Source organism: Hippoglossus hippoglossus, chromosome 1 (assembly GCF_009819705.1).
Source record: "Hippoglossus hippoglossus isolate fHipHip1 chromosome 1, fHipHip1.pri, whole genome shotgun sequence".
NCBI lineage: Eukaryota > Metazoa > Chordata > Actinopteri > Pleuronectiformes > Pleuronectidae > Hippoglossus > Hippoglossus hippoglossus.
In genome coordinates, this window is record NC_047151.1 from 10,798,320 (window position 1) to 10,859,267 (window position 60,948).

The 60,948-nt window shown below is 40.7% G+C and overlaps 2 protein-coding genes across 2 annotated transcripts; both read left to right on the forward strand.

The window, feature by feature from the left end:
* The first annotated feature begins 24,355 nt into the window (after positions 1-24,355).
* Positions 24,356-30,061, forward strand: dusp5 (dual specificity phosphatase 5). Its single transcript, XM_034598855.1, has 4 exons — positions 24,356-24,818; positions 25,826-25,965; positions 26,585-26,804; positions 29,189-30,061. The coding sequence occupies exons 1-4, from the start codon at positions 24,455-24,457 to the stop codon at positions 29,593-29,595; spliced, it is 1,131 nt and encodes a 376-aa protein (XP_034454746.1). The 5' UTR covers positions 24,356-24,454; the 3' UTR covers positions 29,596-30,061.
* An 800-nt stretch (positions 30,062-30,861) lies between these two features.
* smc3 (structural maintenance of chromosomes 3) lies at positions 30,862-60,584 on the forward strand. The gene is made up of 29 exons (XM_034598496.1): positions 30,862-31,058; positions 31,756-31,831; positions 32,034-32,072; positions 32,166-32,233; positions 32,522-32,593; positions 33,145-33,224; positions 33,331-33,409; positions 33,622-33,739; positions 34,104-34,279; positions 34,563-34,643; positions 35,002-35,166; positions 36,848-36,969; positions 37,442-37,655; positions 37,961-38,064; positions 39,837-39,936; positions 42,110-42,270; positions 42,820-42,961; positions 43,143-43,293; positions 43,859-44,011; positions 46,364-46,515; positions 46,681-46,839; positions 48,224-48,331; positions 48,644-48,752; positions 49,865-50,112; positions 55,798-56,010; positions 56,498-56,689; positions 57,360-57,537; positions 57,849-57,955; positions 59,455-60,584. The coding sequence occupies exons 1-29, from the start codon at positions 31,044-31,046 to the stop codon at positions 59,524-59,526; spliced, it is 3,654 nt and encodes a 1,217-aa protein (XP_034454387.1). The 5' UTR covers positions 30,862-31,043; the 3' UTR covers positions 59,527-60,584.
* Positions 60,585-60,948: the final 364 nt, after the last annotated feature.

The window sequence follows — 60,948 nt, forward strand, 5'->3', positions numbered from 1 at the left end:
CCACAGTTTTGGTTGTGTTATGAGCAAAGCATTCACCTATAAAAACACCATTCGTGCTGACAGGCCCTGAGCTTGACGTGATGACTCAAACACACCCTGTGGTGATCAACATCTGCTGGTTGCTGTTCGGCTGCCACTGACCACATCCACTGAATTGCAGGCGATGCATCTTCTGTATCTCAGGACTATGTAGCGTCCGTGCGGCTTCTTTAACAGCAACATTTAGCCAAACATGTTGGCTAAACATTAACCCTTCAATGGCCAAAGTGAAGCAGATCAGGCTAAAAGATGCCTGTTTGCACTGGATGTCACCAACATAACACTCTTTGCAAAGTCAAATCCCAACCCTGGATAAGTAAGGTTACTATCATTTCATTTATCCATGCAACTGGCTGCATAACTAAACGTTTACAATCCAGCCTCAAACCTCCGGACCTAATTGGCCCCATTTCCTGACCCTGTGTCACTTCCCAGAATAGGGACAGGAAGAATACGCTGGAAAGGAAACCGTTCCCTTGAACATGCCCAAACACTGTCCACGGCAGTGTTTGGATGACCTTTCCAATCAGGACTGTTAGTGCTGAATCCGCAGTTTAGTTTTACACATGTTAAGTCCTGCACTCGTTCAGCCTATATGAACCCAGTAAAGTGTGTGGGAGCACACTGTAATGTCAAGTGAAACCTTTATTGTGGTTAGTATTGTTTGCATTACTATCACACAAACATGCTTTATGTTACTGTGTAAAAAGATATAAAGGCAATTCAAAGGTTTCAATTCAGTACAACTGTTCTGCCATAAATTCTACATCCACAACATTACATAAATATTTAAATTCAATTGTGTTGTTTATTAAGGACATGGTCAAAGGTGTTGTTGTGCTGCACTACATTATATGGTAAAGGGTATGTCTTTATATGGCACTTTTCTAGTCTTAATAACCACTCAAAGCGCTTTACAGCACTGCTGTCAGGGGCAATTTGCAGTTCAGTATTTTGTCCAAACCACTAATTTTGGCCTCAAACGTAATTGGCTCCTCTAAGGCAGTGAACACTACAGGCCTCATAAATGCAGATTTTATGGAACAATTGTACTGGATTGCATGAAACTGTACCGGTGTACCTAATAAAATGGACAAAATGTACATGTACTGTATGTCAGTGAACAGTTTAAGTCATTAATAGTCAAGTTTTTGTTCATTTAATTTGTTTTAACTATTTTAGTTAAAACAAATTGTATATTATATATTTTAATTATAATGCAGCAACCTAAGTGTGTTGATTATGTGTGTGTGTGTGTGTGTGTGTGTGTGTGTGTGTGTGTGTGTGTGTGTGTGTGTGTGTGTGTGTGTGTTTAAGTATATTGTAGTTTCAACAATAAATTATAAGTCTATTTAATTATAAGTCTATTTAAAACATTGTCAACTTAATGGTGGCCACACATTTCTAACACAAATAGGATCTAAAAATCTCTTTATTTTGATCTCAGCTGCGTTTATTTTGAACAATCATTTATTGAAAACTCACCTTATCATATGGAACAGCGACACACACAAAACCTCACAAAAAACTCCGTTGACGTCCATGTTTGAGTGTCAGTCTAAACCAAAGTTCTCACGTCAGGTTTAAGTTGAGTTCATGATAGAAACAGTGGTCTTGCTTACAGAGGCTAAAAACAGATTGAACCAAAGGAGCGACACATTGAAACAGGAACCACTTAAAGCATCGTCATCTCCATATATTTTCACGCTGTCACAGTGTCACCACATTTTCACACAGCCGCTCCCGCTGACACCGAGATCACACTAAAAACACAGAAATCAGCTCAGCGGATTCTCATCGTGACGTTCTCATCAGCATCATTACCACATTCACTACGGCAGCTGCTAATAAGAGAGCGCCAGCGGGTGGCGGCGTGGCGATGACTCATCGAGTGATGCCTGACCCCCACACTCGGAGAGAGTGGATGCTAGCTAAAGCAAAACTTTGTGTGTGTGTGTGACAGAGCAGAGACAGATAGCCAATTAACTTCTGCATTTTGACGTCAGTCGGAGAATGGCACAGTCTAATGAGGAGGAGCACTCAGCAGGTGAACCCCAAGACTCTGTGGGGTGGGGCAGTGGTTGGATAAGTGTCCCAGGTTAATAAGTGTCCCAGGTTAAGAGTGCTATTTAAGAGTGCTAAGTCAGCTATTTGAGTTGACATTTATCAAGTGTTATGACAGCGAAACAAAGTGCAAGTTGGACGGATCAGTCAAAAGGTAATTGCCATCAAATGGGATAAAGTAGGCTTTTAAGGCATCAGCTGTCTTTGGTCATTGGTCTCTACTCTGACTCATTCATTTTGTTCACACAGGTCTTTCAAACCTGACACTGTCACTTGTGTATGTGGAGGCTCTTTCCTCCAATCACCTCCCTCACATTTTAATCAACATGGAACATCAGTGTCTTTTGGTATGAATGTGGTTATTTGTTCATGGGTATGTGTTTCAACTCCCACGAAATACATTAATATGCAGCGGTTTATCTTCAGTGGCCACATTGAGTACCAAAACAGGAAGTAGTATGACGGATGTTTAGATATTGCATTGAACAGACATGGTGGTTGGGGACATTTAGTCATATTAGGTTGCTTACACCAGGTCTGTTTTTGTACAGTACATTATATCTGTGTCTGTGCAGTCTTCCTGCTTTTTTCTGCTCAAGTTTGACTAATCTTCAAATACTATTTTTTGACAGATTATAAGATAGGAATAAGGCTTTATAATACCCTCGACACAGATGGTATGAACACAAATACAATTTTGTTATATTTTGTCTGTTTCCTTTTAAATTTTGTCCATCTAAAGTATGTTGTGTCAAAAATGATCAGTCATTGCAATTGAATGTGTGAGACCACAGAGGCCGCAGTGCAAAGAGCACTTTATAGTCAAACTATGTTACATAGAAGTAGTGGGGATGTGATTAGCACCGTTGCCTCATGAGCGAGAAGGTTCTGGGTTCAACTTGAAAGCTGCCTGGAGCCTTCTTCTGTGGAGTCTGCATGTTTTTTTTTCTGAGTGCTTCATCTTCCTCCCTGTCCAAAGACATGCAGTTTAGGTTAATTGACAAATCCGAAGTGCCCATAAGTTTGAGCGTTAATGGTTGTTTGTCTCTTTATGTTGGTCCTGTGACATGCTGGCAACCTGTCAAGGGTGTATCTCTCACCCAGTGTCACCTCCGATTGGCTCCAGTGCCCCACGACCTTCAGAGGATAAGCTGTATTGATAATGAAGGTATGGGTTATGTTAATATTATCATTTTTGTAAATAATTTCATCCTTGTTTTAATCACACAGTATTATCTTTATTATTAACTAAGCATCCACATGTCATCCTGTGGCACTACAACAACCAAACCATTGACTCTGGGTGAGATTCTTAATCAGATCTTTGATCATGACACTGGAAGGAGGGAGATCGGACAGAAATAAAAAACTGACAATGAAGATACATTCAAGGATGAAGTCTTCCTGGTGGAAGTTTGGACAGAATATGATCTAGGCAATGAATCGAGTGACGAGGATCAATAACCTTCCATTTAAAGAGCAAGGATTGTCCACCTAAGAGTCAACCGAGAATGTTGTAGGAAGACCCCAAGGCCAACTAAGCATGCCATGTATCGGCCTTAAAATCCTGTTTCAAACTGTAGTCAAAGTGGATCAACGTCTTGTCCTTTTCTGTGGTTGCTGCCCATTCAAACACAATATGGCAAGTGAACCTGGGAATTACAGGATCAAGATCTGGACAGCATGGTGTCAGGAACAGCTTCCAGAGAAGAAACTGGCCAAACCTGGTCCTGGACATATCAGCAGGTCTCCAGGTACACATTACATGTGATGAAACAGTCAAGGTGCCTTTGGCCAAGAGCTGCTACAGAGAAAAACACAACATGGTGGAGACAATCCCACGAAACAAGCCCAAAATTCTACCTGCACTACTCATCACAACCAACAGGGCCTGGTTTTTCATCTACGTTTGCCCTCACAGAGGAACACACAGATTTGTTGTTCTGTTCCAAGAGAAACCACAATGTCTTGCTGATGAGCACCCTTCACAGAGAGGAGGACAAGAAGCCCAATGATGCTCTGATCATCGTAGAAACAGAAGCTAAGGAGGAGTCTTTGATAAGGTGGAGTACTTCAATGATAACGGTGTCGTGACTATCTTTTACCACTTGGTTTGATCACACTAAGGCTGATAATGTTCTGGGTTTTCCACACTGAATTAGAAATGATGTGTAGTTGATTCAAAGATGAACACATATTTTAGGTGTGATGAAGTGAAGAAATTACTGAAATGTGATAATTGTCCTCTGTAGGTGGTACAGGAGATTTCATCACCATAGGGATGGTTGGATAAAGTGTGTAATGTCACATCTGCTTGAGCTTGCTGGTTCTACTTATAGACTATAGAAAATAGAGATAATGACATATACTAAATAATGTATTCTGATTTAAAGATAACCACTTGTGTGACAAACTGTGAAACTTGACAGCTGATCAAATAGTAACAGGTTGTGCGTTATCTTTGAACACTTGCCGTTAAATAAAGTGTCTATTTGTTCCGATGAGCTGTCCCACTTAAAAAGCACTGCATTTTCTGACTGAGCTACGTTATAGAAATACAGTAGATAATAGATGCAACTAGAATGTCACTCAGAGAGCAAATACCTCGGCCAAGGCCAAACAGTTCCCTTAAGAAACCCCTTTGAAATTTACCAGACATGGTAGACACAAAAAACATTTAAAGTGGATCTTCATTAAATTATACACACTCATAGATAAGTTTTTTTTTTCATCATGATTGTCAAGGAAAATGTTGAAAAACGCTCTATCTCACAATGTTTGAAGAAGGTGAAAAACTCCTGGATCCGCCCCCTGATCCGAATCTGCACCAAAATTTATTGGGTTCGTCCTTTGGCCAATATCCAACCCCTCCACAAAATATAATGGAAATCTATTCAGTAATTTCTGCATAATCCTGCTAAATAACAAACAAAAAATAGACAAAAACATTACTTCCTTGGCGGAAATAAATATAAATTCTATTATTCTGGTGTACAATTTGTCTTCAGGAGGTTTTTATTGCAGCACTGTTCACAAAGCCCTGTGAGATACCAGTGACCGTTTCATTGCTTCCTGCTCCCAGATCCTCTCCAGGAATTCCTCTCAGAGGGGAAATGCCTCGCCAGCGTCCAGCCCTGCCCGGCTCCTCTTGGCGGAGGGACGTCTGCTCGTCTCGTCCCCTTTCATCAGAGCCAGAGATGCTTCATGATAACAGGCTTTAGCTCCATCGCTGATTGAATTCAGGTAGAGGGACTCATTTCCAGGGCATTGATCTCCTCCTTAATGAACAGACACCGTGGAGCCTTTCCTATCCAGACTCCTATGCTTTGCATTAAAAGCGGTGAATCTCAAACAAACAAAGAACAGAGATAACCTGGCTTTGTGCATATCTACTTCTACTTCCATCAAGGGAGGAATTGCAGCAAAAACTCTCCATCAGTGGCAGCGGTAGATTAAATGGCCATTAGTGTGCGTCAGAGGCTTGACTTTCAGGAGACAGGAAATTACCCTATGATCTTTTCTTTTACCTTTTTACCAAGCAAATTGCTTTCTGTAATAAGATGAAAACAAAGACTGCCGGAGCGGCTGGTAGAGCAGAACAACACATTGTCCCAGGCAGCAATTTTCCAACAATTTTCCAGCAATTCTATTGAGTCCCGACTGTTGATGCCATGTTTGCCATTTGGATACTATTCTCCGGTCTGACTAGCAAAATATCATATGAGTCAGCTTAAGTGCATTTCTCATTTAGACCCTCATGTGATGTCTTTGTCATGTGCGTCAGAGGCTGAAAGGATGAAGAAAATATTACTGAGAAAAGAAAGTGATGTTCCCCCTTGATAAGTGAAGGATTTCTGGATGCTCTTACACCTTTAGTCATCGTCACACTCGCCATGTTTCATGTTTAGTAATAACAAATTTATTTTCTTGTCTTTCTTCTCTGCATCAACTTATCTCGTCTTCTCCCGCCAGTGAGGGAACATGACCAGACTTGTTCAGGCTGAACAGGCGGGGGGGAGAAACAAGCAGTGGTCATATGTGATGAGTCAGATTTTGGAAAAAGAAGAAAACAATGGACTTTATGCAAAATGACGGCTCCCTTAAAGTGAAGCCAAATATCTTGATCGCCCCCTGGTGCCTGGCCTCAGAATAAGTCTTAAACCCTGCCTCCTCCACGTGAATGGATGGGACATGGACCGAACTAGAAAGTCAAAGAACAAGTCAAGCAAGTTTTTCTCAAAGATGGTTTCTGTCATTTTTGGTAGTTTGCATCAGACCGTTTGTTCAAGTGCTCATTTCTCTGGTGTGTTTGGTTTTAATGAGTCATTTGATACTATAAAAACAGGGTGAAATGTCAGGATTGTCAGCTAAACTGACTCAAGATTGGTCAAACGTGTGCATTAGCATTTGGATCCCCTGATCGCTGCTGTGCAGACTCTGGCTGTGTCCGAAAGCAACCACTCACCCACCAACCCCTACTTCACTATATAGGAGGGTCTTCTATGTAGAGGACTCATTGTCGCAGGATTACGACTTACAGCAACGTCGTCGTCGGTTCGTTAAAAAGCACGTTGAATGACTGCATTCTATACAAGTTGTACAGAATGTAGTATAGTATATATTGCTCGTTTAGTGACCGTTGGTTGTATACCGCTTTTCACAATGCATTGTGGGAAACAATGAGTCCACTATATAGGTTATAAAAAATAACCGGTAATTGGTACAGCACTGCGAAAATGGCAAACTCACTATATAGTGGACTATATTGTGATAAGTGAGTGATTTCGGACACAGCCTCTGGCTCCTAATCATGTCTTTGGCGCATGATGGCAGTGTTCGTATGCATTGTCCATCTTAATATACAGTCTATTTGACAAATTCAGAAAAAAAAATATATATATATCATATCACTGATATGGCACTTACATATAGCACTTTGTAGTTTGGCTTTCTTGAAGAAAATTGTACTTTCTTGATTCCTGTTGTTCTGGGTTTGTACCCTCATGGTTGAATGCACTTATTGTAAGTCGCTTTGGATAAAAGCATCAGCTAAATGAAATGTAATGTAATGTAATGTAATTTTAATTCTACAAGAAACTGGGCGAAATATTGCACAGTTGAGCAGGTTTTGATTGAGCCATTGTGTGGTTTCCTTCCATGCCTGAAGTCTTTGTGCTGCTGGTCCCTCAGGTCTGCCTCAGTGTCAGCGGGAACTGTTTGTCCTTCTGAAGGAACGGAAATGACAGTGTGGGGGTATTCCCTGGAGATGTCTGCCAAATTCTCTGCTGCTTTGTATATGTTTCTGTGATGGACTTGTGTTGCTCATCATTTCTTTCTCTGAGTAACTCTGGCTGACGCATCTCAAAAACTGTCTTAAACTTTCGTTTGAAAGAAAAGGTCACACGTTGCCACTTTTAGACTCTATGTTTGTGCTCTCACTTGACATTTTAACAGCCTCCTATCACAGTTTGGCTGCAATCTTCTCATTAACACAGGGATGTGTGGGTTTGGAAGCCACATTATTTAATGACAGAGTTAAAGGTTTCGGCATTCACCCTGTATTTCTGGAACATTCAATATCTTTATGCAACAGACACTCACACATCACAGGCTGTAGTCATTTGTCAAATGACATCCATTTATCATTGAAATGGTTCATCCAAGCAGGTGACCTTTTGGTGGCCGGAAGTTAAATGACCTATTGATTAGTGTGAACATATCGATTGTGGATCAGTGGTTTGACTAATCAATTGCTCCCCCCGTCAAGGAGATTATGTCTTCACTGGTGTTTGTTACTTTGTTGTTACTTTGTTTGTTTAACTGTAAGTAAGCAAGATATACAAAAACCTCTGGATTACCATGACAAATTTTAGAAGGATGTCGTAAGGGGGCGACATCCAGGATTTTTTTTCTTCATTTTCTCGAGCATTGTGAGAATGTCTGGCAACATTTTATCTGATTTCTCAGATAATAATGTTTAATAGATCTTAATGAAAAAAAGGCATGTATAGGGGACTGATATTTATGAGCTTGTCCAATGTGGTGCAGATCCAATAGAAATCCAGATTTGGGGAATTTAAATATGGGGACTGAGGGGAACTGAGAATGTGGATGGTGAAAATCTGTATCTGGCACACTAATACTAATCTGATACTTTCAGGTGTCTTCCCGCCTTTTTTGTTCTCCACATGGAGCTGTGGGCAACTGAAGCCTGCTCTACCATGATTGGTCAAACTAGAAACAGAAACCGGAAAAGCCAATTTCAAACATAGTAGACTTATTATCAATACTATTATTTTGAGCTGCCTAAACATTTTAAAAGAAGAGAATTACCAACTTTAAATGTTGATAGAGGTTTCCAAACACACACACACTGGGCCCCACTCTCATTCAGCTACAGCATCTCTGACCCACATGTCTGCTGGATGCTGGAGGATTAATGTTGTTTTCTCTTTGATGACGGCACAGCAGCTTAATGTCAATCTGCCTTGGCCTTCACACACACATCCTCACACAACCCTGCGAACACACACACACACACACACACACACACACACACACACACACACACACACACACACACACACACACACACACACACACACACATACTCATTGACCTCCATACCTCATTTCTCACCCGGTTGAACAAATCAATGAGTCATTATTAGGAACTGCTTGATTACAGATCACAGTACAGTCAGTCCTTTAGAAGTTAGTTTATATCATGAAGCTTTGAAAAACAAACATTTAGATCCTGATGGCAACAACCTTCATATTTAAATAATAATATATAATTCAGATTTTATCTTTTTGCTGGTAGTATTTGCACGACAGTTAAAGCAAATGACTCAGCATCACACAAGCCAGGATCTCTCACTTTCGGAAACACTGGAACAAGAGAACTTTTCCTCCCTCTGACATTTAAAGACACTCCCAACACCAATGTTTTGACTCAACATATTGTGTCATTAAGATGAGCAGGATAAGCCTGTCATCACAGGGGCAGTGTCTGTTGGGACACTCACCACTGGCTCAGCGTCAAAGGTTGTGAAAGTTCTGCTCAGATGAGGTTTGGATGTTGTCCACTGCCCACACAGCCCACTCCTCACCTGTGACTCAGTCATTCATTACTGAAGTGACGTGTGCATCATTTCAGACCGGTCCATGCATGACTCTCTGGGTTATAAGTAGCAAAGGTCAGAATTTTCCTTTGTCATTTTTTAACTAAAATGTTGAGCTGCATCAAGTGTTGTTTTTACTCCTTTGGAATGGAAGACTGTTGCACAGGTGGGATGGGGTTTCCTGCTTAAGTCGTTTTAGCCTGTTGCACCTCCACCGGTGCCATTAGGACAGCTGCAGGGTCGTCAGCTGGAGACCGCGTTCACTGATGTTTCGCCCCCTATTTCAGTACACCTCCTGGCAGGGGGGGGGTGGGGGGGGGCAGTAGCATACTGGGGTGTTGGACCCTAAGCTCCTGAGCCACAGCCAGTAGCTAGCTTTCTCTGCCTCCTCTCCTAGCTCCTTTGTAGCTTTCCGCAGATTTGCCCCTGTCATACCAGCCCTGTGGAGCAGTTGGACTGCTGCTCTGCTGACAAAGCCCCGACATCCCACCTCCACTGTGAAGACCTTTGCTTTCCAGCCAGCCTCTCAGCACCGCTGCACGCTCAGAGTACTCGAGGTCTTTCATGGGCTGTTGTCATGCCCTCTACCCAGGGGATGGTCAGCTCGATGATAAGGACGCTTTTCTCCTCTGCAGATTACATGACAATGTCTGGTCAGAGAGTAGTTGTTACAATCTCTGCCTTCTGAAGTCTACCAACATTTCCCATTCCTTGCCAGGTCAGAGAATGGTGCTCCTCTCGTGCAGGTATTATGACAAAGGCTTTTTTGGTGGGCCTTGCTGATCATGGCGCCACCTGAAGGAGTTATAACCACAGCAATGTCACCTTATAGAGACATCAGAGGGACATAGTGGAGTTGCCTGGCCACATGACTAATGTCACTATAACCTTCTCTCTGTTTTGTATTCCACGCCAACATCTGAGACATAGATGTCGATTTTTAACAGCTACATGCTCCACTGTGTTCACCAGCTATAGTCTCTAACTTTATGTGTCGTGATGGACAGTTTATTATTACCTCCACCAGGGAGGTTATATATTCGTCCCTGGCTGTTGGTTACGCAAAAACTACTCAATGGCTTTCCACAAAACTTGGTGGATCATCATGGGCCAAGAAAGAATCAAGCTTATTGAGAGGACTGCTATCTAGGAGTGTGTGAAATTTGGTGCAGCTTGATTGAAAACAAGGGGAATGTTGGACCTTTGAAAATGTATGCACTGTACTATATAATAGGAAATAATATGATATGATGTGATATGATAGAAATAAGTGCCACCTAGAGATACATACACATGTGAATGCCCTCAAAATAAACTTAGTAAACAATGAATGAAAGCAGCCAAACTGTCATATACCATGAATAAATAAATTAAACATCAAAATATTTATTACATGTAAAACAATTTGAGGGTGAACCAAGATGTATCACTTCTCTACATCTCTACAAATTCATAGATCTAACTAACAGCCAGTGGATCTGTTTTATTGTTTAGAAATGCTAACTCTCATTAGCCACCTTTGCAGCAGGGCCTGCCCTGGAGTGGTGATAATATTAGTTTTCCATAAGATGTTTACAGGATTTTTTGCAGCCTATGTATTTGACTTTACTAAAGAGAACATGACCATTTTCAGGGGATTTATTTCCAAGTGCAGCATCTGTAATACAGTATTTCAGCTACAGTGAATGAACAGAAAAATAAAGACAAAGAGCCCATCAGAGGTTAGAGAACATGGACTGTTTAATTCTGAGGACTTGTTGAAATAAATATACAAACATACGGTCTCTCGTCCAGCCAGATCAGGATTTACAATCTTGTCTGGTTTAGGATACGACCACTTGATCACAGTTGGAATTCCTGTACCGTTTATTGCCCCGTAGGTGTGCTTCCTCTTCTGCCCTCTCTGCACCGCTCCCCACCCACAGACCAGCCTTATCAAGAAGCAGCGGTTCCTCCTCATCAAAGCAGTGCGTTATCCAGAGAGAATGAGTCCCTCATTTGATCTGATAGCTCTGTGGGAAGGAAGGAAGGGTTGAGTGAGAGAGGAGGGGGCAGGGGAGGAATGCATCAAACCAAAAAACAGCAACGTCCGTGTTCCCTCCAGCAACCTAACTCTCCTCCCTGAGTCAAATGGTTGAGGTGGCAGCCTGCATGGGGAATTAAAGTTAATATAAGAAGAGGGCAAAACGCGAGAGTCAAACCTCCCACATCATCCCCTCCCTCTGTCACCGATTCGGGGGAAGTTGGTTGGAGACAGACAGCTTATGAGTCACCGGCCTGGCCCCTATCTCAGCTCCTCTGAGAGATCACCACAGAATGATATAGAAAGAGGAAATGTCATTTCCCCGCTGACTGTCGGCATGAACCCTGTGACCGTCGTCAGTCAACTGAATCAAACCAGTTTGAACACAGCCATCGTGATTACAAGCCAACGATCTGCTTCATAAATATTCAGTGTATGTGTGTGCAGGGGCTGGCTCCACCTCGATGACTGAATTATAATCATATGAAAATCTGTCAGTGTGTTTTATGCAATATGGAGTCTAATCATATGCTGTCATTTCAATGTGGTTTCTCAGTTTAAATGTGATTTGTCCTTTCCATTCACAAAAACACTGTGTGACCGATTTATGAAGTGATTTCTTATGTTGCAGGTTATGAGATCAAGGGGATTTTAAAATGTTTTATACTCTTCATTAGTATATGATCCCTTTCAGTAAAGTGACTTATACAGAACAAAGGAAAAGGAGGTTTAACTCATGTTTACAGCTACCACTGTATGTCCCCACATCCACAGCCCACCTCATCTACAGTCCCAACATCCCAAATTGGAGATCATGGGATTTTTAAGGAGGGATTTTTATTTATTACATGCAAACTCAATGTACAGATACAATAGTTGCAAATTCTCACTATGATGGGAATACTGTAGATGAGTAAATGCACACTCGCAATTTTCCAACGTTTCAAATTGAGCAAATAGTTTACTTGATGCTGTTTCACAAGAGCTGCGAGTTACTCAAAATGGAAGGCACACTTGACTCACCATCTGGAGATTTTTTTTTTTATCAATGCAGGATGTTTAGCAATATCTGGCAAAGGGACTGCTGGTGAAAATGACCCTTTAAGCAAACTTGGGTGCATTTGTTTTTGCACGAATGTTGATTAATGTACATTGTCCCTTCTCAAATAAGGAATAAAGTCTTTATATTTACAATACAGAGTAACAGAGTAACAGAGTAATAGGGTAACGGTGTAATTTCCCTTTAAAGAGTGTAGGTGTAGAGCAGCAGCTGTCACCATCAGGCTGATGAGGATGTGTGTGTTATCAAGCGTTATCTCTGCTTATCCAGAATCAGCATCGACCCTCGCTGCAAATGTTTTCCTCCACTTCTCTGACACACTTGCACCTGCTCCCAACAGTTTTGTGTGTATACTATTGCTATACAGTACTGTGTGTGTGTGGGTGTGTGTGTGTACATATAGCCTATATATACAGACAGTATGTGTGTGAGTGACAGTGATGCCTGTACCTACTTCCTATGACGTGGGCGCTCCACAGTCGCCACCCGCTCCCAGTGCTCCTATCTATTTCATCTTTCCATCCCAGCCTTGGTCTTTCCATCCACTGAGTGGGAGAGTGTCTGTGTGTGTGTGTGTGTGTGTGTGTGTGTGTGTGTGTGTGTGTGTGTGTGTGTGTGTGTGTGTGTGTGTGTGTGTGTGTGTGTGTCTGTGTGTGTGTGTGTGAGATTAAAGCATAGCAGTGCAATCTGTAAGGTCCCAGTGAGTTTAATTCCAGCTGAGTGGATTTGGCTTTGTGCCTCCCACACAGGTGATGAGAGGGGAGGAGGTGGGGGGAGACAGGCTGGACGACAGGGGATGAGAGAAGAGGTTAGAAGTAAAACACAGAGGGGAGGAGGGAGGGAAGCGGGGGGAGGCCCAGACAGACAGACAGAGTGAGGAAGGGAGGGAGTGACTCTCCAGTTCCGGTCTTTAATATAATTTTTTTTTAAATGAAATATATCTTGACGCATCTGTGCAGGGGAGGATTTCTGAAATGGTTTCCCATGATGAGCCGCAGTCCTGTTGCCAACTGTGTTTAGATTGTGATGTATATCCCCATGGTTCGGTACAGCCCCAGCTGGTTTGCAGCCATAAACGTGCATTTTCTCCACATTTGCATGTCTGGACTTTGGACCCTTATTCACACTTACTTTTAAGACGCAGTTTATTTTTCTAATTGCTGTGTTTTATTTGGTATATATAATTTGTTTTCTTGTGTAATGCCTCCTTATACCAACTGAGATATTTTTTCAATGCTTCATTGAAAAATACCTGGGCTGTTCAGATGCTGCATCACATTCATACAAAAACAAGAGTCGTGTTTACAGTAAACCATCAGGTACGGATGTGACATTTATTCTACTTATTTGTATTTGCTGAGCCAAGTCAATCTGTTTCACTGAACACCAGGACATGCTTTGTGATTTCAGGCGAACTCTTCTCCAGAATGCATGATGATATTTCATTGTATATTCTTTTATTTTAAGATACTTGTTCATCTTAGGCCAAATCCATACTACTACAAGTTTGAAAATGCTTCTGGTCTCATTTTAGTTAAAAAACTTAAAAGACACTCACAACTGCTTGCTGATTTGGGTATTTTCTGTCACGGCGTAGTCTTCGCTGATTCGTCACATGACCCCCTTTCCAGAAGAAAACATCTGGCAATAGCCTTGGCTGCCAATGTAGAACACAACATGGATAACAAATTACAAGCGTCGCTGGGCCTGTTGTCTTTGCTATCAGCTGTTGTGCAGTTAAATTCTGCATTTTACAATGATACAACTGTTTACATGTGTACGAGACCAGCTGTTATTTGAGCAATCTGTGAGTATTCCTGTTTACAACGGCATGTGCCCAGTGAGTGTTCATGTGATATGCGCTTTCAGGCTTGTTAGTATAAAGAATAAGGAGCCAAAACGCTTGTGTGGACAGGGATCCTTTTTGTTTTAAAATCCAAAAGTACATACACTACAACCTTCACACTTTCACCTTTAAAACACACACAGCTGCAGTTACAAAAATGTCAAATATTGTCTGCTGGAATGTTTTTGAGCGAGAAGAGGTTGCACTTCCTCTAATAACAAAGGCTGATTTGCCAGGATACTGGCAAATCCTCAGGGGCCACCGACGGCAGTTTTTTGCCTGTAAATCAGTTAGATTTTCCCCAGGCTGTTGTTCACTGACAATGTCTTCAAAGACACAGAGGAAGGGAACAATGCACCCAAACGCTATAACTGCCACTCTTTCTGAAATCTTTACAAGGCATCTCCAAACTAGTCCTGCAATTTTGTGGCTAAGTGAAAATCCTGAGGGTCTTTTTTATTTTCTTATATTTACTTTACATTTCACATCTTACGATGTCATTCATGCGTCAGGGTGAACGAGTTCACAGCCACTGTGACTGGAATGAGTTCTCCACATAGTTCATGATATTAAAGGCTTTCATGTCCAGTCCTCCTGCATTCATACGACTGGATTATGTTTTCCATTCATACAAGCTTGATGTACACAGTGCACGTTGATAATCCAGCCACTGACTCACCACCAAAGGCTCTAAGTGATATTCATGTCCTCCTCAAAGTAACATAATACCTTCAGAGCTGCAAACACCGGCTACATTTTCAGTGCTATACTGTTTGTTTAACACCTGGCTTCCTTCTACCTTCTCTTCCACAGCGCATTGTGTCTGCAGCAAAAAGTGAGCACAGACAAAAATAAAGTGACATATACTGTGTGTGTATTTATAGATAGCGAAATTAATTAGAGAGCAAAGTGGGAGAGGAAGACAAGGCTTTGCAGAGGCATTGTTATAGCGTATATGTTACGTATAATACCGAGGATGTATTAGAATAATGCAGAGCAGGCAGACAGAAGGGTGACGGTTTCCACACAGTCTGTTTTCATATACTCTCAACTTGATTAATGACTTAGGCTATGAGGATGCCTCACAGCTGCATCTCTGCAAATAATTTTCTGCTGAAACAGGAAGAGGCCAAGTGAGCTAGATAAGCAAAAATAATCTGTAGCAACATATCTCTGGTATATAAGAAAAGCAAGACACCAAATAGTCTGCAAATATAATTTTTTTCTTCTCAACGGGCAAGAAGCCAGACTCTACCAGTATTAACCTCACGAAAAAGCAAGATTTCCTACTTTCCCCTAAGACATAATGATCATTAAAATACACTTCAGTATCTGAGGGGGTTTAATGGGGTTGATTGGTGTCAATCATTCATCAATATTTTAAATAATAAGGCTTGTGATATGATATTTTTGTCATCAACAAATCCCCTGAAAAAACAAAAATCATCATTGTATTAGTCCCATCTGTTTCTGTTACCAGCCCCGTGTCTCTTTTTCTGACTAAATCTTGTAAATTAAAAATAAAAACTTCCCAGATGTATGGTTACACTTAAAAATCATTTAGCTCATTACAACATTTTCATTAGTTGAAGATTTCCCTTTTAGGGAGTGTTCATGTTGTCCATCTTTATTTACGGCCTTTTATAGTATCAATTCATAGTTGCTTTTGGTCTCTTGATTTGATTTATTGACAATAACAAAGTACAGATTACCAGCAGCCTTATCCTTTTAACTCTCCCGGCTGCTTGTGTTTTCTTGGAACAAAAACTTCGCATAGAGCACAGAGCTGCCAACACAGTCAGGATTGCGACACATTGTTTTAGGTGCAAGGGACCAAATAGCCTTGTTTGCAGTCCAAAACAGGAAGTGACTACACCGTTTTATGTGATGAAGAATTTCACCATCGATGTTGTAAATAACTTACTCATTTCTGGGTTACTAGTGGGGATAAAGGACACATTCATTGTACAGTGTGGGTTCTGATGGGAAACGCTTGAATGATCCACTCACCAGATATGAATGTGAAGTGCAGTCAGTTTCACGGGACTGTCATCTAAGCTTTCTCAGATCTGCTCATCGGTTTATTCTTAGAGATGTGATAAAGCTGGGAGCTCCTCAAGGGAGTAACTTTGGGTTGAACATTTGGGGACTGGGGTCAAACACTCTGTACTACATATTTTAAAATTACCATTCATTTCCGATAACTAGTTGTTTGATATTCCTCAGAAATAGTCACTATTTATATGTCATACTTCCCAGATATAACCAACGAGCTACTAGCCAAGATAAATGGAGTGACGCCGACGAGCTAGTTCTGGCAGGCAACTCGAGCTGCGCTGTTTCAACCATGTGACACACATCATGTGACACACATCATGTGACACATATCATGTGACACACATCATGTGACATACATCATGTGACATACTTCACTCGCCACTACCATCTACAGTACTACGCAGTATCACAGACAATTGTCTCAGCCCCTCCACCACCCCAGCATCCACCTGTAGGCTCCGACGGGGGGGTTACAGTATTAGCTCATCACTCCCATCATTCCTGTGTATCATATGGGGGAGTGATTAAGTCGGAGCCTAGACGCCAAACACTAAACCTGTTCTACTGTTGAATAAACATTCAAACGTGAGTTGTCTGACTGAACTACAATAAAATTCATGTTCATGGTGCAAATAAAATAGAGTCGAAAAAACACTGTATCAAGTTTTATAACAGTCAAAATCTTTCATTCAGCATTACAGTATGATTATTGGGAGGTTGTACAGGGCGGTTTTGATTATTGGGAGAGTTACAACACCTCATAAATTATTATATTATTAGTATCAGGTGGGCTAGTTGCTCTTTACATAGAATACGTTATAGAGGCCTGGAGCTCCAAACTGAATTCCCATAGCACACTTCCCTAAACAGGACAAAACTAATTTGACACCACCTGAGGCCTCAACTCTTTTTACGCACCTGAGTTTCACCTGAAGACCCGCAATGACTTTTCTGTTGAACAATGGGAAAGGATTCTGTTTGATCTACTACACACACACACACACACAAACACACACAGACACACCCTCTGTCCCCTGTCTTGCTCAAGAATTTTGCTCCCCTCAAAAAGTCATGGCAAGTGGGTGGAAATAAGGGGAGTGATTCAAGCCTTGTGTTTGCCTGTGCGTGTGTTCAGCATGTGTCATCAGGGCCTTCGTATCGTGACTTGAACTCAGGAATACCAAACATGCTTGCCTCGTATTGAGTTTGGCAGCCCATGCAGGTTGACTGGTGAGTTGGATGTGATATGGTCCGAGTGTGTGGTTACTCACCGTGCTGATGTTTCTTTGTTGCCTTCTCTGATCATAACTCTGCACAAACAAGAAACTGCAAGTGACAACCTGCCATCAGCATTACCTGACTCTCTATCACAGTATTATTGAGAAACCCATCATGGTTTAGATGGTATTTTTGATAACACTTGACACTCACTTCAAACTGTGAGATAGATAAGGAACATTTTTAACATTAACTGTATTCTTATGCACATTGAGGGTCTAAATACAGATTTAGAAAAGCCCACTGAAGATAATATGTGATTTTGGGCTACAGTAATAAAATGGACCCTTATTCTCTGTATTAAAACCTGCCAGAAACTCTCCCACTACTCCAAGCTACTTAACCAAAATACTTTGACTTAATATTGCTTAAATGTCTATTATAATAAACTGAGTTAGTTTTGAACATTATAACTGGAGTTAGAGATTTTATTTAGTTCACTTGTTTACTTAATTTTCACTATAACAGCAACTGTTTGTGAGTTCATGATGAAGGAGAGATTGGCAGCGATGGAAAGTAATTAAGTACATTTACTCAAGTAAAATACAGTTTGTGGTACTACTACTTTTCTTGAGGATTTCTTTGCCATGCTTCTTTTCAAACTACATGTCAAAGGCAAATAGTGGCGCCTGTGGCTGAGTAGGTAGAGCGGGTTATCCACTAACAAGCAGGTCTTTGGTTTGATCCCCTGCTCCTTCAGTCTGCATTGTAATGTAAGGTATCTAGGGCAAGATACCGAACCCCAAAGCTACCCTGACAGTGTGTGATAGAGAAAGTGCTGCATGTAAAAACTCTGTATGACTGTGTGGGTGAATGTGACTCTCAATTTGACTCCACTACGTTTATCTTTACAAAAACATTACAAAACAAGCTATAACAATCAATAGATCACTCTAGTTGTGATTCCCTGACGTCTGTGTTGTTTTCAGTTCAAGTTCAACAGACATTTCCCCTGTCAGACTCCACAGATGGTTTTAATTTAAATAACTGTAATAAATAGTTTTTAGTATTTCACAAAAAGAAAAGACTTCACAGCACAACTGTTTTCCTTCTTCACTCCCACAATTATAATGAAATAAATCTTAGGTTTTCCTAACCATATATGAAATAGCTAAAACTAGCTCCATCTCAGCCAACCACAGTAAAATGATGTTAACACATTGGGATGTGTGTTCAGAGTGTGCAGACCTTTCCCATTAAAAAAAGAATAACAGTGTTTCACAAATCTCATCTCATCCGTGGTTTATTAGTTAATTGTGATGACTTTACAAGAAATGACTCCAATAAAACATTCTGCAAACTATTAATGGTATTCCTGCACTGAAACTCCTCCCTTGAGTCAGTGTTGGTGCTTCAGTGGAATTCCAGTGCGTTGCAGTCAGTGGTCAGCTGAGGTGAAATGAGTAATGTGAGACTTATTTGGGAAACAGCGTCATTATCATCATCTGGAAGCTCCGTCAGCAAACCAGGAAGCACCTGTGCAGCTGCAGGGGCGAGCGGCGGTGAGCGGGGACACATGTCCTATAGCGAAAGGTGGCCTATTGTGTTCCAGGGCTTTTTATAAGTCACATGGACAAAAAAAAGGGACATTCTGAACAGGAAGTGACTTGACGCACTCGCATACCACACTGATGCAGGCGGTCCAGTACTTATTGTCTAGTGTACATAACAAGTGTGGATATAGGAGCATAAACACAGAAACATGAGGGTGGCTGCAGTGTGAAGCATTCTGCCGACAGATAAAGTAAACAAGACGCAGTCAGAGAGTCACCATCTTGATCTATGCTTCATACATCATGGTAAATGAATCCTCATTTAACAGTTGAATACCCTCAACACAAACTGTGCTGTAGCTTGCAGATACATGGACATGTACTGTACCTTTGGGTTTTCTGTTTTTTGACAGTTTTTTTTTCCTAAAATGGCCAGGAGCATTGTATACTGGGCAAATCCACTATGTTACAAGCAAATTATTGTACTATAGTGTGGGCCAGTACTCATCAGACCAAACCTAAGCCCATATACCGTTTTCAGAAACAAGCACTAAGAATAATAAGACTCAGATTGGTTTATTTATGCATATGTCAGTACTGTTCATTCTCTCCACCAGAGACTGCAGGAGCCAGTGTAATAACAGGCACATTGTTAAATTAGCAGACGACACAGTAGTTGTCAGTCCTCTTTGTGAAAATGAGCCATCACACGGGCCTGAGGTGATGAGTTCTTTCTCAACCGCAGAACTGTATATTTAATGTTGAAAAACTCCAAATGGTTTATAGATCATTTAATCATATCCTCAATGATTTGTTGGGATGGAAATCTTAATTGGTAATACCAATAAGGAAGCAGTGTGGACCGGGCCCATTTCCTGATTTGTGAATTGTTGGTTGGTCATATGGCGGAGTTTCAAATAACTATTCTCTGATTAAAATTGATGTTCATATGAATTATTCGATATTGATTCATAAAAAGGAAGGATCGATCCCCAGGGGTGCTGCCTTCAGGTGCTGTAAAAAAAAAAAAGTTATTATGTTGTGTTTTTATTGTGTTTTATATGTATTATTTTTAAGCTGCCTTGATTTAAAAGGAATGTCCTCATGTAGGACAAAAAGACTTTAGGTTCTGATTTTGACATAATTACTTGAAAACACCAGAAGTTGCAAAACTTCATGGAAGAGGGCAAAGCAGGTTCATGAAAACAGGTAACAAACCATACAAAAAAATACAATTTCACAATAACAATTGTGAAATTGAACGTCACAGATTGTTGACAAATCTTACTATGTTCAGCCTCCATCATAGATATTCTAAAACCCACCATACAATCTGCTGTTATTGTTTTACAGAAAAAACTCAATAACACACTGAGTTAATGAGAATAGTAGCCTACAGGTGAAAAATAACTGACATGTTTCTATTAAGGACCAATAGTTGCAGCTGAGACCACTGGTCACACACCCAACAACATATTTATATCATTATCAGTTGTTCTACTGATTATCTTATTGATACATTTTATTGTTTATGTGCTTTAGAATCTCAGCAAAGCAACATCTTGTAAGTAGAGTTTCCCCAAAGTCTTAAAATGTTTTGTCCGACCAGTAGTCCAAAACCCAAACATATACAATTTACTAATGGAGGACCAAGAAACCACAGAATCTTAACAGTGGAAATCCTGCAAACATTTTACTTAAGATAATTTCAATGATTAATCCGTTTTCAAAATAGTTACCAAAAATTCTTCTGTAGATAAACTAAGCTATTCATCAACAAATAATCAAATAAGTAGAACAAGAGGTTAATGAGGAGGATTTGTTCCTCTATTTTATTCTCCTCTTTTACATATTAAAGTGTGTTTTTCCATCTTGTTAAATTGTATGTTTAATCAGTGTAATTAGAGCATTGCTCTTATGGCATGATCGATTAAACCTTGAACATTAAAAACAAAACAAAAACTCAAACTTCAGGTGGAACCTTTGCACTACTGACCCGGTGACGTCAGCACACAGATCGCACACTTTGTGAAAATAGTGTGTCAGACGCAATCACAGTTGACACAACAGTCCTAATAACCTGTCAGCTAACTACAGGGCTCCGTGCACACAGAACTGTGGCCGGAGGGAAGTACATGTAGACGAGGAAAGAGGGCAGAGGAGAGGTGAAGAGAGGACATACACAGGGAAAAGAGAAAGACGGAGTCAGAGGCCAGTACAACATGCATCTTGTTTATGTGGCTCATCTGGGTTCACTGCTGTTATCTACAGCTGACACTAACAAACCCCTTAATGAAATGAGGGCTTGGAAATGGATGGTGGGCCTCCCCACCCATCAGCCATGATGTCACAAGCCCGGATTAGACTGGACCATATGGCACGCTGCCTGCTGTCCCTCTAATCCCTCCACCAGCATCCATCCATCCATCCATCCATCCATCCATCCATCCATCCATCCATCCATCCATCCATCCATCCCTCCATCAGTCTGTCCGTCTGTCTGTCTTTCTTCTTTTTGGTCCGGTGTACTCCCGTCTGTGTGTGTGTGTGACTGGAGCTGTCTCTGCGTCTGTCTCGCTGTCTGGCCATTTGTCACATATCTGTTGTGTCGTGCCGCTCTTCTTCCCTTTCTGTCTCTGTTTTTCCCTCGTTACATATTCCCACGCATTCGTGCAGCAGACACAACATGATGTAACTCATATCTGTCGGATTCATTTGACCAAAGAGGACCTCTTGTTTACACGGTGTATTCACTAAGCATGGTTTGGCGTTTAAATCATGAACATTTTTCCCAGTCTGGGCGGGAAACTAAAAAAACGGTTTCAATACATGCAGTTTGTAGTGAGTCAAAGATTCAGAGTAGTCATCAAATTATTATCTGATGAGATCATTAACATGTAATAACACAATCCACTGAGATGTGATCAGATACCAAAACTATTACATGAATGGAACCAAATACCAGTAGGTTCTTACTGGAGAAAGAAAGGGATTGTGCCTCTGTATTACACTTTACAGCAATTTGGACATGCCCAACACTTTAGGACACTTGGAATAATATCTAACAGATTCTGTGCAAAGGTCCAAAACAACAAAAATCAAATCTTTGCAAAATCATCTACCTTGTTTATCTTTGGCTCATCCACCAGAATCTGGCTTCTCCCCCCCTCAAAAAGAAGAGATTATTTAATTTTTTAAAATTATTTTCATTGTATTTGTATTTGTATAGTGTCTTCATGATTTCTGTGTCTATACGGATACTATAGCATCTGTTTGGCTGTTGTACTGAGACAGTGGAGGAAGAAAGGCTTGCCCCATTTTTAAGAATGATCTACAACAATGGCACAGTGGCTGCTTACGGAAGTGTGACATACTCTCTACTGAATGAGCTTAATCAATACATCAATACATGTTTATGTTGGGCCCCTGATGTGCGTATCTTTGGAGATTAGTGTCAGTATGGTGGTCTCTTTTAAAGTTTAATTTATTCCCTATCACTATCCAAGTGATTCCTTGTAGTTTTATTTCTCTGCTTAAACTTTCAATAAAATGTTTATTACACACGGGGGGGGAATAGTCATTCCAGGAACAGTTGCAATTGTTGCTTCAAACATTTTTAAAGGAATAGGTTGGTATCTGTGAACAGAGCCTGATGACTGTTTCCCAGTGTTTCCAGTCTTTATGCTGCAGCTTCATATTCACCATACAGATATGAGAGTTTAATGCCAAGCTTCTCTTCAAAAACTCTAAAAGAAAATTTATACGTATTTCACAAAATGTCAAACTACTGCCTAATCAAAATTCTCTACAGATTGAAGAAAATAATTTATTACATGAATAACTGCTTAGTCAGATGCGAGCACAGCGTTCTTTACAGCGAGTATGACACAGTGTGAATCCAAAATGGCTTCAGTTGGATTACACAGACGACACTCAGTGGTCACACATTGAAATCCAAACCATAACGCATGCACACAGGATCCAACAGAGGCCTAAGCTGCGTGTTAGGATTGATTGGCTGTCATGTGAGCGCAGGGAGGTGTGACGTTTAAGCCTGTTAATTCATTTGGGGGCATTAGTCTTACATGCTGGTGGATATGTGGCTGCTTCACTGGGCTATACATGGGACAAGGCGGAAGTTGGAGTTTGCTTTTGTCAGCTGCATGTTGTCCAGACACTGAGGTCCTCTTTAAATTCCCCTCATTGCTGAGCGGCACATGGTAGATTATTCAGGAGTGGCCTTAAACAAACAATTTGGGGATTTACAGTAGAGTGGGTGTGGTACTTGCAACTAGTGTCATTATATGTTATATGGTTCTTCTCATTTGCTGTTGTATCACTGTAAATGTTATGTCTCTGCAGACCTGCAGTATATTATGAGTAATCTAATATCCTATAATAAGAATATAGGTAATAAAGTAACTGGAATATTTATAAGTGTGTGTGTTTGTTCATATTTTGTTGTACAGTATGTTTGTGTAGGCTATGTGGTGTTTCATGAGTTTATGTATATGAACTAACTCAAATTGTACTATTTTGCCTGAATTATTAATCCATTATTTAATTTGCTGACGTACAGAAAAAAATATCAGCAAATTGACCCTAATAATTGATTGATAATTCAAGTACATTTGTGAAGCTGATATGCTGAAAAAAATGTAAAACTAAATGAATTATCTTTGGCTTTTGGAATTGTTGGTCATGGGTCTTTTTTTGTTCTTTCTTTTTCAGACCAGACAAATAATAAATGAATCAAGGAAACAATCAGCATATTGATAGATAAATGAAAAGATTGTTTGTGGCAGCCCAGTATTATGTAGGTTATTGCCTGGATCTGATATTCCTGTTAAATCAGCCTTTTGGGTTTACATGTGTTATTGGACATATTGGCCATGTATCTCTCTATTATATTTTTCTCTCTCTAAAGATTCGTCATTCTGGTCTTGATGTTTTCATCGACACATTATTACATTTTTTTTCAGGCATTGAGATGTATGGCATAGTTGAACAAATTGAATTAGCCTATAGCTGAAGTCACAACAACAAACAAAGAAAAAAAACTATCAGGTTTCGTGTGTGTGGGTGTGTGTGTGTGTGTGTGTGTGTGTGTGTGTGGGTGTGAGTGTGCGTGTGTGTGTGTGTGTGTGTGTGCGTTTGTGTGTGTATGAGTAATGTCTGAATCAAACACACACAGCAATGTGGTCATTTTTATTTTTTTTCTTCACTAGGCACGGAGGCGTGGTTTCGGTCCAGTCATCGTTGGGGGCGGGCCTTCTCCGTCGTGTCACACCTCGCCGGTGTCCATATGTGGTTCGTGACGTCACGCGCCGGAGGTTCCATTCACATAAAACCGATGGGCCGGAATCCCCTCGGAGGAAATGTAGGCACAGACTCGCACGGGGCTCCGCACTCGCCCGTATCCATCTACTTTGATTCTTTAGGCAATAATAATAATAACAACAATAACAATATGAAGGTGACCAGCATCGACTGCCGGCGTCTGAGGAAGATGATCAGGAAGGAGAGTGGGAGCTGCCTTATTGTGGATTGCCGGCCGTATTTCTCCTTCACCAACTCCAGCATCGGAGGCTCCGTCAATGTCAACCTCAACTCGGTGGTGGTCCGGAGGTCCCGGGGAGGACCGCTGCCTCTGCAGTTCGTCATCCCGGACGAGAGAGCGCTCTTCCGGCTGCGGGAGGGCAGCATCTCGGCGATCGTAGCCGTGGATGACCGGACGTCCCACTGGCAAAAACTGAAAAAGGACAGTGTAGCACAAATGGTGATAAACACGCTCTCGCATCTGGCGAGCGGAGCCAACATCTGTTTCCTGAAAGGTGAGAGCTGTTTGGAAACGAGTTTGAATCCAGAAAGAGGAGATAAATCTGATCTGTTGTGTACTTTTCTTTCTTCTTCCTTCCTCTTTTATAGACAATCCTGACTTTGAAAACATAGTATATTGTATAAAAGCCACCATGACGGGTTAAAACATCCCCTTTATACCTTTTTATCAAACGTTGTATCAGCTTATTTTAATGCTAATGATGAAAATGTTACTTTGGACTGAAACTTCACTGATTTTGTCTTTATATGGCTTGTGTTGTTGGCTGACGAGGTTAAAATAACCTATCTAGGCTATTAAATCAAGTATATACATTATTAGTAGTTTAATATTATACGTCATATTGATTTTAGGCTCTAATATAATTGAACATGTTATTATAGACACGGTTTTCGATGGTTTTCCACTTTTATTTATTTATTTATCACCTTTTTAAGCGGCTATATTTGGGACTAGTCCATAGGTGTTCAATTTAATCTTACTTTTCTCTATATAACACATACACTGTTATATAAAGCCAAGTCGTTTTTCTCCCACTGTCCTCCTCCTCTTGAGCCGCCTGTGTTGTTCTCTCACTACTCGGGGAGATAGATGTTTTGTGTGCGTCAACGGAGCGGATGAGTCAGTGCGCGAGAAACGCAGGCGAATTGGTGGTGCCATATCTTTTATTGATGGGAAATAAAATATAAAATAAAAGTGAAACCCCACCAGAGCCGAAGGTAAACGAGTTCCTCGACGGGGTGATAATGTGTTGAAACACACCCATGTCCGTCTGTCACCTCTGCGTCCTCCTCAGGATGTGGGCCTAAAAGGATTACCGGTCCTCCAGCCTCGGGCTCCATAATTACGCGCTTATAATCAGGTTATAAAGGTTATAATCCGCTGTTAAGACTGTTTCATAAACGCTGCCATTTCACAACATGTGTATGTGTGTGTCAGGGGGTGCAGATTGTATTATTCTGAGCTTACACTCATGTGTTTTCCCCCTTTATTTTTGCTCAGGAGGATTCGAGAACTTCCACTCTCAATACCCTGAACTTTGCACTGAGGTGAAAACCATCGACCAGAGCGGAACTGAAACCGAGAAGAGAGTCAACACCCACAGCGAGAAGCTCTCTCACCACAAACCAGATTACGATCAGGTACGGAAACACCCCTTCACTGTTCTGTTCTTCCAATCTCTCACACAGCCACAGTGCACACATCCTCTTTCAGATTTTTATTTTTAACTGTACATAAAGCTATAAAAACGAAAACAGACTTACATCCCAGCCCTGCTGACATTAGAGAGATTTATATTTGGCATCAAGCTCATCAAAACATTTTCTCATCATACACATGATATTCTCTGACCTTCGCCGCTTCCCAGCCGTCTTATATTTGGCTCGAAAAGGGGGAGCGATCACTCACTGGTGGCCAGCTGACACCAGGACGCCCCAGAGAGGAAAACACTCTTTCATCCCTGACCTTTCCTTTATAACCTCCACTGCCCAAATAGAAAGCGCGTGGCTGCCTCACATCTCAGAGTACACTTATTGTGTCTGAGGTTGACATATTTTGGGTTACTCCACGTCACAGTTCCATAATTCCTCCATCGACATGTATCCACGTACCCTTTGTCTGCAGATGATCACAATGTTCTGCTGGCAGGTGGATGTTGTGACTCAGACTATGGGTACATTTTTCTCAGAGATGCATTGAGCATGGGTCCTTATCCACTCGTCTCATGTCTCTGTTTTCTCCCCCCTCTTTCGCACTCAGGGTACACCTGTAGAGATCCTGCCTTTCCTCTACCTCGGTAGTGCCTACCACGCCTCCAGACAGGACTATCTCAGCGACCTTCACATCACGGCCTTGCTCAACGTGTCACGCAGGGACCTGCAGCCCACCAAGGGCCACTACGACTACAAGTGGATCCCCGTGGAGGACAGCCACATGGCCGACATCAGCTCCCACTTCCAGGAGGCCATAGAGTTTATCGGTGAGTTGAAGGAAATGAACCTTGGGCATGTCAGATATACTGCTTTAATTATTTTCCTGATGAGGGTTTCCGATTGAAGGTTGATGTTGTGTCAGGATCGGTCCTTTCTCTTTTATCGTCTTATAAAGTAGCCGATTCACTCAGCTCAACATTCATAACAAGCTCACTGCAGCTAGAGAGGTGAATAAATACACCAGTGCCAAGATGAAGTCCTTTCTTGGAAGTTCAGCTTCACTATACTTATAGTGGGACATCCCCTCAAGGAGCCTAAAAACAGTAGAGCTAGAGTCAGAGAAAACACCTAAACATAGATATGTTTATTTCGGAGATGCGTCCTCATGTAAACCCCCTTCATCGCTGCCTTCGCCTGCTGCCATTCACAAATAGAGGGCTAAAAGAAACCAGGCCGTAATCTGTTTAACTTGATCACCTGCTTTCAGCCACGACACCACCACCACCCCCACCTCCACCCCACATCCAACCAGCCAACATATCCAGCCAGTCTGCTTTCATTCAGGATTTGCTCACTACCCCCTTCCCCTTCCTCCCTCCCTTCTGTCTTAACTTGAAAAAGACGCTCCCATGCCGTCATCGCCTCCCAGGCCTAATCTCAGTGGCTTACTCCGCCGGGTGTGGTCAGTCAGTGTGACAACTGGGTGAGCTGTCCGTGGTTAGTAATAGCGGGGAAGAGGAGGTTGGGGGCTGACACACACACACACACTCACTCAGAGTTGTTTTGATGGTTGGGTGGAGGATAAAAGCTAGTTGACGGACACAAATAGAATAGCACAGTTGATGGTTGTTTACAGGTAGGAATCATTGATTTACCAGAGGGCAGTCAGAGGGCAATGAATGTGTCACTGAGGAAGAGGGTGTGTGTGTGTGCGTGTCAATGTATGTGTGTGTTGGAGAGGAGAGGAGAGGGGTGCAGGATAATAGCAGCAGCAGCGGCAGCAAAAGATGTACACAATGTGCTGGTAGCTATTTATAGTCAGGCATAACCAAGGACAAAGCTTGCCCATGAGCAGCTTGGCTGACCAGTATTTGGTGGCTGCTGTTGTTGGTTTTGTGCATTGTTTTTTTCCTATTTCAGGTTGATTTTGAGCGAGCCTGGCCATTACATAAGGCAGCGAATTGTTCAAGGGGCAGGTTCAGCCTACTTTCAAGGAGGGCCACGGAAATTTGTCGGCCATGCCGAGTGATTAGAAAAGTGCTGCACACAAGCTCTCATCGAGCTTCTGCTGGTCCCCAAATGAAAATCAATCACCAATCAACACCCCTTACTGACCTAGTGACAAATGTACAGTCGGGTAGGAGATAATAAATATTATTGACCTCCCTGGATGAAAACAGCAGCTGAAGCATGTCATGACATCTCCAGCCAATGAGGGTGCATCACTTGACTCGAGGGTGGTCATTATAACACCCACCGCTGCTGTCAGTCCATTTTTTTAACCTCTCTTTCATCTTGTTGCATCTGCCACTGCAGATGGGAAATTCATAATTCATTCATGCGGGGAATCAGCGATCAGAGATGTCAGAAATATGAATTGTTCGCCCTCCAGTGACTCTCATGACCAGACAGAAGTGACCCTCAATGTGATAGAGAGAGAGAGTGAGAGATAAATGTGTAGGTGTGTGCCGTAGCTTTGTGGAGCTAAGTGTCAGGAGACCAATCGTAAACTTGAGACACAGAAAAAAGCATGTGTAATAAGGGGTAGTTCTGTGAATTTACAAAATCTTGAAATCAGAAAGTAGATTTGTGTGTCGGCATTAGAACATCCATATAAGTGTGTAGGAGTGCTGCAGCAGCTCTGAATTAGAACTCACAGCTCTGTGCCACAGTGAACTCTGCAGCAGCGCCCAGCGCCCCCACAGCAGCGTAGGAGAGAGAAAGTCTCATGTACAGCTGCGCTCTGTGACTCACGAGCGTCTGTGTGCAGAACTGGTATATCAGGAAGTGTTTCTCTGAGAAGGTTGATTTGTTGTTTGTCTATATATCGTGTGTGTGTGTGTGTGTGTGTGTGTGTGTGTGTGTGTAGATAAGATGTGAAAAGGTGTTCACATTAATTATTGAGTGGGAGTAAGGTATACAGGAATAATTATATAGTTATAATGGGATTCTTCCATTTGTTAATATTCACTGTTCAAAACTCCCTCTTGATTCATTGTAACACCTCCATCACCACTTGAGTTTAAAATTATAAATTACAGACGCACACTAACAAAGCAAAAATAAAACCCGACAAAATAACCATGGCTGATATTTTGATCTGCACCAGCAGTTTTTTCAATAATTCATTTGATGCTTGTTACAGAAAGAAAAAATGATCTGTCTCTATATGAGACTGTCATTAACGCTGATTGTCCCCTTCTCCTTCCAGATCACGTAAAGCAATCAGGGGGGAAAGTTCTTGTCCACTGTGAAGCAGGCATCTCACGCTCCCCTACCATCTGCATGGCCTACATCATGAGGACGCAGCAGCTGCGACTGGATGCGGCCTTTGACATCATCAAGCAGCGCCGAGATGTCATCTCACCCAACTTTAGCTTCATGGGTCAGCTGCTGCAGTTTGAGTCCGAGGTCCTCTCCATGGCTCCGGCTCACGCTGCCACACCTGAACCAGCCACACCCTGCGTCCCGGAGTCTGCATCCTTTTTTGCCAACGACTTCACCACCACCTTCAACACCAAAAACTTTGAGCCATCCGTGATCACCCTCCCTACCTCTTACCTGCAGTCCCCAGTCCACCACCAGTTAAAACTGAGCCCAATAACTGCACTGCCTTAAAATGAACTGTGACTGCTTGTAGTCTTACTTGAAAAAGTTTTAAGAATCGCTCTCTGTGTGCCTGGTGTTGAAACCAGTAGATAGACTGAGGTCAGATAATAGAGTTCTGTCTATGGGACATGAGGCCTATAGGCCTTTTTCACAGCAGACTTTTTGACTTGTCACAGTAGGAACTGTTCCTTATGACATTAACAATGGGTATTTGTGTGAAAAAAGCCTACTAAGTGAATGGCCTACAGCAGCCATTGATGCCGTTTCCCTTCCTTCTGAACTGCAGAGATGAAACAACACAGCACACTAATAAACTGCAATATACATGACTTAGGTTGTTATTGTGATTTATTTGCCTATTCACAAATTAAGTCATGCATTTGAATTTAATTTATTTGAAGAATTGCTGTCTGTCTGATCTTTTTCAATAATGTGGATATGAGTATGTGTTTAATAAATGTTTTCAGCACAAAAATTTGCTTGTTGTCAAGTCATCATTGCAGCATTCTAGGTGAATATGCAGCTGAGAAGTCTGATGGAATTGCAGGTGGATTCATTCCATGTAATGTTTGGCACATTTATTCCTGTAAACAGAAAGACAGGGGAAAAATCAATACTACTTTCTAAAACTGTGTCCATAACAGCTTCAGGCCTACGTTGCACATCTCTCCGAGGAACAGGAGAGGCCAGGATACAAGAAGAAGAGACAACAGTGACACCTGCAGTGACTTATGGCCTTTAACAGCAGATTTAAATAGGCGGCCACTTGTATGTACAGTTATAGTCAGACTGTATGTTCCCAGGATATTTGTCAAGTTAGTGCAACCCAGTACAACCTATGCAAAATACAAAACATAAAAACATGCATTTTGCATTATTTTTTGGAAATATAAACCATGGATAAAGAAAACTTCCCAATGGGAACAGATCTAAGTTATATTCTCTAAATGTGTGATAAACCATGTTGTTGGGTTCTTACTATCATCAATAGTTTAGAGTTAGAAGGCAGATCTTTCAGTTTCGACTGTTTTCTGTGTTTGGCGCTCAGATGGCAGAGCTGGACTGTACCAACTCTACCAACAGAGAGGATAGTAAATATCAAACGTGTTATTTACGTGTAATTACGCAAAAAATAGTGGTTTTCAGTACTACAATAATCTACTAGACGTTTTCCATAATCATACCTTACCTTAGTTAAATTACTGACACAAAACACTTGGTATATGTTTATTGTTACAACCCCGTTTTCACATAATGGCACCTTCCACTCTATCCCGCCCCCGCCGCCATTTTCCATGTTATTCTCCCCGGCCACACTGGGTTTCACCGATTTTCACATGCAACAAATTGTAATATATCGTTGAGTTTTGGATCAGTGAATTCTCGGCTTCTCCAGTTTAGCGGAGAGCGGAGTTTGACTCCGAGTTCAGCCGAGGAGACGCCCTGCTCAGACCGCCATGTACATCAAACAGGTAAGCTAGCATCGTACTTGTTAGTGTTTCCGACTGTCACCTGTCTGACGTTAAATATGCGAGCGTAACGTTATTCAGCTAAATGCCCGTGCCCAGGATAAGAAGGGGTTGCTCGCGGTCTAACTTTAACTGGCGCGCAGGGCAAAGTAAAAGCGTACCAGAGGTAGATAAAGGTTGAGCAGCTAGCTTGCTAATGCTAGCTAGGGCTACCGGGATTAATCTTGAATTGCCCGCCCCCTTCATAAGATGCTACGCTAACGCTACTGGGCTAATGTGGAGTTAGCATACGTCCCGCTGCCCCATACACGTTATATAAAACCACACTCAGCACAAATAGTTAGCTAAACACGAGCTTTGATGATAATATGGCGGCCTCGTGTGTGGTTGGTTTAGCTAGCAACCATGCACACCGGTGAACGCCACGATAAAAAAAACTAGCCCATACAGCGACCGTCAGACAAGGCCCTGCTGTAAACCCTGTCCCGATCATTATACATGTGTTGCTGCGCCTAGCACACAGGTTACAAGTTGAATATAAACGAGAGGGTCGAGGTAGTAGTGTTGCTGCATTCAGGGATGGTTCCCGGTCTGCTTCTGGAATACTTTTCATTCAACAATGCCTGGCTTCATCGTGTGGTTTTAACGATGCTTTACAGAAGGACGTTACAGTCAATGTTTTGTGCTTGCTCTGCTGTAGGTCATCATCCAGGGGTTCCGAAGTTACAGGGACCAAACTGTGGTGGACCCCTTCAGTCCAAAGCACAACGTCATCGGTGAGTATATGAACACCTGCACTTCTAACTCACCATCTGGTTTAGTTTGAGGCTGAGATATGTAGCCTAAAGTGTTGTCAAGTTACTCAAGATAAGATATTGTTGAATGCGCTTGACTTAAATTGTTGGTTAATAGTCTTGTCTCGGGGTTGTCTGTGAACATGTATGTCAATGTCCTTCTCTGTGTGTTTTCTTGTAACAGTTGGAAGGAATGGATCAGGAAAAAGTAACTTCTTCTACGGTATGTGAGCCTCAATTTTCTACACAATAGTCCAACGTTGCTACTTTCTCTTGTTTGTTTTCTAAAACTGTTGCTCTGTCTCTGTTTTCATAGCCATTCAGTTTGTGCTCAGTGATGAGTTCAGCCACCTACGACCTGAGCAGCGTCTGGCCCTGCTCCATGTAAGTCCAGACGAATATCGCACACACCTCGAATGTCAGTCATAATTTGTAAAAGTGGCTCTGTGACATGGGGCTTGCACAGACGTCTTTTGTTTTGCATGCTTGTGTTAACAAAAGCTTGTGTAACCTCCTAATGAATGGTGGATTATACAATTCTTAATAGGATTATGTGTTTTTTTTGTTGAAATATGTAGTTTGTGTTGTAACAGCTTGAAAAACTTTATTTTAACATGTAAATCCGTTAATATAAACATGCCAATGTTGTGTTTTCTTCCCCTGTCACTGTAGGAGGGAACTGGTCCACGTGTCATTTCTGCTTTTGTGGAGATTATATTTGACAACTCTGACAACCGGCTGCCGGTAGGAATGGCAAAACTTTCGTATTGATCCTATTAATTGTGAACACACAGATTCTTTCCAACTTTATATTGTTCTAACATTGCAGTAAGCCTCTGAAGTAAAACACTATCTTCTGTGTGCATGTCATAAATACCATCTATACAATCATGTCATTACATTTTAGTATTTATTTTTAAAAGAATTATCAGAGGAAAAACTGTAATTCTTTACTTATTTAGACAGATAAAATAAATGTTTTTTGTCAGGCAACTTTCCTCAACATCATCCTAAGTTCAAGCCACCGGTCTAAGTGGTATCATCACTATATTGTGCTATTCTGATAATATTTAACAGTATTCCTATGACTGTTGTGATCAGTGATTATAATGCAACCTCCAGTAGACAGTGCTTATTATTCTGACGATGAAGACAGGGTGGTTGATCCAATCCAGAAATCCAAAGAGTTTCTAACTGGGGGTTAAACTGTAATCATGCAGCCTGGTAATACTGTGGCACAACTGGCCAATCCTGCTGTTCCCTTCTTGACCGACGATAAATATCTCTTCTTCCAGATTGACAAGGAGGAAGTCTCCCTTCGCCGTGTCATTGGCGCCAAGAAGGACCAATACTTCTTAGACAAGAAGATGGTGACGTAAGTATTGCTGTGTGGTGACTGTTTGTGTCCCTGTAATCACCGGAAATTACAACACTGTGATCCCATGCAATCACTTGTTTGATGGCATCTGTTATTGTTGCAGTAAGAATGATGTCATGAACCTTCTGGAGAGTGCTGGTTTCTCCCGCAGTAACCCCTACTACATCGTCAAGCAGGGAAAGGTGAGAATGGAGTGGGTGACAACCTCACACGCACAACACATGAGTGTGTCAGTGTTGTGTCATGTATTACAGTATGCAAACAGGGCTGGAAAAAGTTCTGGTGTCTTGACTTGCCATGTATAATCAGAAATTGTCATCTGCTTAAGTTAATAAAACGGTACACCAAACAGCAGGGTATTTCTTCTTATGCATTATTTTCATGTTTCATTCAGATCAACCAAATGGCCACGGCACCGGATTCCCAGCGTTTAAAGCTGCTGCGAGAGGTGGCAGGGACACGGGTGTACGATGAGCGCAAGGAGGAGAGTATTTCTCTCATGAAGGAGACAGGTAACAGCTTTGGAACATCATTGTTTCTTAGACATTACTAAATAATTGTTTTAACTTCCCCCACTTTAAACTATTCGTTTTCAATCATAAATGGGGTTTTTGGTTGCCAAATTGAGCCTTAGACAAAAGTGCACACTGCAGTTTGAATGAAAAGCAGATTTGGAGACTTTATTTAAAAAAAAAAAAAAATGCAATTTAACTTTCTTAATACTTATTTCATGATTAACATGCATGATGATGGGCAACATGGTTACTGTAAAAGTAAACAGCATTCATCAATAAATCATTACTAGCGTGAAGTAATGTCAGTTCAGTAGAATTATGTTTGCCGTTTTAAAAACAACTTGGTCTGTGTGTTCCCCAGAGGGTAAACGAGAGAAGATCAATGAACTGCTAAAGTACATCGAGGAGCGTCTGCACACCCTGGAGGACGAGAAGGAGGAGCTGGCTCAGTACCAGAAGTGGGACAAGATGAGAAGGGCCCTGGAGTACACCATCTACAACCAGGAACTGAATGAAACCCGCGCCAAACTGGATGAGGTAACACTCTATGGTTACAACGGGAATCGCCACTAGCAGCCAGTCAGAATATTACAATATAGTAGAAAATGCTGTTTCACTGAATCTTGATATGAATGCTGTTTTGTCCACTTCACCAGCATGTCAAGTATCACACATTCATTTAAGCCATTTTAATAGATTATTTAATAAAATCAGTCACCATAGCCTGCACACCAAAGATTTAGGTCTGTGCTCAGTTGTGTACAGTTTACCATACCAAGTTTTCCTCTTTAACATTCTGTTTGTTGGTTGTTTTTTGCAGTTGTCCTCCAAGAGGGAGACCTGTGGAGACAAATCCCGACAGCTGCGTGATGCTCAGCAAGATGCTAGAGACAAAGTAGAGGTAAAGAATTCCACCTTTGAGTAATTATATCCATCTCTGTGGTTAGGTGAGGGGTATTATCTTTAACAGCTTGTAGAAAAGTGCAGTATTCAAAATTACATTGTTGAATTTTATTTGTGTATTTATGTCATCCAGAATAGTTCACATTTGAAAAACAGACAAATTGGGACATTTTGTTAAAATTAGCTTTGCTCTTCACATGAACAAAATCTGTTAATCCATTCATCTCTCCTGAACCTGTCTTTGGTAAATAAATGACTAGGCATTTAATCACTGGAGAAGAAGTAAGTTGTTGTATTAACACTCCTTTGAATTAAGTCTCACGGCGTGTTTCATTATTTTGGCTCCTTTTCTGTAGGAGACGGAGCGTGTTGTGAGGGAGCTGAAGTCCAAGATCTCTGCCATGAAGGAGGAGAGAGAGCAGCTGTCGGCCGAACGCCAGGAGCAGATCAAGCAGAGGACCAAGCTCGAGCTGAAGACCAAGGACCTGCAGGACGAGCTGGCAGGCAACAGCGAACAGAGGGTACGGAAGCCTCCTATCTGCGTCACTCCGCACACGTGATGCCGCACCAGCAACACTCCCCCTCCCCAACCCCCCATCCCCTGCATCATCACTCTATGTAGACGGGGATGGTTTTCTCTTTTCATATACTCCACTCTGCCATGTTAGAAAGTGGAAAGAGGAGTTCATGTTCACAGTTGCTTCATTTTTAATGGAAGTCAAGGAAATAGTCAACTTTTGAGAGCATCATTAATATATTGATGTGATTTATGGAATTTTTTTTAACTAATCAATTAATTATACAGTCATTAAAATAGTTAAATTTTTCATTTATCCGGAATAACCGGATGTTACTTGTACTTGGTAAATGATGAATTTTCTAAATGAGCGCTGATTAATTTCTTGCTGAACTTTGCTAAAATATATGAATGCATTAAAAAGCACCAAATAGTGAAGTGTTTATTTAAAAGTCTAATTTCCTTATAAAATAGATGTAATGTGCAGTTTTAGTCTTTTAGCAGAACATTTGCTGGACTGTGGATAAGAGATAGAGCGGACTGAGGAAGCACCAGGCTGCATATTAGACCTTTTAGCCATAAGCTCCACTATACATCATTCCTGGCACAAGGTTTTGTGTACAGAGCTGGCACAGATAACTCTCCGTATGGCATAGTGTGCAGTGTATGTTCGTGTGCACGTGAGTCTGAAGATGACAATCATACAAACGGCTTCATTGGCTCAGCCTCTGTGTGAACTGTTATGGGTCCATGGCAGCATGCTGGCTGGTGGTTGGATTAAGCCCACCTGGCTACGGCTGGCACAGCATCAGCCAAATGTTATTGGAGCAAAATGAAAAGCAAGGGAAGCAGAACTGCGTCACTAGCTGCTGATGGTCCCGGTTTTATCAGGTTTGAGTTGGCTTTGACATGCAGAGAGAAAAGTAGAGGTTTTCATACCTGTGATAGGGCAACACACCGTCATAGAAACCCACACAGAAAAATCTTAAAAGCAGCAGGCGGTGGACTGGTCCGATGTTTCCATGATCCAGGTTAAAACTATGATCATAAATCTTTCAGAATACTCTGTATGGTTAATGTGTTTTACCCAATTATTTGCCTTCTTTGATGCTTTTTTCCCGAACTCGTTAGTTTCGGGAAAACTAACGAGTTTGTTTTTGTTTGTTTTCATTAGTTTTGACAGCAGACTACGAGCAGCATCAATTGTAATAATGAGAATTAGATAAATGGTGTTTTGCTTTATACATGTGTATGTTTACTATATATACTCAAAATAAATACAGGCCAATACTATGAAGTCAAAAAAAATCAACAGAAGGGGTGCACATAATTTTAGCATCTACCAATGAATATTACAGCCAAAAAATAATTTATTATAACTAATTATTTTGAGAAATATAAATTCAATACACATTGTGCAGGAACTTAACATTGAGATAAAATGCATTAGGAATTGATTAATTTGGAAAAAAAGTCTGAAAATATACATGGATGCATTGAGGTAATAATGAAATCTTTTAGACTAATTATTTTGTTTGAATGTCTTTTTAGTCTGTGTCAATCCCGCTTTTACATAAGCTTATCATCCTTCCACTGTAAACAATTCATCCATTTCATATACTTCCTCCTCCAAAGTTCTACATTTTGAAGATTCATTATACAATGTCATGTTCTGGCTCCTCTAGAAACGCCTGCTAAAGGAGCGTCAGAAGCTGCTGGAGAAAATTGAGGAAAAGCAAAAAGAGCTGCAGGAGACGGAGCCAAAATTCAACATGGTGAAGGAAAAAGAAGAGCGGGGTATCTCCAGGTAGGGATGACTCATCCTCGGCTACGAACCCTCGAGCAGTTGGTGACCAGGCTTAACTCGATGAGTCAGTCATCACATTTTGAATACACTTTGATGGCAAGAGTTCAAGAGGTGGATGCACATGAAATACATATAAGACTGGGAATATTTGGACTGTTTCTCATTTCTTGGTCTTCAGGTTCTGAGCTTCAGCTAATTCAATTTGAAATAAAACAATGGATAGTTCATTAAAGTGCCAAGTCTCAGCTTTAATTTGAATAGGTTTATATCAATATTATTAGGGCTATGTGAATGATTAATCGCTTTAAACACAGTGCCCAATTTTTAGGGGTAAACGTCAAACAATATGTTTAATAGTTTGTATCATTGACTGCCTCAAATCTTTGTTTTGTTGATGTACTGATGTGTCTTCCTGTGGGACCTTGTAGTTAGTTTACAAAATCGTAACTTTCTGTCTTCCGTCTCCTTCCAGACTGGCTCAGGCTACTCAGGAGAGGACAGACCTCTATGCCAAGCAGGGACGTGGCAGCCAGTTCACCTCCAAGGAGGAGAGGGACAAGTGGATCAAGAAGGAGCTGAAGTCGCTGGACCAGGCCATAAATGATAAAAAGAGGCAGATTGCAGCGATTCACAAAGACCTGGAAGACACAGAGACTAGTAAGGAGAAGAACCTGGAGCAATACAATGTAAGCAAATTCAAAACTGTGAATATACTTTCCAGGAAGAAGATTTATAGTTTAGCGTAAAGTTTGGTTTTCACACTGATTTTCAGGATCAGCTTCAGAGGAAGTATGAGAAAACTCCTACAATTATTGCTACTACTAAAAAGTGCTTATTTGTTCACTTCTTTCTCAACATTTCTTTTGTTATGTTTTTTAAAAATCTTTGATTGTAATATTTGAAATTGCTTTATTCAAGTCTTTTTGACATGATTTCTTATTTTTATATCCCCTAACCGAGAATCTGACCTACATTGACCTTATCTCTTTAGAAACTCGATCAAGATCTGAATGAGGTGAAGACCCGTGTGGAGGAGCTGGACAAAAAGTATTATGAGGTGAAGAACAGGAAAGATGAACTGCAGAGTGAAAGAAAGTAAGAACCTCGTCTTTACCCTCTTGCCTTCTCTTTGAATTAATTTAGTTCAGCCCTGACTTGTGCTCATAATTTGTATTTGTATTGTCTCGTTATACAGCACCACATCATTCAGATGAATCTTTACTGGAGACTTGCCTGTATCTTGCATTAAGCTAAAAGGTTCAATCGTTTCCGGTCTGCAACCTTTAGTTACATATTAGGGTTTTGTCTACTCTGAATGTCACTGGGCCTTCTCTGTCCACTAATACAATGAGGTTTTTTTTTACATGCAAAAGGTTTTTAAGCCTGGATGAATTGAATCGTTGGTTAGAAGTAAAAAATTTATTCAAGACCGATTCTCCCCTGATTCATGACAAACAGCATTTTCAGACAAGTGTCCGTTTGTTAATTAAAAACAGACAATTATTATAACGAAATAACAAAATTGATGAGCACTGTCATGTTTGTTTCATATTTAATCTGTCATGCACCCTCCAGTCCACTGTGATCTATTGTTTTATTCTAGTGGGTGAAAAGGCAGCATAATGACTGCTTTAATCGAAGGAGCACAATCTGCACACCACACAGCTGCAAGCTATTGGCAGTGTATAATCTAAAAATATGAACAAATACAAATTACCCTAATGGAAACAAGAGGAAGATGGTTTTGGCAGTTTCATTATTTTAATATAAGGGACGGGTTCCTAATTTGTCACCTGCAACTGTGTGTCTGTTGAGACTGTGTTTGCTTGCTGTAATCATTCCTCCTACAGATAATGGCCAACAACAAATTCCCTCCTAAAGCTCTTAATGTTAATGACGAACTCCACAGGCTTATTTTGTGCCAAGAGTCTGACTGAAGTTATTGTAAGTCTGGGTCAAGTTAAAGTCATTTATGGATGGGGCTGGGCAAGATTATGACGCAGCACAGTGTTTTAACTTCTTTGCTGCAGAAGATGCGATGCCCCGTTTATCCAGGAACATAAATATGAATTCATCGGGTTTTTTATAAAGATCAGTTTGACGTGTGAGCAGAGTCGCTTGTTGACCTACACTGAGTAATTCGACATAAAATAATCGTTCATTAATCGTGATCAAGGTAAATGTTTGAAATAATCATGATATTGATTTGAAGTCATGTCGCCCAGCCCTATTTAGGGACCAAATTCCCTTTCTGTGTTAGTTATCGCTCACTGCAGCTCAGCCAGAAAACACTTTCTCAATTGCATCAAGGTCAGTCTACACGATTCTGAGATCAGTACCTTGAACCTATGATGGAATCAATTGATTTTAAAAAACATCTGCGGAAGTCATATGCTAATGTCAGACACATTTAGGAGTGTGTTAATAACAGGAGGAATGATTGCAGCAGGCATATTGTCTTTTTTTTGTTGAGTTTCATCGTACACTGTCTCAGTTGATATAAATTATTTTAATGTGTGATTTGATGAACCAGCTGATATTTCATTTAAAGTTCACTCCTCAAATAGATGAGCAACATTTCAAATTACTATATAACTCCTTATAATGAAAAAATATAATTACCTCCCATATCAAAAAACGACTTTTATTAATTTAGGATTTTGTTGTCTGTGGTTTTGTCAACAAATATTTACACCAAAAATCTTCTTAAAGAGCACAGTCATTTCATTAGTGTGTCCTAGTTTCTAGTGTGTTTGTCCTTGCTGACTATTCTTCTGCTCCTGTGAGCATCGTGTAATCATGTAATTGGGTTTCAGTGTTTCTGGTGACATAAGTGTAACAGTGTGTGACTGTCTGTGTTTGTCCAGCTACCTGTGGCGTGAGGAGAACGCAGAGCAGCAGGCCCTGGCAGCCAAACGCGAGGATCTGGAGAAGAAACAGCAGCTCCTTCGAGCGGCCACCGGCAAGGTTGGTTACTCTGTGCATGACTGCGTATTTACTGAATTACATAACTCATCTACAGGATATGTAATGCCTCCGTCTGGACTCAAATGAAAGTGAAATTGATGACACACTTACTTGAAAGCTTAGTTATTATCTTCCAATCTGATGATGACATCCGATTCTGTCATTTATCAGGGTGTTCTTTTATTGCTGGTGGGACATGTATGTATGTGTTGTGGTAGCAGCATCTATGGGTGTGTTCCTGTCTCCTGTGCTTTCTCCTGGTTATCATTTCCTCTTCCGGCATGTGGGTCCCATCCAGAACAGCTCCTTCCAGGTGTATCAGTCACCAGCAGTGTCTTCCACATCCTGGTGTCTTATTTTGCAACTCCTTCAAAAACACTGCCTTTAATTGTAGCCCTTCCTTTGCCCTCCAGCAGACTGTTGTCCATGATATTGCTGAGCATATATCGTACTGTGAGGCATCCAGATTGGGGTCTTTACCACATGTGCCAGCTGTTGTGGCTGCTGCTGGTCGATCTTATTATCAATGTTTGTGGCTTAAGGTTACTCAAGCTTCACAGCTTTGGAGGAGGGTGGTGATGCAAATAGCTTGGTTGATGGAGATTTTTGTTCAGTGATGAAGATTGTTTAAAAGACCTGGTGTCATAAGACCAGTCTCCCAAAGGGGCTGCTTAGGGATGTGAACTGTTAACCTTTATCTACAATAAGAAGAACAAATGGGCCATACGGTTAAAAGAAGTATAAATATGTCAGATGTATCAGATGTGCTTAGAAGAGAATAGCTATCTCTTCATTACCTTGACATCGGTACCATCTGAGCAAGTCTCACAGACTGCACATAACACTTTCCCTATAGCATGCCAACATGTTGCTGTCTCTGAAAAAAAACGTTACACAAGCTGTCTGCTGTGCTGAGGACTGTGGTTCTCCTGGCCTGTTAATGTAGTTTGATTATTGTAATAACCCACTGAACATGTATCCAGTATATACGACCAAAGAGGGTCAAGAGTCCCAAATCTGTGTTGGGCAGGACCACCAACCTGTCTGCACATCCTGACATCAACCACTGACCCAACTTCAACAAGGTTGAAAGAAAAGCGATGCCCTGTCACAATCAACCAGTGTTAACAAATCAAGGGCCCAGCAGCCTTCTGCAGCTAATATGGCGGACTGGTTGGTATTGGTCCACCCACTCTACTGGGTTTACTTCGTCATGACGGAGATTATGCTACTGGGAAAGGCACAGTTGCTATGGTACTTAAAATCATCTTGTGCAGCTATCCTCCTCTAGCCCTGGTGAACAATAAGCACACTAACCTTCCCTGTAGCTGCTGTGCTACACATCTATTAAAATCTCACATATGGACCTACTTAGTGAAGTACTGTGAGACAGGAAATGGGCAAAGTAAAGATGAATCAGACCCCAAGTGAAAAGTTCCTCACTCTCCAAAATGAGCCCACCGGAATACTGCGATGGACTCACTTTGTAATTCAGCCAGTCGTCAGGAGAGGTGCATCAAATGTAATCATTCATCTGCCTTATCACAGCTTGCTGAATTTACATATGAATCACTGCTCTCGGCCTCATCCAGTAACTGCCAGTCGTTTCTTCTGGGCAGATACATCAATCAAATATCACTTTTGAATAATGTCTGGCTGACATGAAAGGGAGGCTGTGTGTGGCTTTATGGACAAATGTCCTGCATTTATTTATTTTTCATTGGTCCTGGGTGACTCATCCCGGCTCAAGTCTTTGATGGACTCAATATCCTCTGCCATACAGTTGATGGGGTTGTGCAATATCCAGAAATTGCTAATTTCTTTTTCTTTTTTGTTGTTGTCTGTACCTTGCGATTCAAGCTACTGAAGCAATGGGATCAGTTTGTAGAAACACACTTTATCTTTGTGATCTTCAGTATGCCTTTTTGAAAGTTTCAACAATTCTTTACAGCACATCATTTGATCTGTTTACTAATCCTTCTGTAAAACGTATACTTAATAAAAAAAGATTATATCTGCTATTGTGATTGAAAAAAAATGATAGTCAAACAAAGATTATAAAAAGAAGTTTATATGTTTTCCTGTATTTTCTGCTGCTTAGTGTGTGAAATGTTTCAATTAAGCTATTTTTGATTGGATTAAAAAACATGCTCTCATTGTTCTCGTTTTCTAGTCCATTCTGAACGGCATTGACAGCATCAACAAAGTCCTTGAGCATTTCCGTCGGAAAGGCATCAACCAGCATGTCATCAATGGTTACCACGGCATAGTCATGAATAACTTTGAGTGTGAGCCTGCTTTCTATACCTGTGTGGAGGTGACCGCTGGTACCAGGTAAGGACTGTTTTTATTTTATTTTTCACTTTGATGTTTTCAGTTTACTGACATTTTGCAATAAAACACATGGAGTCTGATTTTACCCCAGTAGTGGATGCAACATGTGCGTTTATCTCATTTTAAGACTGGGATTGCATGCTTGATCCTTTAAAGCTGGATGAGACAAACACTTGATCTATATGCGTTTTTTTTAGTTCACTCAAGTGACTCAACAAAAGTTATCCAGAGAAATTAATTTCCCTCTTTTTGTTTGAAAGTCTTATTCACATTTATTAAGTTTTCATTCAGACAGTGGCTGAACCTCAAGCATTCACTCAATATATAAATTGTGACGTGTGACTCTGCTTCCTTCATGCTAATAAAAATGTGTCCGGTGGATATATGGAGCAAACTGTTGTTAATATTATCTAGTGTTAATGTGTCAGTATAACATATTCCTTGGGGATTATAATTATGGATTTATATCGTCATTTAGTGACTGTGGCAAACCTATTCACTCATAAATCTTTTTCTCTTTTTCCACCGTCCTGCTCTCATGTTTTACAGATTGTTCTACCACATTGTGGAGACTGATGAAGTCAGCACCAAAATTCTGATGGAGTTCAACAAAATGAACCTGCCAGGAGAAGTCACATTCCTGCCCTTGACCAAGCTGGACGTCAGGGACACAGCTTATCCAGAGACCAATGTAAGGGACATGCAGAAATAGCTTCTGCTACTTTTTTAGTCAGTAAATTTAGGCATTTACTGTAGGTCTTTGTTCTCAATTTTTACCAATTACAAAAAATGTGTATTCAACTGTTAACCATTCAAAAGACGCTTTTAATTCAATGATTTGCTTATACCAATATTTTATTTGTTCCTTTTAGGATGCCATTCCCATGATCAGCAAACTGCGCTATAGCACCACCTTTGACAAGGCCTTCAAGCATGTGTTTGGGAAGACCCTGATTTGTCGCAGCATGGAGGTTTCCACCCAGCTGGCCAGGGCGTTCACCATGGACTGTATTACTCTGGAGGGTAAGCTGAAAATCCAGTGACAGTACAGTCACACTAGAACATGGAAGTTGCAACTCTCACAAATAACACTTTTGAGTTTCGGACTAAAACTGAGTTGGCGGGAATCTGTTAAATCACAGAACACAATACATTAACTGCATCAGCAATATTTGTAGTATCTTGACACGTGTCTTTAATCCGAAAATAATAAGTAGCTAAACTTGAGTTTGAACTCTGTAATAGTTGATGTTGTTGAGTCAAACCTCTTTCCCAGATGGCCTCTGCAGTTGCAGGCTGTGAAAAATGTTTTTAGTATTAGCTGTGTGTAACTACCCATCATGTCTGAGTCATGCTTCATGTTAAACCATCTGCCCCTCTACTGATGTTAGACTTGCATTAGCCTGATAGTGCTGCAGTGGCCTTTTACATACAGCAGTGTTTCCCCTTGGATTTCCTGTAGCAGCGGGGGGGAACCTTTAGTTTTTAGTTCAGTATTTTACAGTATACGGGTGGTGCATTACTTGGCAACAGTCAACAAGACGACATAATGTGCGTCTGCCCTGATCCTTTTGTTGTGACCCCCCAGGTGACCAGGTTAGCCACCGTGGAGCGCTGACAGGAGGCTACTACGACACCAGAAAGTCTCGTCTGGAGCTGCAGAAAGACATGAGGAAGGCGGAGGAGGAGTTGGGTGAGCTGGAGGCCAAGCTCAATGAGAACCTGCGCAGGAACATTGAACATATCCTTTTACATAAAACATAATTAGTTTGCTCATCAGGGTTATTTTACATCATTGATGTCCTCAAGGAAATGTTAGCTCCATGTGCTCTCTGCTGGGAGATTTGAGCACAAGTAAATTCATTTTATTGTGAGATTTGTATTGGAGTTTTTAAAAGGGCCTTGATGGCCAGCTATCTTTGTAGTATTACTGACGATGTCTTCTCAGGACATTTCACTGTGGATCAAAGTGATTTTATTCATTCGCCTTCTCTTGGCTGAGTCCTGAACGAGGTGTTTACTGAAGTGAGTCATGCAGTTTCCTTAAAAGTTTCACCATCACCATCTGTCTTTCAATATATCAGTATATATATTTTCCTCATAGAGAAGGTTTGCTGCGATAGATGGGGTTACATGTGTTTAAGTGTTCAGCCACACACCAATCACATAACCTGCCCACTGGCCTCACTGTTTATTAAACTCTTTTTTTATGAAAAATATCCAGGAATTTAGTTTTTGTTTTTTGAGGTTGGAATCACGGATTCCTCTAACATGTGAAATAATATATACAATTTTCAACATGTTTTCACAAGTAAGTTTTGCCATTGAAATATCCTTCTTTTGTCGCTAAATTGCATATTTTTATATATTTTACAGACAGCCAGCAGTTTAAGTCAAAATTAAGCTCGCTGGTAACTGGAGTAAACCAAATTAAAACAGCATGCGTGATATAATTGTGCTCATACTAATGTTACAACTGTATCATTGGCACTCTGCACCTGGTCTTTGAGCAAAAGAGGAGGAAACATTGTCAATATTTAGTTACTAAATGTGTTTAGAAACTGACAACTTCATTCTATAAAAACACATATTCACATTGTCCTCTTCTGTCCGTGATTCATGTGCCATTGTACATAACATGAGAACCTTTCCACTCCATCTAGGAACTTGCAGTAAGTGCTGCTCTCATCAATGTCATCACTTGATGTCATATGGCTGTCCTCTGTATTTTAAATGTGGACTCTCATGCATTCAAGTCAGGAGACTGACTTGAATGCATGAGAGGGTCTAAGCAGGTCAAGAGAGATTAGTTTATATTTCGGTCATATTGGCCGGGTCCATGACTCACTGGTTGACAGCCCATGAAAGCAAACAGTCAGATGTGTTTGCACGTACGACATGTTTATGGATATAGTCACTTCCACCACGGTATGTTTATCTTATGTGTTGTCACACCTGTGTGACTCTGTGCAGCTTCTCACTCACACTGATGTGTGTGTATGTAGATTAATCTGTGCACCTGGCCATGACGTGTATGTGTGAGTAGGCCGGGGAAATGGATGACTGATGAACCCCTCCACCCCACAGCAGTGGTGAGTCAGTGAACAGATCAATTATTAAACTTCACTCTGCACCTCTACCCTGTCGATAAGCATGTGATTATGCACCTCGTATATCCCTTCTATTTTAAGTGGCTATTTTCATTTAGCCATTACTGCCATATTGGGGGGAAACTATTGAGGTCATGCAGTGGCGTTGGATTTGATGACTCACAACTGCTACAAATGATCAAATTTATAATGCGAAATTCACCTGATATATATTTTATTTATAAGAGGCAAAGTGGTCAATGATATTAACATTTGTTTCTCTTATAAAAATGGTGTCTTTTTGTGCTGGTAGTGGCCTGATGTGAGCTGATCCCATTCATGAAAATGATCAATTGGTCTTAAACCATCACGGTTCTTTCCGTCTTCCATGAGCAGTAGGCAGAGCAGTCCTCTGACTTCCAGTTGCCCTTTGAAATCAGCAGATTGATTGGCCTCAGTGTTTTATTGAGTCAGTTAATCCTCAAAGGAACAGAGGTGTGTCGCAGTCCTGGAAGATTGATAGACCTGTCTGTTAAATTAGCTTAATGATGTGTATATGCAGCCTCTTTAATCCTCTGGATGTCAATGATGACTTCCCTTGGAAGCCCAATCACATTATTGAAACCCTTTAAGTTGCACTAAAGGGTGACACACTGTCCCATGGCTTTATTTGCTAATGAGAGCAGCCTCATCAAAAGATAGCGTGTGTGTGTTATGCTTTTCTGTCCTGAGTGGAATTAGAGTATGCACAACTTCATCAGTGTGGGTCTTGTCTCAGGTAAAATACACTGTCTACCCACACAGTTTGGCAGAATAACAGAGGTGATGTGTTCAGCTGTGTCCTGTAGACACTGGTTACATTGAATTGGGAAAACTTGAAGCCGTGTGAAAAGATAAAATCTGTCTTCATCTTGAAAATTCACTTTTCTGAATAACTGTTAGGGGGAAAAAATGTTAATGTTCACCCAAAACTAGCATTAAATTTCCTTAATGGCTGCCTCCACGCATCAACAACGAGATCGACCAGCTGATGAACCAGATGCAGCAGATTGAAACACAACAGAGGAAGTTTAAGGCGTCTAGAGACAGTATTCTGTCAGAGATGAAGATGCTGAAGGAGAAGAGGCAGCAGTCGGAGAAAACGTTCATGCCCAAGGTGATTACAAACTGACATCACAGTTTAAACTTGTGTACAAGCCCAGGAGTTATAATCATTAAGATGTGACTGACGTGAATATTACTTATTGTTTTGCATGATCTTAGCACAAGGTTCAGCCTGTTCTATCCACTGATGTCTATTTTTGTTTTACATCTTCTTCAGCAACGCAGTCTCCAAAGTCTGGAGGCCAGTCTCCATGCCATGGAGTCCACCAGGGAGTCACTGAAGGCTGAGCTAGGCACAGATCTGCTTTCTCAACTCAGCCTGGAGGACCAGAGGCGTGTCGATGACCTCAATGATGAGATCCGTCAGCTCCAGCAGGTCAGGAGGAGGATGGGGAATGGGCATTTTGTCGTGCTTTGAAATAACTGACAGTCACAGATTGGCATTATGGGTTTTTATTGAATTAAGTTAAAAAAGAGAAACATGTTTGTGGCGAGCTGGTCCAGTACAGTGAGTTACTGCTCAGTAAACACCATTCATTTAAAACCAGCAAGTATATGGCTGGCTACATATGAGTGTGTTTTCACCTGTTGTGTGCACGTTGATATTTATTATTTATAAATCTATTTTTAGAGAGATTATCCATTATGCTATTTTCAGGCATTAGTGTTTTCCATTCCCTGTACACAGTGCATTTGTAATTTAATATACACGGTCACTGTCATTATTAACGTCAAGAGTTAATCCTCTTTTAATGTTTGGATTAAAAAATGATGACGGTGGTTAAAAAAATGTGTGAATGTTATCTTAAAACACATTATTTATTATTGCTTAATTATATAATTGTATTGAGGATGGATTTAAAGCCACTATTCATTTAAAATGTACTCAAGGCCAGTTAGTTTACTTAACATTTTTATTATGTAACTATATTACGTGTATTATGTTCCCCAGTATCTTGTCAACGATTAAAGTATTAATTTAGATTTTGAAATTTGCATGAAAAAAGCTTTTACTTAATTTATGTGTTGAAGCACAATTAACAGTTTGATTTTTATTCATCTACCATGTGGTGGATGAATCGACATAGTTATATTTAGATCAAAGAAAACGCCTGTTACCCACATTTTGTTGTTTCGCTGTTTTCCCCCTCCCTCGCTGCCTCCTGCTTGTGTATTCAAATGACCTGATTGAGGTGAGAGCAGCCGGCAGCAGCTGTGTGTGGGATGTTCCTGTGATCCAGCGTCGTCCTCTCCTCTCTCTCTCCCGCTGCCAGCTGCTCTCATCTCTCACCTCAGTGAACTCTCAGCTTTTCCCGCAATTGTTGCGCAACGGCTCTGCCCCTGCAACATGGAGCTTTTCATGTGTGGTGCTGCAGTGCTGGTGGTTGTTGAATTACTTATATATATAAAAAAAAAACGTGTGTGGACATAGATAAATGCATACACGGGATGCTGCTGAGACTTTATAGTTATGAGTGTCCTTATTTGTAGTTCAGAGATAAATACAGATGTAGCAGATAATAGCAACAGTTTTATTCTAGCGACACATTGTTACATTAAGACGCCAAAGATAGATATTATCAAAATTGGCTTTGAATAAATGTTTTAATAACATTCCTCATGTGTCTAGCGCTGATGTGATACACAGAGAAAGAGAAAAGTTTGAGCTTTTGGATATCTACCATTGGCTGATTTGTCGCCACCTAGCAAAAACCTAACGGGTCTAACCTTTTTGTGTTGAACTCTTTGCCCAACCACAGGACAACAGACAATTGTTGAATGAGAGGATCAAGCTTGAGGGCATCATGACCAGAGTGGAAACATATCTAAATGAGAACTTACGGAAACGTCTTGACCAAGTGGAGCAGGTATGCTGTCCCTTGAAACTTTTTAGAATTCTGTCTTAAATCTCATTGTACGGCTCATGCCAAATTTTCTTCTATTACATGATGAAAGATTTATGTAAAACTACTATTTTGCCCTTTTTAAATTCTTAATCTAATAAATGATGCATCATTACTTGTGTAATGCGAAAGTTTAATATATATTGTTTTTCAGCAGTTTGATGATTTTGGTGATGTAATCTGTTCAGTCAATGTTTTCATTCAAACAAATTAGAAGAGGGCTATTTGAATTTGCATGACCATATTTTTTATGTGGCCTAATTTTCATTGACACAGGAACTGAATGAGCTGCGGGAGACTGAGGGCGGTACAGTGCTCACAGCCACAACATCTGAGCTGGACGGCATCAACAAACGTGTCAAAGACACTTTGGCCCGATCAGAAGGTTTGTGGTGTACTAAAGAAGCAACAGGGAGGTGATGGTAGTGTTTTGAGAATTGTTCTTGTGGTCAAGAAGTCAACTGACCCTAACTGGTCAATTTACACAAGCTGGAAAACTGTTAAAATATTCACACATTTCTTCCTCAGGACCTTTATTCCCATGTTAGTGTGAGTTCCCATTTGTACTTCTATGCCTCACCTAAATGACAATATATCCAAGCATGTGTGGAGATTCTTATTTTAACTCTGAAACACTTTCCACTTGATTTGTTTGACCAATCAAACCACAGTGATGTTAAGAAAATCCTATACATAAAAACATATTTTCTGTCTTTGTTATTTCTCTATTTGTCATAATAGAATAGGTAATGTAATGTTGGACAGAGTGGCCATTGAGGCATTTCTATATGAAGAATAACAGATCAATTTACATTGACCTTCACTGCATCATGCACCAGAATCATCTATGAAAAAATCTTAAATTCTGTTTCTCTCACACACACACACACACACACACACACACACACACACACACACACACACACACACACACACACACACACACACACACACACACACACACACACACAGCGCCTGGTCACTCAGTTATATAATTGTTCTGCTGATGCTATGACTCAAATTCGATTTGATAGACTGCAGTTCTCAGAAAGTACTTGTCCCTGAATATAATACAGTTTCACAGATTCATATTTAATCATTGCCACTAACTTAATAGAGACACATTCACAGTCTCAGTCTTCAATTCTAAACTCTCAACATGTACGTTTTCTATTTATGACTCAGTGAATAATAAGATTTTCTTTTGTCTCTGTCTCTTTACAAAGTTTGAGTAATAGCCTCTGCATTAGTCTGTTGTGGATGAAGGATATTTGGCCAAATGGAGTAATTGTGGCTGTGGAAAATATGAAAATCTTTTTCAGGAGTTAAAATTAAGTACATTTCACTAACTCTTAAAAAATGTTGAATCCTCTCTGAGTATGAATCGTTTTTGTCCAAGGGACTTTATATTATATTCTACATTATATGTGTGCACCAATACCTCATTTGGTTTGAAACACATGGCACTGCACCAACCTCCTCTGATGTCTCCCCCAGATCTGGATGTCCTTGTTGACAAGACCGAGGTAGAGATCAAGGACCACATAAAGAGCATGGAGCGCTGGAAGAACATAGAGAAGGATCAGAATGATGCCATCAACCATGACACCAAGGAGCTGGAGAAAATGACCAACAGACAAGGCATGCTGCTCAAGAAGAAAGAGGAATGCATGAAGAAGATCAGAGAGCTTGGTTCACTTCCTCAAGAGGCCTTTGAGAAGTACCAGACCCTCACACTCAAACAGGTATAGACGGAGCTTAATGATGATACATCTTGGCCTCCCACTTTTAAGTTAAATGTCTTGACCAGCACCAGCAGCAATGTTCAGAGGTTCTGTGTTGTTGTTCAATGTGGATTTATACACCTATCGGCCACAACGTTAAAGCTACTGTCTGTTGAAGTGATCAATATTGATTATGTCCTTACAGTGGAACCTGTCAGGCGGTGGGATATAAAGGCAGCAGGTCAGGTTAAGTGGGCAAGTGTGAGAATTTGAGCGAGTCTGACAAGGGTCACATGAGCAGCAGGTTATTGTGAGGTGTTCCCAGTATGCAGTGGTCCGTACCTACGGATGCTCTGGGTTAAGTCTTGTTGGGTACTGATGAGATTTTAATTTGACACGTCCCATCTATATAACATTTTGCATCCAGTCATTCCTTTATATAGAGTTTGCAGCATTGACCCACCGCTGCAGTGTCATGAAGTTGCAATTATGCTTCTCTGCAGAGCGCTTTTAATTTAAAACTACTGAGCTGAGGTACAAGGGGAACCTACAGAATATTTTATTAATCATGTGGCTGATCTGTGTATATTACAGTTTAATTGACCAAATCATTTCCTTTTACAGATCAGAATATCAGCAACATATTATTTTAGTCTGTTTTGTGCTTCTTGGGGCGGCAGAACAAACTAAAGTGTTAGCAAAGAGATGCTTATGTCAAAATTCAGCCGACACAGACCAACTTAACGAGTCATGTTTTGGTGTCATGAATAAATTTAGGTCCAATTTTCTCATTTCTGTCTGCTGTGCCCTAACTCTTCAGGGTGCATTTCAATAAGGTTGAGGGTTGATTATTATGATTCCCCCACAGTCACAACACTGTACGCTGTCAGGCATATCCATATCCAATATCGACAGGTACACAGGTGTTATTACATTCCCATGACACATAGAGTTCTGACCCTGCTTGGTCAGAACTCTGTCATGGGAATGTTGAGGCGAAAGCAGAAAACTACCTGTGTTTTTCCAAGGTCTGTTTACCTTCCGAGGATAGTAAATACTTTATCGATTTTTTTGATGGCCCACCAGAGAGGCTGGATTTCTCCCGTGCTGCTAATGGCCAGTCTGACAATGACAGATGGGTCAATGTGTTTATGAGAGGGAGGAAAAGAGAGCGACAGCTCAACAACATACAGTCGAGCAACGGCACAAAACACCAAGTTATTTCATGTCATTTTGAGAATTGTAAAAAAGTTTGGATCATTATGAAACCTAGTAAGATCAAGGTCGGCCACCACATTCTTGGTAATTATTGGAAAACAGTGTGGTATAAAAACATTAAGGGCTATGAAGGAAAACGATTGTAGTGCCTAAAGCTTGGAAAACCACTTATGATTTCCACTGTGTAAACTTGAAGCTGTCGTCCTGGTGTTACCACATCGACATGACCCTAGATAAACTGTTTGACTTCACATGGACTCTAAAGTCACAACAACAGCAGCACCAACAATAACGAGGTACATATACTGAAAATCGATTTCCTTTATTTACCTCAGTCACACTTACAAGTGTGTTCACATACACACAGATAGACCCGGGTCTCCTTAGGAATATGCCCTAAGGCCAACACATCACTTCCCACCCACTCACCTGTGACTCAGACACTAGTTAGGGGTTTGTCACTGCGTTATTTTCAGCCCACTGCCACTGGGAGCACAGACTCACAGAATGTTGAGTGGACTTAGCTGCAGCTTTCATAAGTGTCGGAGCGTGTGTACATTGAATGTGTGTGTGTCAAATTCCCTCCTTGAAAATGCTGAAAATAGCTGCACACTTTCTCATAAACACTCCACATAGTTAATCTCTCTCCACAAGACGCTGCTCAGGGGCAAGATGGTGCCACTGATTGCAGAAGTGGATGAGAGGACCATGAAACAATGGTTCTTGCTCATGTCCCCTGGTCATTAGTGATTCAGAGAGTTTGGAGAATGTGTCACATTTGACCCAGTGATTAATCAGCTCATGTCATCTTCAGATATGAATAGAATGTAGAAATGCACTTTCAAATGCTCTGAAATGCATAATGGTTGCATAATGAATACATGTCTTAATGGTATCAATGCGTGCAGTAATTAAGGGTGCTCCGATTGATCGGCCACTGAACGTTATACTTTATACATGAAGTTATTTCTTTTCTCTGTGCGATTTTCACAGAATGTTTGCTCAGTAGTGTTGCAGTCGGTAAAATGCAACGCATTTCGTTGTTTTTTTAAAACTAATTTTGTCTTTTGCAAACGGGATGATGTACTTGTTTATTTGCATATAGAGTGGGGGATTTGATTACGAGTGGTCTGTCTGATCGGGTTGTATAACCTCCTCTTCTGCGGTCCTCTGTGTGTGTCTCCTGGGTGAGAGCCTGTCACAGCCTGGCAGAACCAACAGGACACACATTTCTTCTTTCTCTGGTATTAATGCCTTTCTTCGTCATCTATCTGTGACGTGAAAACATCAGATTTCCACACAGTCAGAGAAAGTTAAAGTGTGTATCCTGCTTATATAGTTCAGCATCACAGCGTCACTCCTGCAGCTGCTGACAGCATAGGTGAAACAGGTGACACAGACACAGGAGTTTAATGTGGTGCTGAATTGAAAAAAAGGAACATCTTGACAGTAATAATGGACATTTACTGCCAAAATTCTGAGTAGGATTCAGCCCTGTAGTATTTATTTGCATATAGAGGAAGAGAAATTCCATCATAAATGGTCCCTTAGATCACCAAAGATGAATGTTAAGTAGGCATAAACAGGGCCATAGACCCCAAAAATCCAGATTGGAACACCCTTAGCAGTAATACAGGCTCACTTCTCTCAAGTGGTGTAAAACTTGTTGGCAGAAGTTTGCTCGCTCAAAATTATCATGAAAATTGTAGAGCAGCAAATACATTACTGATTTAATTTCTCCTGATATCGATTTGTTGTCATGTCTAGTATCAGACAATAATCATCATGGTATTCCAGAGCCAACAATGACATCTTAAAATATGTTTTGACCAGCAGTTAAAAAAGATATTCAACTGACATTGATATATTTGTGAAATCACTCAGACGATTAATAAATTGGTAAAAGAAGTTTTTGTTAACTATGAATTAATTATCTGTTGAACAACTGATCTTTTCCCCACTAATAATTTGAGCAGTATTTGCTGGCAGTACAGTCGAGCTGCCCCACGACTCAGTTCAGCTTTTGTGGATTTTTATTTGATTCATTACACCTTATCCTGAAACAAGACAGATGTATAATTTACTCTCCCACATACATAGTCTGTTAAGCCTCCTTGCACCATGCTCCTGCACATCTTTGTCAAAATGTGATGTTTTCACATCCCAGATGAAGAACGCTGTCAGAGAACGTAAAAGTTGTGGTCTTGGTTATTGCTCAGTTGTAAAATCTACCTGAATGTTTCTCCTGCCTGGCTGCTGACAGCGCTGTCAGCTAAATCACGATATCACACTATCTGACATTGTGCTGCCCTCAGTTTCTATCTCATGTCTTTACTTCCATCACATAAAATTTTTGGTTGAAGACATTTTAAGAGAAGAATCTGTTTGTTGTTAAGTTTACAGCCACTGCTCTGTATGTGAGGCAGCTTTAAAAGGGAAGAACTTGGGGTCTTTTCCACTAATGCATTGATTGATTTAATGACTTTTAGGAAACTGCCAAACACTGCATACAGGACTGTCTCAGAAAATTAGAATATTGTGATAAAGTTCTTTATTTTCTGTAATGCAATTTAAAAAAACAAAAATGTCATGCATTCTGGATTCATTACAAATCAACTGAAATATTGCAAGCCTTTTATTCTTTTAATATTGCTGATTATGGCTTACAGCTTAAGAAAACTCAAATATCCTATCTCTAAATATTAGAATATCATGAAAAAGTATACTAGTAGGGTATTCAACTAATCACTTGAATCGTCTAATTAACTCGAAACACCTGCAAGGGTTTCCTGAGCCTTGAAAAACACTCAGCTTGGTTCAGTAAACTAAATCACAAGTATGGGGAAGACTGCTGATCTGACTGCTGTCCAGAGGACCATCATTGACACCCTCCATCAGGAGGGTAAGACACAAAAAGAAATTTCTCAAAGAGCAAGCTGTTCACAGAGTGCAGTTTCAAAGCACATCCACAAAAAGTCTGTTGGAAGGGGGAAATGTGGCAGGAAACGCTGCACAACCAAGAGAGATGACCGCAGCCTTAACAGCATTGTGAAGAAGGGTCGCTTCCAGAATTTGGGGGAGCTTCAAAGACAGTGGACTGAAGCTGGAGTCCAGGTATCAAAAGCCACTGTTCACAGACGTGTCCGGGAAATGGGCTACAATAGCCGTATTCCCATGGTCAAGCCACTTCTGAACTCAAGACAACGGAAGAAGCGTCTGACTTGGGCTATGGAAAAGAAGCACTGGACAGTTGCAGAGTGGTCCAAAGTCCTCTTTTCAGACGAAAGCAAGTGTTGTATTTCATTTGGAAGTCAAGGCGCCAGAGTCTGGAGAAAGGCTGGAGAGGAGCAAAATCCAAGTTGCTTGAAATCCAGTGTGAAGTTCCCACAGTCAGTGATGGTTTGGGGAGCCATGTCAGCTGCTGGTGTTGGTCCACTGTGTTTCATCAAGTCCAGAGTAAATGCAGCTGTGTACCAAGAGATTTTAGAGCACTACATGCTTCCGTCTGCTGAAAAGCTCTATGGAGATGAGGATTTCATTTTCCAGCATGATCTGGCACCTGCCCACAGTGCCAAAACCACCAGTAACTGGTGTACTGACCATGGCATTACTGTCCTCGATTGGCCTGCCAATTCCCCTGACCTGAACCCCATAGAGAATTTGTGGGGTATTATGAAGAAGAAGCTGAAAGACACCAGACCCAACAATGCAAATGAGCTAAAGGCCGCTATTGAAGCATCCTGGGCATCCATAAACCCTAAGCAATGCCACAGGCTGATTGCCTCCATGCCACGCCGCATTGATGCAGTAATCCGTGCAAAAGGATTCCCAACCAAGTACTGAGTGCATTAATGGACATTTTCAAATGTTTGATTTTGTTTTGCTGTTATAAATCATTTTTTTACTTGGTCTGAGGAAATATTCTAATTTTTTGAGATAGGATTTTTGAGTTTTCTTAAGCTGTAAGCCATAATCAGCAATATTAAAAGAATAAAAGGCTTGCAATATTTCAGTTGATTTGTAATGAATCCAGAATGCATGACATTTTTGTTTTTTTAATTACATTACAGAAAATAAAGAACTTTATCACAATATTCTAATTTTCTGAGACAGTCTTGTATGTAACAGCAACATAAATGCAAAATTATGTGTGATTTTATTTTTAAACATTAAATATTTTGATGAGAAATCAATTATTTTAAACGTTTATCAATGTTTTTTGTAAGTTCTATTATATTTAACCAGGATAATTATTTAAAAACCTCATTGCCAGTGTGTTGGTCATCCATTGACTGTTCTTAATGTGGATAAGAATGGAATCAATCTAAAATCATTGTATCTACTCTTCGTAAGATTGATTAAAAGTCACATTATTAACAAGCGTAATGAAGATAAACATGTTTGGATAATTTTAAAGATAAAGAGGGTCAGCCTGACATCCCCCGGAGCTCACAGTGATTGAATTCTTCCCTTTTTTCCTTTCCACAGTTGTTCAGAAAACTGGAGCAGTGCAACACAGAGCTGAAAAAGTACAGTCACGTCAACAAGAAAGCTCTGGACCAGTTTGTCAACTTCTCTGAGCAGAAGGAAAAACTGATCAAGCGTCAAGACGAGCTGGAACGTGGCCACAAATCCATCATGGAGCTCATGAACGTCCTGGAGCTGCGAAAGTACGAGGCCATCCAGCTCACCTTCAAACAGGTAGGCAGCAGGTCACAGTCTGTCCAAAGTGTCCACAGGGACATGCATCCATGACATTACTGAGCCTGAGTAAAGGTGCCTGATATCCGTCAGCTTGTGGGTACTGGGGATTCCACAAGACAGACTTGGATTTGCGAGACATAGGGGAGATAGTTTGTCAAACGTTAATATCTTGGAGCCACAGCATTTTGTGTCTGATTGGTACCAGACAAAATGTAATGTGTGTGTGTGTGGCCTCGCTTGAAAACCTGTAAATATTACCCTAAGAGTTAAACTAGGAAATTGTAAACCAGTGTAATGCAGAATCAATGATTTAACCTAGCTATTCATCCTTCTAATAATATTTCAGATATTATATTATTCAAGTGTAAGGCCAGATTTTTACATTGTAATATTCATCTAAAATACTGTATTTGAGTCACACTTTCTAATCTAACCTGACTAATCACTTTGTACCTCCTCCTCTTGGTACGGTTCTCTCCGATAGGTGTCAAAGAACTTCAGTGAAGTTTTCCAGAAGCTGGTGCCGGGTGGAAAAGCTACACTGGTGATGAAGAAGGGCGATGCTGAAGGCAGCCAGTCTCAGGATGAGGGTGAGGGCGGTGGAGACAGCGAGAGGGGCTCTGGTTCACACAGCAGTGTTCCATCAGTGGACCAGTTCACCGGAGTCGGCATCAGGGTATGAGTCTTTTTTTCAGTTATTTATTTAATATCTTTTGTCTGAGAATACTTGTTATTTACAATGATTTCTGAATGTTTATTATTATTATTTATTTTTTTTAATCAGTGGGGAGGTGTTGAAATCATAACCGCCTCTTGATTCAGTTTTTAAGTCCTGAACATTTTAGAAATGCATTTCTATATATTCACATACTAACAGATGTATAAGAGAAGGTGAGAAAAAACTTCCTGGAGTCTTTACGCTGTTATTCACATTATTTAAACAACACATTCAGTCATAGGATTGGTCAGCATTAGAATAATCATCAGAGTTTCTCCATTTCTTCTTCTCTTCATCACTGGCTGAACATTTGGTGTCACTGTTTCCACAGTGCATCCGAGTTTCCTTAAGTGTTTTATCTAGAAACATGTGAATGTGTATTTCTGGAGTATTGGAGAAGGTGGAAATACAATGAGCAATACCAGATTCTCTGTACTCTGAATTCATCGTAATCGTTATCAAAGCTTTCACAAAGGCACAGAGGCATTTAATCACTTCAAATCCCCAAAACAGAGAATTTAATAATAATGAAGTCATTTAACCAAAAGTAACATTTCTTTGTGTTTCTGTTTCTTTCTCTTGCAAGTTTCGCTGTAATTAATCTAATCTCTGTCTCTGTCATGTGTAGGTGTCGTTCACAGGGAAGCAGGGTGAGATGAGAGAGATGCAGCAGCTGTCTGGAGGTCAGAAGTCTCTGGTGGCTCTGGCTCTGATATTTGCCATCCAGAAGTGTGACCCCGCCCCTTTCTACCTGTTTGACGAGATCGACCAGGCCCTCGACGCCCAGCACAGAAAGGCTGTCTCAGGTAAAGTGTAGCATATAAATATGTAAAGACACAGGTGAATCTCTAATATACATGAATTGCTCTGAGGAGCAAGCAAAATAGAAATGTGTAGAGTTTAATATAAACTATACCACAGACCAACAGTAAATCAACGTATGTCCTACAGATGATTTGGAAAACGTGGCTGCAGTTTGGGGTGGACTTGATTTGGATACATTATATTTTTATTTTAAAATGTTGTCACAAGTGACTATAACAGAAAATGTTGTCTTCATTTTTTCTTTTTTGAGAAAATAATGACGGATCTCTTATTTATTTTGTATCCATTTTAGACATGATCGTGGAACTGGCCGGCCACGCCCAGTTCATCACCACCACTTTCAGGCCTGAGCTGCTCGAGTCCGCCGACAAGTTCTACGGTGTGAAGTTCAGAAACAAGGTGAGTTTTCTGCTTGAGGGCAGATTTTGTCAAGTGTTGTTCAAGTTAAATTTTATTTGATGAGATTTGGTAATTGTAAAATAATTCTATAATATAAACAGTCTTCCGTTCTCAACAGCTATTGGTGTGTGAGAGTGGGTGATGGGGGCAACAGCTCCGGGGGGAAAAAAGCAATTTATCATTCTGAAAGGCCCTGCTCAAATCTGGCATTAACATTCCCAAGATGCATTGAGGAAGCATTTGAGATGTGATAACTGAGACCACATGTAGAGGTGGTCTGAGACGCATATGGCCACATTCTTTCTGACTCACTCTCACACACAAACATACCCATCTGTATATTCAGGCTGACTAAAGCAACACATCAGGTGTTAGCACGCAGCAGTAATGTAGGTGCTTATTTGCATATTAAGTGGGATGGAAAGATCCGATCACAAGTGGTCACGTGAGACGCATCCCACTGTCAAGTGTGAACTGGCATATGTAGATCTGCCCACTTGTGATTGGATCAAACATGCATGTTAATACCATGTATGAACAAGCCGATATTGAGCTTTATCGCCCAGTGCGAGGTGTTAATGGACCATTCATTGTGGTGAGGATTCCCAGGAATTTCACCATTGACACTTTTCCCAGCATTTGTGTGGAGAAATAGAACATGTGGTTTTCCTGGATCCACAATGATCTCCATTATTTTTGTGATGTTCGGGACCAGGTTAATTTGTGAGACTGCCCTCAGGGTTAATGTGTTTAACCTTCTGACCATCTGATTTACTCCAGAGCAAGGCATTAAATACATGTTCTCCAGCCTCCCTGAATAAGTGGTGGTTCAGAACAAAACATAAATCTGGTATTAGGAGCAAGAATTGATGAGGATGAACAAGTGTGAACAGTTAGGTCATTGTTTTCTGTAAATTAAGTTTGGCAGTGAACAGATTGAAACCCACCCCAGTTTTCAGTAGTAGTTATGGATTTTTCCGGCCGATACGATGACCGATAATTACATGCTCCACATGGCCGATACCGATAACAATTTAACGTTTCTTAAAAAGAAGTTCAGAGCCTGTAGTTTATGTTGCAAATTGCAATCGAATTGAAAGTGTGAAAGACTTCCACAACAGCAACGCAGTTTTCCGTTCCGATGTCAAATCACGCTGGTATAGACGTCATGAGCGCGACCAGGAGAGCTGTCTTTATCGGACGCTTTATCGACTATAATTTCCTATTCCAATAATTAAATAATAATGTAAAATTCCCGTTATCGGGCCGATAATATATCGGATTGATATAAATTGTGCATCCCTAGTTGTTTTCAGTCCATTCTCCTCTATTCACTCTTTAACATTTCCTCATGTAGACCAGGTTTGTTTTCTGCTGAAATGAAAATACTCCCTCTTGAATTTTTGATGTTCCATAAAATAAGTCAACAGTGTTTAGTCAGAGCGACCAGAGTTTATATATTGTTCGGTCATTAACAGTTTGTTTCTTTTGTTATTTAGGTGAGTCACATTGATGTGATCACAGCAGAGCAGGCCAAAGACTTTGTGGAGGACGACACCACCCATGGTTAATGGTCTTCATCTCTTCATCATCCTCCTCGCCCCCCCCCCCCCCCACCTGTACAGTGCACTGCGTAGCTCCAAGCCTTTCACAACTGGGCCCAAAGACAGAAATATCTTACTCAATCCCCCAGCTTTTAATATTCCTGTTGAAGAAAAACTTTCTCTAAATGGGAGGATTGGATTGGAATGTCGTTGAGACAACACTCAGAAAACTTCACCTCAACGTTTTTGTTATTCATTGTTTAAAGTACAAATTTAAGAGAATGTGGTTTTGTAGAAAATCTCCATGAGGCATTTGTTTTCTCACATTTCCCTTTGTTGCAGTGTCTCTGTGTGAATTCAGAAAATACAATAATTGTAGTTATTTTACGCTAAAACCTGTGTTAAGGTCCTGGGGAGAGCTCATGTGTTAGTCTGATGGATTCTTCTAACAAACACTAGTCTTGAGCTGAGGTTATATGTTCTTTCAGCGTTGCAGGTAAGAAACCTCAGGACCTTTTCAGAAAACGAGTCATCCCATGTATAATAAAAACCCTTTTGATACGACTGAGATGGAGATAGTTTATCAGAAATCTTGAAGCTCAGTGGAAGGGAGCGGGTCTTAAGCTGTTCTGGGTATTTGTTGACACCCTTAGAAAAAAAGTACCTGTTTGCCCTGAGGTTCCTGTATTGTATACTCTTTTTACTCAATGCTAACATGTATCTGTCATAACCACATGGCTAACACGTTTCCAGGTTCTGGTTCCTTTTAATGATTGTTACTGTACTGTGTGATTTCCTGTTTTTAGGTCACTCAAATATGTGAAAGGTTTAATTCCACCAGATATCAATTTTGAAAATGTACAAAACCCTCCTGACTTAATATTTAAAGAACCAGAAGTAATGCAGTGGCGTTCAAATGACTCATAACTTTAGCAGTAAGCCTATTTTCTTAATGGATATATTGTTTGGGATTAAACTCCTCATATGTTGTACCTAGGTTCAAATCTGCTTTTTTAAGTGTTTTGTTTCTTTTTTTATGTAACTGGAAAACTCACAAAAATAATAAAAGATTTAAAAACTTAAAACTGTTGTGTGCTTCAGCTGTATGCGACGTGTACATTTTATGGACCACTAGGTGGTGCTGTGCAACTGATACCTGACATCTCACATGGTTAAAGCAGTATTTACACAGGTCTGCCTGTTTGGAGTTGGATGTAACTTTTGAGGAAATTTGATAATGCGTTATTATGGAGGAGAATGTGTGTGACTTAACATACATAATATGATATGATAGATAAACAGGGAGAAGATTTATATAATTCAATAACTGGTATTTTGGAAACCTCTTCTAATGGGTCATAAATATTCGTATTTTGGTATTCACCAAAAGGTAAAAGTTAATTTCAACTAAATTCTATTTGTTCCCATTTATTTGTATAAATTGTATCT

Excerpts from the sequence above, each read along its gene's own strand:
- dusp5 (XM_034598855.1), top strand. The coding sequence starts at position 24,455 with ATGAAGGTGACCAGCATCGACTGCCGGCGTCTGAGGAAGATGATCAGG. Across the intron at positions 25,966-26,584 it reads ACAAACCAGATTACGATCAG|GGTACACCTGTAGAGATCCT; the intron begins GTACGGAAACAC and ends TTTCGCACTCAG. Across the intron at positions 26,805-29,188 it reads GGAGGCCATAGAGTTTATCG|ATCACGTAAAGCAATCAGGG; the intron begins GTGAGTTGAAGG and ends TTCTCCTTCCAG.
- smc3 (XM_034598496.1), top strand. Across the intron at positions 34,280-34,562 it reads CCCGCGCCAAACTGGATGAG|TTGTCCTCCAAGAGGGAGAC; the intron begins GTAACACTCTAT and ends TGTTTTTTGCAG. Across the intron at positions 57,538-57,848 it reads GCACAGAAAGGCTGTCTCAG|ACATGATCGTGGAACTGGCC; the intron begins GTAAAGTGTAGC and ends TATCCATTTTAG.